Raw genomic sequence first — 70,953 nt, 5'->3', positions numbered from 1 at the left:
CTCTGAGCATTGTTGATGCCACGCAAAAGCCATCCCTCTGGGCGCCGAGGAGACGCTGCTGTCTGTGAGATAAGTGTCTGGTTTGGTGAGGGCTCTGCTCACGCCCAATCTGATTCCAGGTAGAGAAGCCCAGTACGGTAGGGCTGGGTTTGTATGAAAAGATTCCTGACTAGCTGTGGTCACGAGGGAGAAAAGGTCCCTACTTTGAGAGGTTGCTCATTGCTCTGGTCAGGAACGGTGTCTCCTCCGCAGCAGAAGGTTGGATTCAGGAGGATGACTCCATGTGGTGAGTGCTTGCTTTCCTCCGATGTTTTCCTTTCTCTCTCTCTCTCTCTCTCTCTTCTCTAGTACGTTGGCCAACACACACCCTCTAGCTCTCTCGGTCTGTCCTTGCCTTTCCTCGTGTTGTCTCCCTTCGTAAGACACGGGCAGGCGTGCTACGTGTGCATCCCCACAGGCTTTGTCTCGGGAGCCATGGAGAAGTAGGAGGGGACGAAAATCATGCATGGGAGTGGGTGCGAGAGTGGAGCGGTGACTGTCGGTGTTAACTCGGTCTCTGTTCATCGAGTGGGGCTGATGTAGATGGGATTGGAGAGAGAGGGCAGGATGAGGGCAATGTTTGAAGCAACAAATAGAGCTTTAAGTAGTGATGGCTCATGATTGGCTTTTGCAGCTGCGCTTCCAGAGGAATTTTCCAAGAGCCCTATCCTGAGGAGAAAGTGGCAGAAGTGGACATGAGCAGACTGGACATCCTTATAAGCAGATATGAACAGTCCTCAGCTTTCTGACTCCCGCATAACTGGCTGTGAGTAAGCGGTCAATGGTCTGAATTCCTCATCTGTGCTTGCTGTAGTATTCTTCACAGGCCGTGTGCTTTCTCGTTGGGTATGGGGCTCTGTGAGATTACGGCTGGGGAGGGGCCAGAGTCTGCTGTGCAGAGTGACTGTCGGGTGCCGTTGCAAGGGGTGCTTTTTGGTTCTAATGCTAAAGGTGTAATGGGAAGATGTTAGAGGGAGGAGCCCCACTGTGAGGGAGAGGCGAAAGGAAGAGCCTACGAGATGTTGCCGACTGAGATGGTAACGGATTTGTTTTTTCGCCTTGTGCTGGGTTTAGAACCGAGGGAAAAGAAGTCACGCCTCAGATTCTCAAGCCCTCATGCGATGGAAAGCGAGCCTGAGCAACGAAACCGTGATCATTGTTGATGCCACGCAAAAGCCGTCCAACTGGGAGGGGAACGTCCGCCACTCTCAGTGAGATAAGTGTCAGGTTTGGTGATTGCTGTGCTCTCGGCCCACCTTGCCTCTGCTAGGGACGCCATATTAGCTGGGGCTGGGTTTGTAAGAAAATGTTCTTGTCTAGCTGTGGTTACGAGGGGGACAAGGTCCCCATTTGCAGGGTCTGCTCATTTCTCTGGCCAGGAGCGGTGTCTCCTACGCAGCGGAAGGTTGCATCTAGGAGGATGACTCCAGGTGGTGAGTTGCTTGCCTTCCTCCCATGTCTTTCTATCTGTCTGTCTCTCTCTCTTCTCTAGTGTGTTGGCCAACTTTCTCACTGTCTCTCCTCTCCTCTCCTCTCCTTGTGCCGTCTCCCTTCGTAGGACACGGGCAGGCGTGCTAGGTGTGCATCCTAGCCAGGTCTCGGGAGCCATGAAGAAGTAGGAGCGGACGAAAACCATGCGGGGCAGTGGGCGCTAAAGTGGAGTTGTGACTGTCTGTGTTTACTCGGTCTCTGTTCATCGAGTGGGGCTGATGTAGATGGGACTGGAGAGGGAGGCAGGGATGAGGGCAAGACTCGACGCACCAATAGAGCTCTGTGTAGTGATAGTTCTTGCTTGGCTTTATTAGTTTGCAGAGGAATCATCCAGGAGCCCTAGCCGGACAAGAATATGGCAGAAGTGGACCTGAGCGGCCTGGACATCCTTCTAAGGAGACATGCATAGTCCTCATGTTTCTGCCTTCTGCATCGCTGGCTGTGAGTAAGAGGTCAGTGCTTTGAATTCCTCATCTGTAGTCGCTGTAGTTTGCTTCACAGGCCGTGTGCTTCCTTGTTGGGTATGAGGCTCTGGGATTAAGGCTGGGCAAGGGACAAGAGTCTCCTGAGGAAAGTGAGTATTTTGGGTGCCGTTACAATGGGTGCCTTCTAGTTGCAGTTGTAACGTAGTAATGGGAGATGGGTTGAGGGTGGAGCCGTGGGATATGGGAGATGTGAAATGAACAGACTACGCGACATTGCAGACGGAGATGCTAATTTTTTTGGTTTTCCCACCCTTTGTTAGGGTTAGTACCAAGGAAAACGAAGTCACGCGTCAGAGTCTACTGCCCTCATGTGATGGAAAGCGAGCGAGAGCGTTGAGACTCTGAGCATTGTTGATGCCACGCAAAAGCCGTCCCTCTGGGCGCCGAGGAGACGCTGCTGACCGTGAGATAAGTGTCGGGTGTCATGAGGGCTCTGCTCACGCCCAACCTGAGTCCAGGTAGGGAAGGCCAGTATGGTAGGGCTGGGCTTTTATGAAAAGGTTCCTGACTAGCTGTTGTCACGAGGGAGAAAAGGTCTCTATTTTGAGAGGTTGCTCATTTCTCTGGTCAGGAACGGTGTCTCCTCCGCAGCAGAAGGTTGGATTCAGGAGGATGACTCCATGTGGTGAGTGCTTGCTTTCCTCCGATGTTTTCCTTTCTCTCTCTCTCTCTCTCTCTCTCTTCTCTAGTACGTTGGCCAACACACACCCTCTAGCTCTCTCGGTCTGTCCTTGCCTTTCCTCGTGTTGTCTCCCTTCGTAAGACACGGGCAGGCGTGCTACGTGTGCATCCCCACAGGCTTTGTCTCGGGAGCCATGGAGAAGTAGGAGGGGACGAAAATCATGCATGGGAGTGGGTGCGAGAGTGGAGCGGTGACTGTCGGTGTTAACTCGGTCTCTGTTCATCGAGTGGGGCTGATGTAGATGGGATTGGAGAGAGAGGGCAGGATGAGGGCAATGTTTGAAGCAACAAATAGAGCTTTAAGTAGTGATGGCTCATGATTGGCTTTTGCAGCTGCGCTTCCAGAGGAATTTTCCAAGAGCCCTATCCTGAGGAGAAAGTGGCAGAAGTGGACATGAGCAGACTGGACATCCTTATAAGCAGATATGAACAGTCCTCCGCTTTCTGACTCCCGCATAACTGGCTGTGAGTAAGCGGTCACTGGTCTGAATTCCTCATCTGTGCTTGCTGTAGTATTCTTCACAGGCCGTGTGCTTTCTCGTTGGGTATGGGGCTCTGTGAGATTACGGCTGGGGAGGGGCCAGAGTCTGCTGTTCAGAGTGACTGTCGGGTGCCGTTGCAAGGGGTGCTTTTTGGTTCTAATGCTAAAGGTGTAATGGGAAGATGTTAGAGGGAGGAGCCCCACTGTGAGGGAGAGGCGAAAGGAAGAGCCTACGAGATGTTGCCGACTGAGATGGTAACGGATTTGTTTTTTCGCCTTGTGCTGGGTTTAGAACCGAGGGAAAAGAAGTCACGCCTCAGATTCTCAAGCCCTCATGCGATGGAAAGCGAGCCAGAGCAACGAAACCGTGATCATTGTTGATGCCACGCAAAAGCCGTCCAACTGGGAGGGGAACGTCCGCCACTCTCAGTGAGATAAGTGTCAGGTTTGGTGATTGCTGTGCTCTCGGCCCACCTTGCCTCTGCTAGGGACGCCATATTAGCTGGGGCTGGGTTTGTAAGAAAATGTTCTTGTCTAGCTGTGGTTACGAGGGGGACAAGGTCCCCATTTGCAGGGTCTGCTCATTTCTCTGGCCAGGAGCGGTGTCTCCTACGCAGCGGAAGGTTGCATCTAGGAGGATGACTCCAGGTGGTGAGTTGCTTGCCTTCCTCCCATGTCTTTCTATCTGTCTGTCTCTCTCTCTTCTCTAGTGTGTTGGCCAACTTTCTCACTGTCTCTCCTCTCCTCTCCTCTCCTTGTGCCGTCTCCCTTCGTAGGACACGGGCAGGCGTGCTAGGTGTGCATCCTAGCCAGGTCTCGGGAGCCATGAAGAAGTAGGAGCGGACGAAAACCATGCGGGGCAGTGGGCGCTAAAGTGGAGTTGTGACTGTCTGTGTTTACTCGGTCTCTGTTCATCGAGTGGGGCTGATGTAGATGGGACTGGAGAGGGAGGCAGGGATGAGGGCAAGACTCGACGCACCAATAGAGCTCTGTGTAGTGATAGTTCTTGCTTGGCTTTATTAGTTTGCAGAGGAATCATCCAGGAGCCCTAGCCGGACAAGAATATGGCAGAAGTGGACCTGAGCGGCCTGGACATCCTTCTAAGGAGACGTGCATAGTCCTCATGTTTCTGCCTTCTGCATCGCTGGCTGTGAGTAAGAGGTCAGTGCTTTGAATTCCTCATCTGTAGTCGCTGTAGTTTGCTTCACAGGCCGTGTGCTTCCTTGTTGGGTATGAGGCTCTGGGATTAAGGCTGGGCAAGGGACAAGAGTCTCCTGAGGAAAGTGAGTATTTTGGGTGCCGTTACAATGGGTGCCTTCTAGTTGCAGTTGTAACGTAGTAATGGGAGATGGGTTGAGGGTGGAGCCGTGGGATATGGGAGATGTGAAATGAACAGACTACGCGACATTGCAGACGGAGATGCTAATTTTTTTGGTTTTCCCACCCTCTGTTAGGTTTAGTACCAAGGAAAACGAAGTCACCCGTCAGAGTCTACTGCCCTCATGCGATGGAAAGCGCGCGAGAGCGTCGAGACTCCGAGCATTGTTGATGCCACGCAAAAGCCGTCCATCTGGGAGCCGAGGAGACGCTGCTGTCAGTGAGATAAGTGTCTGGTTTCATGAGGGCTCTGCTCACGCCCAACCTGAGTCCAGGTAGGGAAGCCCAGTAAGTTAGGACTGGGTTTGTATTTAAAGGTTCTTGACTAGCTGTGGTCACGAGGGAGAAAAGGTCCCTATTTTGAGAGGTTGCTCATTTCTCTGGTCAGGAACGGTGTCTACTCCGCAGCAGAAGGTTGCATCCAGGAGGATGACTCCACGTGGTGAGTGCTTGCTTTCCTCCGATGTTTTCCTTTCTCTCTCTCTTCTCTAGTACGTTGGCCAACACACACTCTCTAGCTCTCTCTGTCTGTCCTTGCCTTTCCTCGTGTTGTCTCCCTTCGTAAGACACGGGCAGGCGTGCTACGTGTGCATCCCCACAGGCTTTGTCTCGGGAGCCATGGAGAAGTAGGAGGGGACGAAAATCATGCATGGGAGTGGGTGCGAGAGTGGAGCGGTGACTGTCGGTTTTAACTCGGTCTCTGTTCATCGAGTGGGGCTGATGTAGATGGGATTGGAGAAGGAGGGCAGGATGAGGGCAAGATTTGAAGCGACATATAGAGTTTTAAGTAGTGATGGCTCATGCTTGGCTTTTGCAGCTTCGCTTCCAGAGGAATTTTCCAGGAGCCCTATCCCGAGGAGAAACTGGCAGAAATGGACATGAGCAGACTGGACATCCTTGTAAGCAGACATGAACAGTCCTCCGCTTTCTGACTCCCGCGTAATTGGCTGTGAGTAAGCGGTCAGTGCTTTGAATTGCCCATCTGCACTCGCTGTTGTAGTCTTTGCAGGCCATGTGCTATCTCGTTGGGTACGGGGCTCTGTACGATTACAGCTGGGGAGGGGCCAGAGTCTGCTGTGCAGAGTGATTATTTCGGATGCCGTTGCAAGGGGTGCTTTTTAGTTCTAGTGCTAAGGGCGTTATGCGGGGGAGGGTTCGGGGCGGAGCGCTGCCGTGTGGGAGAGGCAAAAAGAATAGCCTACGCGACGTTGCCCACTGAGGTGGTATCTTCTTTGTTTTTCCTCCTTGTGCCGGGTTTAGTACTGAGGGAAAAGAAACGAAACGTCAGAGTTTACGCCCCTCGTCGGATGGAAGGCGAGCGAGAGCGGTGAGCCCGCGAGCATTGTCGATGCAAGTCAGGAGCCGACCAGTTGGCAGTGGAGCAGTCGCTTCTGTCAGTGAGATAAGTGTCTGGTTTGGTGAGTGCTCTGCTCACGCTCCACCTGAGTCCAGGTAGGGAAGCCCAGTAAGTTAGGACTGGGTTTGTATGAAAAGGTTCTTGACTAGCTGTGGTCACGAGGCAGAAAAGGTCCCTATTTTGAGAGGTTGCTCATTTCTCTGGTCAGGAATGGTGTCTCCTCCGCAGAGTAAGGTTGGATTCAGGAAGATGATTCCAGGTGGTCAGTTGCTTGCTTGCTTTCCTCTCATTTTTCTCTCTCTCTCTTCTCTAGTGTGTTGGCCAACTTTCTCACTCTCTTTTCTCTCCGGTCCTCGTGCCGTCTCCCTTCGTAGGAGACGGGCATGCTTGCTAGGTGTGCATCCCCGCAAGCCAGGTCTCGGGAGCCATGGAAAAGTAGGAGGGGACGAAAATCACGCAGGGCTGTGACTGTTGGTGTTAACTCAGTCTCTGTTCATCGAGTGGGGCTGATGTAAATGGGACTGGAGAGGGAGGCCAGGATGAGGGCAAGATTTGAAGCGACATATAGAGCTTTAAGGAGTGATGGCTCATGCTTGGCTTTTGCAGCTGCACTTCCAGAGGAATTTTCCAAGAGCCCTAGCCCGAGGAGAAAGTGGCAGAAGTGGACATGAGCAGACTGGACATCCTTGTAAGCAGACATGAACAGTCCTCAGCTTTCTGACTCCCGCATAACTGGCTGTGAGTAAGCGGTCAGTGCTTTGAATTGCTCATCTGTGCTCGCTGTAGTATTCTTCACAGGCCGTGTGCTTTCTCGTTGGGTATGGGGCTCTGAGATTACGGCTGGGGAGGGGCCAGAGTCTGCTGTGCAGAGTGACTGTCGGGTGCCGTTGCAAGGGGTGCTTTTTGGTTGTAATGCTAAAGGTGTAATGGGGAGGGTTGAGGGCGGAGCCCTGTCGTGTGGGAGAGGCGAAAAGAATAGCCTACGCGACGCTGCCCACTGAGATAGTAACTTCATTGTTTTTCCTCCTTGTGCCGGGTTTAGTACCGAGGGAAAAGAAATCAAACGTCAGAGTTTACTCCCCTCGTCGGATGGAAAGCGAGCGAGAGCAGTGAGTCCACGAGCATTGTTGATGCAAGTCAGGAGCCATCCAGTTGGCAGTGGAGCAGTCGCTACAGTCAGTGAGATAAGTGTCTGGTTTGGTGAGGGCTCTGCGTAGGGCCCCCCTGGCTCCAGGTAGGGACGCCCCGTTAGCTGGGGCTAGGTTTGTAAGAACTGGTTCCTGACCAGCTGTGGTTATGAGAGAGACAAGGTTCCCATTTTCAGGGACTGCTCATTTCTCTGGCCAGATACGGTGTGTCCTCGGCAGCGGAAGGTTGCATTCAGGAGGATGACTCCAGGTGGTGAGTTGCTTGCCTTCCTCCCATGTCTTTCTATCGGTGTCTCTCTCTCTTCTCTAGTACGTTGGCCAACACACACCCTCTATCTCTCTCTGTCTGTCCTTGCCTTTCCTTGTGCTGCCGCCCTTCAGAAGACACGGGCAGGCGTGCTAGGTGTGCATCCCCAGAGGCCAGGTCTCGGGAGCCATGGAGAAGTTGGAGCGGACGAAAAGCATGCGGGGCAGTGGGCGCTAAAGTGGAGCTGTGACTGTCTGTGTTTACTCGGTCTCTGTTCATCCAGTGGGGCTGATGTAGATGGGACTGGAGAGGGAGGCAGGGATGAGGGCACGATTCAACGCACCAATAGAGCTCTGTGTAGTGATAGTTCTTGCTTGGCTTTATTAGTTTGCAGAGGAATCGTCCAGGAGCCCTAGCCGGACAAGAATATGGCAGAAGTGGACCTGAGCAGCCTGGACATCCTTCTAAGGAGACATGAATAGTCCTCATGTTTCTGCCTTCTGCATCGCTGGCTGTGAGTAAGAGGTCAGTGCTTTGAATTCCTCATCTGTAGTCGCTGTAGTTTCCTTCACAGGCCGTGTGCTTCCTCGTTCGTTACTTGGCTCTGAGATTAAGGCTGGGGAAGGGACAAGAGTCTCCTGAGGAAAGTGAGTATTTTGGGTGCTGTTACAAAGGGGGGCCTTCTAGTTGCAGTTGTAACATAGTAATAGGAGATGGGTTGAGGGCAGAGCCGTGGGTTATGGGAGATGTGAAATGAAGGAGACTACGCGACATTGCAGACGAAGAAGCTAATTTTTTTGGTTCTCCCCTCCCGCTGGGTTTAGTACCGAGGGAAACGAAGTCACCCGTCAGAGTCTACTGCCCTCATGCGATGGAAAGCGCGCGAGAGCGTCGAGACTCCGAGCATTGTTGATGCCACGCAAAAGCCGTCCATCTGGGAGCCGAGGAGACGCTGCTGTCAGTGAGATAAGTGTCTGGTTTCATGAGGGCTCTGCTCACGCTCCACCTGAGTCCAGGTAGGGAAGCCCAGTAAGTTAGGACTGGGTTTGTATGAAAAGGTTCTTGACTAGCTGTGGTCACGAGGGAGAAAAGGTCCCTATTTTGAGAGGTTGCTCATTTCTCTGGTCAGGAACGGTGTCTACTCCGCAGCAGAAGGTTGCATCCAGGAGGATGACTCCACGTGGTGAGTGCTTGCTTTCCTCCGATGTTTTCCTCTCTCTCTCTCTCTCTTCTCTAGTACGTTGGCCAACACACACTCTCTAGCTCTCTCTGTCTGTCCTTGCCTTTCCTCGTGTTGTCTCCCTTCGTAAGACACGGGCAGGCGTGCTACGTGTGCATCCCCACAGGCTTTGTCTCGGGAGCCATGGAGAAGTAGGAGGGGACGAAAATCATGCATGGGAGTGGGTGCGAGAGTGGAGCGGTGACTGTCGGTTTTAACTCGGTCTCTGTTCATCGAGTGGGGCTGATGTAGATGGGATTGGAGAAGGAGGGCAGGATGAGGGCAAGATTTGAAGCGACATATAGAGTTTTAAGTAGTGATGGCTCATGCTTGGCTTTTGCAGCTTCGCTTCCAGAGGAATTTTCCAGGAGCCCTATCCCGAGGAGAAACTGGCAGAAATGGACATGAGCAGACTGGACATTCTTGTAAGCAGACATGAACAGTCCTCCGCTTTCTGACTCCCGCGTAATTGGCTGTGAGTAAGCGGTCAGTGCTTTGAATTGCCCATCTGCACTCGCTGTTGTAGTCTTTGCAGGCCATGTGCTATCTCGTTGGGTACGGGGCTCTGTACGATTACAGCTGGGGAGGGGCCAGAGTCTGCTGTGCAGAGTGATTATTTCGGATGCCGTTGCAAGGGGTGCTTTTTAGTTCTAGTGCTAAGGGCGTTATGCGGGGGAGGGTTCGGGGCGGAGCGCTGCCGTGTGGGAGAGGCGAAAAGAATAGCCTACGCGACGTTGCCCACTGAGGTGGTATCTTCTTTGTTTTTCCTCCTTGTGCCGGGTTTAGTACTGAGGGAAAAGAAACGAAACGTCAGAGTTTACGCCCCTCGTCGGATGGAAGGCGAGCGAGAGCGGTGAGCCCGCGAGCATTGTCGATGCAAGTCAGGAGCCGACCAGTTGGCAGTGGAGCAGTCGCTTCTGTCAGTGAGATAAGTGTCTGGTTTGGTGAGTGCTCTGCTCACGCTCCACCTGAGTCCAGGTAGGGAAGCCCAGTAAGTTAGGACTGGGTTTGTATGAAAAGGTTCTTGACTAGCTGTGGTCACGAGGCAGAAAAGGTCCCTATTTTGAGAGGTTGCTCATTTCTCTGGTCAGGAATGGTGTCTCCTCCGCAGAGTAAGGTTGGATTCAGGAAGATGATTCCAGGTGGTCAGTTGCTTGCTTGCTTGCTTGCTTTCCTCTCATTTTTCTCTCTCTCTCTTCTCTAGTGTGTTGGCCAACTTTCTCACTCTTTTCTCTCCGGTCCTCGTGCCGTCTCCCTTCGTAGGAGACGGGCATGCTTGCTAGGTGTGCATCCCCGCAAGCCAGGTCTCGGGAGCCATGGAAAAGTAGGAGGGGACGAAAATCACGCAGGGCTGAGACTGTTGGTGTTAACTCAGTCTCTGTTCATCGAGTGGGGCTGATGTAAATGGGACTGGAGAGGGAGGCCAGGATGAGGGCAAGATTTGAAGCGACATATAGAGCTTTAAGGAGTGATGGCTCATGCTTGGCTTTTGCAGCTGCACTTCCAGAGGAATTTTCCAAGAGCCCTAGCCCGAGGAGAAAGTGGCAGAAGTGGACATGAGCAGACTGGACATCCTTGTAAGCAGACATGAACAGTCCTCAGCTTTCTGACTCCCGCATAACTGGCTGTGAGTAAGCGGTCAGTGCTTTGAATTGCTCATCTGTGCTCGCTGTAGTATTCTTCACAGGCCGTGTGCTTTCTCGTTGGGTATGGGGCTCTGAGATTACGGCTGGGGAGGGGCCAGAGTCTGCTGTGCAGAGTGACTGTCGGGTGCCGTTGCAAGGGGTGCTTTTTGGTTCTAATGCTAAAGGTGTAATGGGAAGATGTTAGAGGGAGGAGCCCCACTGTGAGGGAGAGGCGAAAGGAAGAGCCTACGAGATGTTGCCGACTGAGATGGTAACGGATTTGTTTTTTCGCCTTGTGCTGGGTTTAGAACCGAGGGAAAAGAAGTCACGCCTCAGATTCTCAAGCCCTCATGCGATGGAAAGCGAGCCAGAGCAACGAAACCGTGATCATTGTTGATGCCACGCAAAAGCCGTCCAACTGGGAGGGGAACGTCCGCCACTCTCAGTGAGATAAGTGTCAGGTTTGGTGATTGCTGTGCTCTCGGCCCACCTTGCCTCTGCTAGGGACGCCATATTAGCTGGTGCTGGGTTTGTAAGAAAATGTTCTTGTCTAGCTGTGGTTACGAGGGGGACAAGGTCCCCATTTGCAGGGTCTGCTCATTTCTCTGGCCAGGAGCGGTGTCTCCTACGCAGCGGAAGGTTGCATCTAGGAGGATGACTCCAGGTGGTGAGTTGCTTGCCTTCCTCCCATGTCTTTCTATCTGTCTGTCTCTCTCTCTTCTCTAGTGTGTTGGCCAACTTTCTCACTGTCTCTCCTCTCCTCTCCTCTCCTTGTGCCGTCTCCCTTCGTAGGACACGGGCAGGCGTGCTAGGTGTGCATCCTAGCCAGGTCTCGGGAGCCATGAAGAAGTAGGAGCGGACGAAAACCATGCGGGGCAGTGGGCGCTAAAGTGGAGTTGTGACTGTCTGTGTTTACTCGGTCTCTGTTCATCGAGTGGGGCTGATGTAGATGGGACTGGAGAGGGAGGCAGGGATGAGGGCAAGACTCGACGCACCAATAGAGCTCTGTGTAGTGATAGTTCTTGCTTGGCTTTATTAGTTTGCAGAGGAATCATCCAGGAGCCCTAGCCGGACAAGAATATGGCAGAAGTGGACCTGAGCGGCCTGGACATCCTTCTAAGGAGACATGCATAGTCCTCATGTTTCTGCCTTCTGCATCGCTGGCTGTGAGTAAGAGGTCAGTGCTTTGAATTCCTCATCTGTAGTCGCTGTAGTTTGCTTCACAGGCCGTGTGCTTCCTTGTTGGGTATGAGGCTCTGGGATTAAGGCTGGGCAAGGGACAAGAGTCTCCTGAGGAAAGTGAGTATTTTGGGTGCCGTTACAATGGGTGCCTTCTAGTTGCAGTTGTAACGTAGTAATGGGAGATGGGTTGAGGGTGGAGCCGTGGGATATGGGAGATGTGAAATGAACAGACTACGCGACATTGCAGACGGAGATGCTAATTTTTTTGGTTTTCCCACCCTCTGTTAGGTTTAGTACCAAGGAAAACGAAGTCACCCGTCAGAGTCTACTGCCCTCATGCGATGGAAAGCGCGCGAGAGCGTCGAGACTCCGAGCATTGTTGATGCCACGCAAAAGCCGTCCATCTGGGAGCCGAGGAGACGCTGCTGTCAGTGAGATAAGTGTCTGGTTTCATGAGGGCTCTGCTCACGCCCAACCTGAGTCCAGGTAGGGAAGCCCAGTAAGTTAGGACTGGGTTTGTATTTAAAGGTTCTTGACTAGCTGTGGTCACGAGGGAGAAAAGGTCCCTATTTTGAGAGGTTGCTCATTTCTCTGGTCAGGAACGGTGTCTACTCCGCAGCAGAAGGTTGCATCCAGGAGGATGACTCCACGTGGTGAGTGCTTGCTTTCCTCCGATGTTTTCCTTTCTCTCTCTCTTCTCTAGTACGTTGGCCAACACACACTCTCTAGCTCTCTCTGTCTGTCCTTGCCTTTCCTCGTGTTGTCTCCCTTCGTAAGACACGGGCAGGCGTGCTACGTGTGCATCCCCACAGGCTTTGTCTCGGGAGCCATGGAGAAGTAGGAGGGGACGAAAATCATGCATGGGAGTGGGTGCGAGAGTGGAGCGGTGACTGTCGGTTTTAACTCGGTCTCTGTTCATCGAGTGGGGCTGATGTAGATGGGATTGGAGAAGGAGGGCAGGATGAGGGCAAGATTTGAAGCGACATATAGAGTTTTAAGTAGTGATGGCTCATGCTTGGCTTTTGCAGCTTCGCTTCCAGAGGAATTTTCCAGGAGCCCTATCCCGAGGAGAAACTGGCAGAAATGGACATGAGCAGACTGGACATCCTTGTAAGCAGACATGAACAGTCCTCCGCTTTCTGACTCCCGCGTAATTGGCTGTGAGTAAGCGGTCAGTGCTTTGAATTGCCCATCTGCACTCGCTGTTGTAGTCTTTGCAGGCCATGTGCTATCTCGTTGGGTACGGGGCTCTGTACGATTACAGCTGGGGAGGGGCCAGAGTCTGCTGTGCAGAGTGATTATTTCGGATGCCGTTGCAAGGGGTGCTTTTTAGTTCTAGTGCTAAGGGCGTTATGCGGGGGAGGGTTCGGGGCGGAGCGCTGCCGTGTGGGAGAGGCAAAAAGAATAGCCTACGCGACGTTGCCCACTGAGGTGGTATCTTCTTTGTTTTTCCTCCTTGTGCCGGGTTTAGTACTGAGGGAAAAGAAACGAAACGTCAGAGTTTACGCCCCTCGTCGGATGGAAGGCGAGCGAGAGCGGTGAGCCCGCGAGCATTGTCGATGCAAGTCAGGAGCCGACCAGTTGGCAGTGGAGCAGTCGCTTCTGTCAGTGAGATAAGTGTCTGGTTTGGTGAGTGCTCTGCTCACGCTCCACCTGAGTCCAGGTAGGGAAGCCCAGTAAGTTAGGACTGGGTTTGTATGAAAAGGTTCTTGACTAGCTGTGGTCACGAGGCAGAAAAGGTCCCTATTTTGAGAGGTTGCTCATTTCTCTGGTCAGGAATGGTGTCTCCTCCGCAGAGTAAGGTTGGATTCAGGAAGATGATTCCAGGTGGTCAGTTGCTTGCTTGCTTTCCTCTCATTTTTCTCTCTCTCTCTTCTCTAGTGTGTTGGCCAACTTTCTCACTCTCTTTTCTCTCCGGTCCTCGTGCCGTCTCCCTTCGTAGGAGACGGGCATGCTTGCTAGGTGTGCATCCCCGCAAGCCAGGTCTCGGGAGCCATGGAAAAGTAGGAGGGGACGAAAATCACGCAGGGCTGTGACTGTTGGTGTTAACTCAGTCTCTGTTCATCGAGTGGGGCTGATGTAAATGGGACTGGAGAGGGAGGCCAGGATGAGGGCAAGATTTGAAGCGACATATAGAGCTTTAAGGAGTGATGGCTCATGCTTGGCTTTTGCAGCTGCACTTCCAGAGGAATTTTCCAAGAGCCCTAGCCCGAGGAGAAAGTGGCAGAAGTGGACATGAGCAGACTGGACATCCTTGTAAGCAGACATGAACAGTCCTCAGCTTTCTGACTCCCGCATAACTGGCTGTGAGTAAGCGGTCAGTGCTTTGAATTGCTCATCTGTGCTCGCTGTAGTATTCTTCACAGGCCGTGTGCTTTCTCGTTGGGTATGGGGCTCTGAGATTACGGCTGGGGAGGGGCCAGAGTCTGCTGTGCAGAGTGACTGTCGGGTGCCGTTGCAAGGGGTGCTTTTTGGTTGTAATGCTAAAGGTGTAATGGGGAGGGTTGAGGGCGGAGCCCTGTCGTGTGGGAGAGGCGAAAAGAATAGCCTACGCGACGCTGCCCACTGAGATAGTAACTTCATTGTTTTTCCTCCTTGTGCCGGGTTTAGTACCGAGGGAAAAGAAATCAAACGTCAGAGTTTACTCCCCTCGTCGGATGGAAAGCGAGCGAGAGCAGTGAGTCCACGAGCATTGTTGATGCAAGTCAGGAGCCATCCAGTTGGCAGTGGAGCAGTCGCTACAGTCAGTGAGATAAGTGTCTGGTTTGGTGAGGGCTCTGCGTAGGGCCCCCCTGGCTCCAGGTAGGGACGCCCCGTTAGCTGGGGCTAGGTTTGTAAGAACTGGTTCCTGACCAGCTGTGGTTATGAGAGAGACAAGGTTCCCATTTTCAGGGACTGCTCATTTCTCTGGCCAGATACGGTGTGTCCTCGGCAGCGGAAGGTTGCATTCAGGAGGATGACTCCAGGTGGTGAGTTGCTTGCCTTCCTCCCATGTCTTTCTATCGGTGTCTCTCTCTCTTCTCTAGTACGTTGGCCAACACACACCCTCTATCTCTCTCTGTCTGTCCTTGCCTTTCCTTGTGCTGCCGCCCTTCAGAAGACACGGGCAGGCGTGCTAGGTGTGCATCCCCAGAGGCCAGGTCTCGGGAGCCATGGAGAAGTTGGAGCGGACGAAAAGCATGCGGGGCAGTGGGCGCTAAAGTGGAGCTGTGACTGTCTGTGTTTACTCGGTCTCTGTTCATCCAGTGGGGCTGATGTAGATGGGACTGGAGAGGGAGGCAGGGATGAGGGCACGATTCAACGCACCAATAGAGCTCTGTGTAGTGATAGTTCTTGCTTGGCTTTATTAGTTTGCAGAGGAATCGTCCAGGAGCCCTAGCCGGACAAGAATATGGCAGAAGTGGACCTGAGCAGCCTGGACATCCTTCTAAGGAGACATGAATAGTCCTCATGTTTCTGCCTTCTGCATCGCTGGCTGTGAGTAAGAGGTCAGTGCTTTGAATTCCTCATCTGTAGTCGCTGTAGTTTCCTTCACAGGCCGTGTGCTTCCTCGTTCGTTACTTGGCTCTGAGATTAAGGCTGGGGAAGGGACAAGAGTCTCCTGAGGAAAGTGAGTATTTTGGGTGCTGTTACAAAGGGGGGCCTTCTAGTTGCAGTTGTAACATAGTAATAGGAGATGGGTTGAGGGCAGAGCCGTGGGTTATGGGAGATGTGAAATGAAGGAGACTACGCGACATTGCAGACGAAGAAGCTAATTTTTTTGGTTCTCCCCTCCCGCTGGGTTTAGTACCGAGGGAAACGAAGTCACCCGTCAGAGTCTACTGCCCTCATGCGATGGAAAGCGCGCGAGAGCGTCGAGACTCCGAGCATTGTTGATGCCACGCAAAAGCCGTCCATCTGGGAGCCGAGGAGACGCTGCTGTCAGTGAGATAAGTGTCTGGTTTGGTGAGTGCTCTGCTCACGCTCCACCTGAGTCCAGGTAGGGAAGCCCAGTAAGTTAGGACTGGGTTTGTATGAAAAGGTTCTTGACTAGCTGTGGTCACGAGGCAGAAAAGGTCCCTATTTTGAGAGGTTGCTCATTTCTCTGGTCAGGAATGGTGTCTCCTCCGCAGAGTAAGGTTGGATTCAGGAAGATGATTCCAGGTGGTCAGTTGCTTGCTTGCTTGCTTGCTTGCTTTCCTCTCATTTTTCTCTCTCTCTCTTCTCTAGTGTGTTGGCCAACTTTCTCACTCTCTTTTCTCTCCGGTCCTCGTGCCGTCTCCCTTCGTAGGAGACGGGCATGCTTGCTAGGTGTGCATCCCCGCAAGCCAGGTCTCGGGAGCCATGGAAAAGTAGGAGGGGACGAAAATCACGCAGGGCTGAGACTGTTGGTGTTAACTCAGTCTCTGTTCATCGAGTGGGGCTGATGTAAATGGGACTGGAGAGGGAGGCCAGGATGAGGGCAAGATTTGAAGCGACATATAGAGCTTTAAGGAGTGATGGCTCATGCTTGGCTTTTGCAGCTGCACTTCCAGAGGAATTTTCCAAGAGCCCTAGCCCGAGGAGAAAGTGGCAGAAGTGGACATGAGCAGACTGGACATCCTTGTAAGCAGACATGAACAGTCCTCAGCTTTCTGACTCCCGCATAACTGGCTGTGAGTAAGCGGTCAGTGCTTTGAATTGCTCATCTGTGCTCGCTGTAGTATTCTTCACAGGCCGTGTGCTTTCTCGTTGGGTATGGGGCTCTGAGATTACGGCTGGGGAGGGGCCAGAGTCTGCTGTGCAGAGTGACTGTCGGGTGCCGTTGCAAGGGGTGCTTTTTGGTTCTAATGCTAAAGGTGTAATGGGAAGATGTTAGAGGGAGGAGCCCCACTGTGAGGGAGAGGCGAAAGGAAGAGCCTACGAGATGTTGCCGACTGAGATGGTAACGGATTTGTTTTTTCGCCTTGTGCTGGGTTTAGAACCGAGGGAAAAGAAGTCACGCCTCAGATTCTCAAGCCCTCATGCGATGGAAAGCGAGCCAGAGCAACGAAACCGTGATCATTGTTGATGCCACGCAAAAGCCGTCCAACTGGGAGGGGAACGTCCGCCACTCTCAGTGAGATAAGTGTCAGGTTTGGTGATTGCTGTGCTCTCGGCCCACCTTGCCTCTGCTAGGGACGCCATATTAGCTGGGGCTGGGTTTGTAAGAAAATGTTCTTGTCTAGCTGTGGTTACGAGGGGGACAAGGTCCCCATTTGCAGGGTCTGCTCATTTCTCTGGCCAGGAGCGGTGTCTCCTACGCAGCGGAAGGTTGCATCTAGGAGGATGACTCCAGGTGGTGAGTTGCTTGCCTTCCTCCCATGTCTTTCTATCTGTCTGTCTCTCTCTCTTCTCTAGTGTGTTGGCCAACTTTCTCACTGTCTCTCCTCTCCTCTCCTCTCCTTGTGCCGTCTCCCTTCGTAGGACACGGGCAGGCGTGCTAGGTGTGCATCCTAGCCAGGTCTCGGGAGCCATGAAGAAGTAGGAGCGGACGAAAACCATGCGGGGCAGTGGGCGCTAAAGTGGAGTTGTGACTGTCTGTGTTTACTCGGTCTCTGTTCATCGAGTGGGGCTGATGTAGATGGGACTGGAGAGGGAGGCAGGGATGAGGGCAAGACTCGACGCACCAATAGAGCTCTGTGTAGTGATAGTTCTTGCTTGGCTTTATTAGTTTGCAGAGGAATCATCCAGGAGCCCTAGCCGGACAAGAATATGGCAGAAGTGGACCTGAGCGGCCTGGACATCCTTCTAAGGAGACATGCATAGTCCTCATGTTTCTGCCTTCTGCATCGCTGGCTGTGAGTAAGAGGTCAGTGCTTTGAATTCCTCATCTGTAGTCGCTGTAGTTTGCTTCACAGGCCGTGTGCTTCCTTGTTGGGTATGAGGCTCTGGGATTAAGGCTGGGCAAGGGACAAGAGTCTCCTGAGGAAAGTGAGTATTTTGGGTGCCGTTACAATGGGTGCCTTCTAGTTGCAGTTGTAACGTAGTAATGGGAGATGGGTTGAGGGTGGAGCCGTGGGATATGGGAGATGTGAAATGAACAGACTACGCGACATTGCAGACGGAGATGCTAATTTTTTTGGTTTTCCCACCCTCTGTTAGGTTTAGTACCAAGGAAAACGAAGTCACCCGTCAGAGTCTACTGCCCTCATGCGATGGAAAGCGCGCGAGAGCGTCGAGACTCCGAGCATTGTTGATGCCACGCAAAAGCCGTCCATCTGGGAGCCGAGGAGACGCTGCTGTCAGTGAGATAAGTGTCTGGTTTCATGAGGGCTCTGCTCACGCCCAACCTGAGTCCAGGTAGGGAAGCCCAGTAAGTTAGGACTGGGTTTGTATTTAAAGGTTCTTGACTAGCTGTGGTCACGAGGGAGAAAAGGTCCCTATTTTGAGAGGTTGCTCATTTCTCTGGTCAGGAACGGTGTCTACTCCGCAGCAGAAGGTTGCATCCAGGAGGATGACTCCACGTGGTGAGTGCTTGCTTTCCTCCGATGTTTTCCTTTCTCTCTCTCTTCTCTAGTACGTTGGCCAACACACACTCTCTAGCTCTCTCTGTCTGTCCTTGCCTTTCCTCGTGTTGTCTCCCTTCGTAAGACACGGGCAGGCGTGCTACGTGTGCATCCCCACAGGCTTTGTCTCGGGAGCCATGGAGAAGTAGGAGGGGACGAAAATCATGCATGGGAGTGGGTGCGAGAGTGGAGCGGTGACTGTCGGTTTTAACTCGGTCTCTGTTCATCGAGTGGGGCTGATGTAGATGGGATTGGAGAAGGAGGGCAGGATGAGGGCAAGATTTGAAGCGACATATAGAGTTTTAAGTAGTGATGGCTCATGCTTGGCTTTTGCAGCTTCGCTTCCAGAGGAATTTTCCAGGAGCCCTATCCCGAGGAGAAACTGGCAGAAATGGACATGAGCAGACTGGACATCCTTGTAAGCAGACATGAACAGTCCTCCGCTTTCTGACTCCCGCGTAATTGGCTGTGAGTAAGCGGTCAGTGCTTTGAATTGCCCATCTGCACTCGCTGTTGTAGTCTTTGCAGGCCATGTGCTATCTCGTTGGGTACGGGGCTCTGTACGATTACAGCTGGGGAGGGGCCAGAGTCTGCTGTGCAGAGTGATTATTTCGGATGCCGTTGCAAGGGGTGCTTTTTAGTTCTAGTGCTAAGGGCGTTATGCGGGGGAGGGTTCGGGGCGGAGCGCTGCCGTGTGGGAGAGGCAAAAAGAATAGCCTACGCGACGTTGCCCACTGAGGTGGTATCTTCTTTGTTTTTCCTCCTTGTGCCGGGTTTAGTACTGAGGGAAAAGAAACGAAACGTCAGAGTTTACGCCCCTCGTCGGATGGAAGGCGAGCGAGAGCGGTGAGCCCGCGAGCATTGTCGATGCAAGTCAGGAGCCGACCAGTTGGCAGTGGAGCAGTCGCTTCTGTCAGTGAGATAAGTGTCTGGTTTGGTGAGTGCTCTGCTCACGCTCCACCTGAGTCCAGGTAGGGAAGCCCAGTAAGTTAGGACTGGGTTTGTATGAAAAGGTTCTTGACTAGCTGTGGTCACGAGGCAGAAAAGGTCCCTATTTTGAGAGGTTGCTCATTTCTCTGGTCAGGAATGGTGTCTCCTCCGCAGAGTAAGGTTGGATTCAGGAAGATGATTCCAGGTGGTCAGTTGCTTGCTTGCTTGCTTTCCTCTCATTTTTCTCTCTCTCTCTTCTCTAGTGTGTTGGCCAACTTTCTCACTCTCTTTTCTCTCCGGTCCTCGTGCCGTCTCCCTTCGTAGGAGACGGGCATGCTTGCTAGGTGTGCATCCCCGCAAGCCAGGTCTCGGGAGCCATGGAAAAGTAGGAGGGGACGAAAATCACGCAGGGCTGTGACTGTTGGTGTTAACTCAGTCTCTGTTCATCGAGTGGGGCTGATGTAAATGGGACTGGAGAGGGAGGCCAGGATGAGGGCAAGATTTGAAGCGACATATAGAGCTTTAAGGAGTGATGGCTCATGCTTGGCTTTTGCAGCTGCACTTCCAGAGGAATTTTCCAAGAGCCCTAGCCCGAGGAGAAAGTGGCAGAAGTGGACATGAGCAGACTGGACATCCTTGTAAGCAGACATGAACAGTCCTCAGCTTTCTGACTCCCGCATAACTGGCTGTGAGTAAGCGGTCAGTGCTTTGAATTGCTCATCTGTGCTCGCTGTAGTATTCTTCACAGGCCGTGTGCTTTCTCGTTGGGTATGGGGCTCTGAGATTACGGCTGGGGAGGGGCCAGAGTCTGCTGTGCAGAGTGACTGTCGGGTGCCGTTGCAAGGGGTGCTTTTTGGTTGTAATGCTAAAGGTGTAATGGGGAGGGTTGAGGGCGGAGCCCTGTCGTGTGGGAGAGGCGAAAAGAATAGCCTACGCGACGCTGCCCACTGAGATAGTAACTTCATTGTTTTTCCTCCTTGTGCCGGGTTTAGTACCGAGGGAAAAGAAATCAAACGTCAGAGTTTACTCCCCTCGTCGGATGGAAAGCGAGCGAGAGCAGTGAGTCCACGAGCATTGTTGATGCAAGTCAGGAGCCATCCAGTTGGCAGTGGAGCAGTCGCTACAGTCAGTGAGATAAGTGTCTGGTTTGGTGAGGGCTCTGCGTAGGGCCCCCCTGGCTCCAGGTAGGGACGCCCCGTTAGCTGGGGCTAGGTTTGTAAGAACTGGTTCCTGACCAGCTGTGGTTATGAGAGAGACAAGGTTCCCATTTTCAGGGACTGCTCATTTCTCTGGCCAGATACGGTGTGTCCTCGGCAGCGGAAGGTTGCATTCAGGAGGATGACTCCAGGTGGTGAGTTGCTTGCCTTCCTCCCATGTCTTTCTATCGGTGTCTCTCTCTCTTCTCTAGTACGTTGGCCAACACACACCCTCTATCTCTCTCTGTCTGTCCTTGCCTTTCCTTGTGCTGCCGCCCTTCAGAAGACACGGGCAGGCGTGCTAGGTGTGCATCCCCAGAGGCCAGGTCTCGGGAGCCATGGAGAAGTTGGAGCGGACGAAAAGCATGCGGGGCAGTGGGCGCTAAAGTGGAGCTGTGACTGTCTGTGTTTACTCGGTCTCTGTTCATCCAGTGGGGCTGATGTAGATGGGACTGGAGAGGGAGGCAGGGATGAGGGCACGATTCAACGCACCAATAGAGCTCTGTGTAGTGATAGTTCTTGCTTGGCTTTATTAGTTTGCAGAGGAATCGTCCAGGAGCCCTAGCCGGACAAGAATATGGCAGAAGTGGACCTGAGCAGCCTGGACATCCTTCTAAGGAGACATGAATAGTCCTCATGTTTCTGCCTTCTGCATCGCTGGCTGTGAGTAAGCGGTCAGTGCTTTGAATTCCTCATCTGTAGTCGCTGTAGTTTCCTTCACAGGCCGTGTGCTTCCTCGTTCGTTACTTGGCTCTGAGATTAAGGCTGGGGAAGGGACAAGAGTCTCCTGAGGAAAGTGAGTATTTTGGGTGCTGTTACAAAGGGGGGCCTTCTAGTTGCAGTTGTAACATAGTAATAGGAGATGGGTTGAGGGCAGAGCCGTGGGTTATGGGAGATGTGAAATGAAGGAGACTACGCGACATTGCAGACGAAGAAGCTAATTTTTTTGGTTCTCCCCTCCCGCTGGGTTTAGTACCGAGGGAAACGAAGTCACCCGTCAGAGTCTACTGCCCTCATGCGATGGAAAGCGCGCGAGAGCGTCGAGACTCCGAGCATTGTTGATGCCACGCAAAAGCCGTCCATCTGGGAGCCGAGGAGACGCTGCTGTCAGTGAGATAAGTGTCTGGTTTCATGAGGGCTCTGCTCACGCCCAACCTGAGTCCAGGTAGGGAAGCCCAGTAAGTTAGGACTGGGTTTGTATGAAAAGGTTCTTGACTAGCTGTGGTCACGAGGGAGAAAAGGTCCCTATTTTGAGAGGTTGCTCATTTCTCTGGTCAGGAACGGTGTCTACTCCGCAGCAGAAGGTTGCATCCAGGAGGATGACTCCACGTGGTGAGTGCTTGCTTTCCTCCGATGTTTTCCTCTCTCTCTCTCTCTCTCTCTTCTCTAGTACGTTGGCCAACACACACTCTCTAGCTCTCTCTGTCCTTGCCTTTCCTCGTGTTGTCTCCCTTCGTAAGACACGGGCAGGCGTGCTACGTGTGCATCCCCACAGGCTTTGTCTCGGGAGCCATGGAGAAGTAGGAGGGGACGAAAATCATGCATGGGAGTGGGTGCGAGAGTGGAGCGGTGACTGTCGGTTTTAACTCGGTCTCTGTTCATCGAGTGGGGCTGATGTAGATGGGATTGGAGAAGGAGGGCAGGATGAGGGCAAGATTTGAAGCGACATATAGAGTTTTAAGTAGTGATGGCTCATGCTTGGCTTTTGCAGCTTCGCTTCCAGAGGAATTTTCCAGGAGCCCTATCCCGAGGAGAAACTGGCAGAAATGGACATGAGCAGACTGGACATCCTTGTAAGCAGACATGAACAGTCCTCCGCTTTCTGACTCCCGCGTAATTGGCTGTGAGTAAGCGGTCAGTGCTTTGAATTGCCCATCTGCACTCGCTGTTGTAGTCTTTGCAGGCCATGTGCTATCTCGTTGGGTACGGGGCTCTGTACGATTACAGCTGGGGAGGGGCCAGAGTCTGCTGTGCAGAGTGATTATTTCGGATGCCGTTGCAAGGGGTGCTTTTTAGTTCTAGTGCTAAGGGCGTTATGCGGGGGAGGGTTCGGGGCGGAGCGCTGCCGTGTGGGAGAGGCGAAAAGAATAGCCTACGCGACGTTGCCCACTGAGGTGGTATCTTCTTTGTTTTTCCTCCTTGTGCCGGGTTTAGTACTGAGGGAAAAGAAACGAAACGTCAGAGTTTACGCCCCTCGTCGGATGGAAGGCGAGCGAGAGCGGTGAGCCCGCGAGCATTGTCGATGCAAGTCAGGAGCCGACCAGTTGGCAGTGGAGCAGTCGCTTCTGTCAGTGAGATAAGTGTCTGGTTTGGTGAGTGCTCTGCTCACGCTCCACCTGAGTCCAGGTAGGGAAGCCCAGTACGGTAGGGCTGGGTTTGTATGAAAAGGTTCTTGACTAGCTGTGGTCACGAGGCAGAAAAGGTCCCTATTTTGAGAGGTTGCTCATTTCTCTGGTCAGGAATGGTGTCTCCTCCGCAGAGTAAGGTTGGATTCAGGAAGATGATTCCAGGTGGTCAGTTGCTTGCTTGCTTGCTTGCTTTCCTCTCATTTTTCTCTCTCTCTCTTCTCTAGTGTGTTGGCCAACTTTCTCACTCTCTTTTCTCTCCGGTCCTCGTGCCGTCTCCCTTCGTAGGAGACGGGCATGCTTGCTAGGTGTGCATCCCCGCAAGCCAGGTCTCGGGAGCCATGGAAAAGTAGGAGGGGACGAAAATCACGCAGGGCTGAGACTGTTGGTGTTAACTCAGTCTCTGTTCATCGAGTGGGGCTGATGTAAATGGGACTGGAGAGGGAGGCCAGGATGAGGGCAAGATTTGAAGCGACATATAGAGCTTTAAGGAGTGATGGCTCATGCTTGGCTTTTGCAGCTGCACTTCCAGAGGAATTTTCCAAGAGCCCTAGCCCGAGGAGAAAGTGGCAGAAGTGGACATGAGCAGACTGGACATCCTTGTAAGCAGACATGAACAGTCCTCAGCTTTCTGACTCCCGCATAACTGGCTGTGAGTAAGCGGTCAGTGCTTTGAATTGCTCATCTGTGCTCGCTGTAGTATTCTTCACAGGCCGTGTGCTTTCTCGTTGGGTATGGGGCTCTGAGATTACGGCTGGGGAGGGGCCAGAGTCTGCTGTGCAGAGTGACTGTCGGGTGCCGTTGCAAGGGGTGCTTTTTGGTTGTAATGCTAAAGGTGTAATGGGGAGGGTTGAGGGCGGAGCCCTGTCGTGTGGGAGAGGCGAAAAGAATAGCCTACGCGACGCTGCCCACTGAGATAGTAACTTCATTGTTTTTCCTCCTTGTGCCGGGTTTAGTACCGAGGGAAAAGAAATCAAACGTCAGAGTTTACTCCCCTCGTCGGATGGAAAGCGAGCGAGAGCAGTGAGTCCGCGAGCATTGTTGATGCAAGTCAGGAGCCATCCAGTTGGCAGTGGAGCAGTCGCTACAGTCAGTGAGATAAGTGTCTGGTTTGGTGAGGGCTCTGCGTAGGGCCCCCCTGGCTCCAGGTAGGGACGCCCCGTTAGCTGGGGCTAGGTTTGTAAGAACTGGTTCCTGACCAGCTGTGGTTATGAGAGAGACAAGGTTCCCATTTTCAGGGACTGCTCATTTCTCTGGCCAGATACGGTGTGTCCTCGGCAGCGGAAGGTTGCATTCAGGAGGATGACTCCAGGTGGTGAGTTGCTTGCCTTCCTCCCATGTCTTTCTATCGGTGTCTCTCTCTCTTCTCTAGTACGTTGGCCAACACACACCCTCTATCTCTCTCTGTCTGTCCTTGCCTTTCCTTGTGCTGCCGCCCTTCAGAAGACACCGGCAGGCGTGCTACGTGTGCATCCCCACAGGCTTTGTCTCGGGAACCATGGAGAAGTAGGAGGGGACGAAAATCATGCAGGGCTGTGACTGTTGGTGTTAACTCAGTCTCTGTTCATCGAGTGGGGCCGAGGTAGATGGGATTGGAGAGGGAGGCCAGGATGAGGGCAAGATTTGAAGCACCAGTAGAGCTTTGTGTAGCGATGGCTCATGTTTGACTTTTGCAGCTGCGCTTCCAGAGGAATTTTCCAGGAGCCCCATCCCGAGGAGAAAGTGGCAGAAGTGGACATGAGCAGACTGGACATCCTTGGAAGCAGACATGAACTGTCCTCAGCTTTCTGACTCCCGCATAACTGGCTGTGAGTAAGTGGTCAGTGCTTTGAATTGCTCATCTGTGCTCGCTGTAGTATTCTTCACAGGCCGTGTGCTTTCTCATTCGGTACGGGGCTCTGTGAGATTATGGCTGGGGAGGGGCCAGAGTCTGCTGTGCAGAGTGATTATTTCGGGTGCCGTTGCAAGGGGTGCTTTTTGGTTGTAATGCTAAAGGTGGAATGGAGAGGGTTGAGGGCGGAGGACTGCCCTGTCACCATTTGCTACACCCACAATTTCCCATTTCTGGGTCTATGGGGAAGGGAGTTGTGACAGATGGGTTGGACTTTGTCAGAGTTTCAACCAGTGTTCCCTCTAATTTTTCCCACTCATGTGTGGAAGGAATTTTGTTATGTGCACCAATATGGAGGTGATGTGTCACACATTACCTCCATATTGGTGCACGTAACAAAATTCATGTGGCGGGTGTGGGGCCGAGGCGTTCGGAGTGTGGGACGGGGCTCAGGGCTGGGGCAGAGTGTTGAGGTGCGGGGGAGTGAGGGCTCCATCTGGGGGTGTGGTCTCAGGGCTGGGGATGAGGGGTTTGGGGTCCAGGCTGCCCTGAGACTACAGGAAGGGGGGGAGAGGACTCCCCGCAGCTCTCACTCCCCGCAGCAGCACCTGGGCTGGGGGGAGAGGCACCTTTTTTTAATAATTAATTAATGGAGATATCCCATCTCCTAGAACTGGAAGGGACCTTGAAAGGTCATCGAGTCCAGCCCCCTGCCTTCACTAGCAGGACCAATTTTGATTTTGCCCCAGATCCCTAAGTGGCCCCCTCAAGGATTGAACTCACAACCCTGGGTTTAGCAGGCCAATGCTCAAACCACTGAGCTATCCCTCCCCCCAACCACTGAGCTATCCCTCCCCACCTCTCCCTAATGCGGCAGCTCCAGGGCTGGGGCCACAGGATAGGTGCCTCTTCCCCGGCCACAGCAGGTCCGGGGCTGGGGGAGAGGCATGTCTCCGCGCCACAGCCCTGAGTTCCTGCACAGTGCTTAATATGCTGCTGCGCAGCTTAGAGGGAACTTAGGTTTCAACGTGTGTGAAATCACTATTTTAATACATTTTTTTCTAAATTAGCAAAATCTTGTTTTACTTGTGTGTAAATTTTAAAAAGAGGTTTCACAGGAGCAACGGCTGTCCACCCCCCCTTGGTCTAGAGGTAGCCATTCCGGCCAACCAGCAATTCAAGCACCAGTGAAGTCATGTGATCATAAAAATAGACTTGATAATGTTTTGTTTTTTAATAATGTATTAAATATGGTAAATGAGTCACAATAAAACCCTAGGAAGTGTTATTAGAAGATATGAAGGTTTCTTGAAAAGTAAAGAATTAAAAGGTATGAAAGTCCATTTCCTGGAGGTAATGGGAAAGGGTGGCCAGTTCAGGGAATCGGAACAGCTGAGCAGACCAATTTGTGAACATCTCTGTGCAGATGTCACTTGTATGTAAACACCTGAAGGAAGACTGTGAGTATTTAAAGAGCAGGGTGTATGGGGGGGAGAGGGAAGGTGTCAAACTCACTACATCATTTCAGAGAGGGAAGAGCAGCCTTGTCTAGACCTTCCCCGCCCCCCCACACACACACCTTCCTTTTGCCCCTGTTACTGTACATGGTCAGCTTGCTCCAGCATCCTCAACAGCAAAGTAACAGATTCTGCTGGGGAGTGTTTTATAACACTACAACAGCTGGGGGGGGCTCTTGCTGTGGCCCCGGTATGATGTTCCAGGCTGTAATCCTGACCAGTGTGGGGCTATGTCACCTGACCTGCAACGGGGGGGTGCCTCACCGTGCTTCTCTGTTATAGCTCTGACTTGGGTAGCTCACAAACAGCCTGTCAGCGTGATGCTCCCTCTTCCCCCCCCCCCCCCCAAGTGTCTGTGTATGGCTACGACTCTGATCCCAGAGCTTGTCAGCACTCACCAGTCACACTTTGGCTTCCATCAGACCTGGGCTACCACATGCAGGGTGACCCCAACACACTCCCTGTCCTGAATTTTACCCCAAAAACGTGTTGTGCACTGTCCAGCCCTCTCCTGGACAGGCCAGATAGATTAGGTCTGTTGTATCTCTAGGAGGTCAATATACAAAAATCTGCCACCTTGTGGATAATTCCATTTACAGTTCACAACACTGGATTAGTTTTGGTTCAAGAATAAAACAAGTTTATTTAACTACATAGAGAGGTTTTAAGTGAACAAAAGTAATAAGGCATTAAAGAAGAAATGGTTACAAGAAAAAATAAAGATAAAATGCTTTCTAAACTTAACAAACTAGGCTTGTGAAGTCCCTTCCCACAGGTTCCAGTAATATTGCTGCCCAAACTCTCAGGCCAGCATCTGCTTCCAGAGTCCAGCAGCTGTTTCTCTGATCATCTTAGGTGAAAGGGAGATGGGGAGGGAGAGAGAACTTGGGTGTTTTTGCCCTTCACTTTTATAGCTCGGTCACCATTTGAAAAACATTTTCCTGAGTGTTCACCTTAGGTAAAGTTCTTTCTTGCTGAGAGCAAGGAGACATGGAGTTTGGTGGAAGAAGGAAGCTTTGTGCTGTTTCTGTGCATCTGTGTATACTGCTTCTTTCTTCCCCCTCTTGTCCTCTGTGGAATCTGTTTACAGCTGAAATGCAAATTGAGGCAAACGCACATCCCTTTCTTTAGGACAGGTGTGCTTGACCACTTCCACCTAATCAGGCTATGTGAATTGGAACTTGTGCTTTTAATACCCTATAGGTGGAATTTCATAACTTTACACAGACTGTTGCTACAGCCATTTCACCAAAATAGTATTGATCACTGAGTTTCAAATGCTACCTCACAAGGCATATTTTGTCCAAAGATTGTTACAAGAGTGTGTAGGGTGTGAATACAGGGGTGCATTTGGTCACAGTGGGCTGGGAATTATCCATTTGTGGAGGGCTCTCTAACCTTACCCTTCCCTGGAAATTGCCAGACAATGAAGGGAAGTGGAGAATTCTTGCTCCAATCCCGAATTGCTGGAAATCCCAGGCTCGCTGGAGCTGGTTTGATTTCCAAGTGGAGTCAGTTTTTCTCCCTGGTGGATTATGATTTTCCCCATTGTAGTTAGTTGCAATTTATCTACTTCCCCACAGCCCCTCACTAGGTTCTCTAGGCGGCATCTCATTGCTTCACATTAAAGCTGCTGCCCTTTGGGTCTGTATGTTCTGGGGTATTTGCTGTCATGAGTGACTGCGCCGGCTTGGGCAGGTGCTGGGCAAGGTGAGGGTTGTAAATTTCTGATGAAGAATGCTTTGTGTTAAATAAAATTACCCTGTGACAAACAGTGGCATTTGGCTCTTTTCTTAAAGTGTGAAATAGCAACCACGGGTCACTGCCCAAATGGGGGGAGGGGGATGGACGGATACACATGGCACTGTCCCACCTGCGACACCCCAGCACCTTGAGTCCCCAAATCCTTGTACCTGCCATCGCTCATTAACAGTGCCTCCCTCCACTCCTTACAGCAGTCCAAGCTGCAGAAAGTTGACGTGCTGGAGATCACGGTGTAGCACATGGAGAGCCTGCAACAGAGCAAGACCCTGGGTAAAGACTCCCTGGCACTCTGTAGTCTCCCATGGGTTGGGGAGGATCCATCTCGGGGGAGGGTCTGTCTGCCCCAATGCAACCCAGAGGGAGGGTCCACACCTCGTATCAGGCTCAGTGGGATGCACTCTCTTGCCCCCCGTGGTCTCATATGGGTCATATAGGATCTGTCTGCCCCGGGGATGGTCCATGCCATGCTGAGGAGAGTTCATGCTGCCTGCCAGGCTCAAGGTGTCACTTCTCCTCTTCATGGGGACTTTGGGGAGATCCTTGTTGCTGTAACGGGATCACAGAGCACGAGTGGTTGGTTGAGTATCTTCGGGGCTATGGGGTCTGGGTCCGAGAGGTGTGAACTCAGTCATGGCTCCGGGCTCAAGAGAAAAGGAGCTGAGACTAGAGATGCCCAGAGATGCACTGTCACCCTACAGCTCCACTACTGCAGCACCCAAAAGGCTCACTCAGGTCCGGGCCTCATTGTGTTGGGTGCTGCATGGAAAATCAGAGAGAAACAGAGATGTCTGGAGATGGATAGATGAGCGTCTCTGGCATACAGAGGAGGGGTGGAGAGGTGTGTGTGGCACATGGAGGACAGATGGTGATGCTGCAGGCTGACAGGTTTGTGGGTTTGGCTGGTGGCTGATTGCCACAGCAGCTCCTGGCTCCCCATTTCCTGTGCTGTTTTTGATGCTGACCCCATCTCTTGCAGCCACCACCAAGCAGAGCCTGGCCACAGAGCAGCGCTACAGCAGGTGCAGGGACCAGCTGCACACTGTGCTCCTCAGCTGCTCAGGGACGGACAAGCACGTGGGTTCCTGGCTGCTGAACGACCTGCCCCAGATCTCACCCTCTCCTGCACCCAGAGTAGCCTGCTCATCACAGAGACCAAGACCAGCCCCCAGCTGCCCTGGCAGCCACTGACCCTAAGGTGGAGAGCCTGATGTCTGGTGGGGGGAAACATCCCAGTATCTCCGCTGTAGTGTCAGGACGTACTATTACAAATTGCTCCCTGCCCCAATTTCCTACCAGTTGCAGTTACTGACATCTACATAGCACGTTTTTGCTGTCCTCATGCAATTCACCAGCCCTGGGTCTAGGAGTAGCGATTTGTGGCAGATGGGGTATGCATTGTCACAGTGTGCTACTTCTGGGAAATCTGTTAGAAAAATGTATTGTTTGAAATTGGGACACATGAAATGAGTTTTCTAAGTTAGAAAACATTTGTTTTATTGAGATCCAAATTTAATATAGAGATTTCATGGGGTAGGAAACTGTGACAGGGCAGACACCATCTGTCACAAATTGCTACTTCTGGACCAGGGCTGAGGCAACCAAGGAAATCAGGCAGCATTCAAGTGGTATGATCACAAATAATAGCCTGACATTAAAAAACAAAAAAAAACATGAGTATTAAAACCTGTAATTTACTATTTCACAATAAAAATATAGGTGATGTTATAATAATAATGAAACTAATGTTTTTGAAAAGTCAATAAAAGGAATTAAACTACATTTACAGGAAATTGATACAGAATGGTCAATTCAAGCAATTAGAAGAGCAAAAAAGACAAACCCTGAGCCCTCACCTGCTAACCCTAATCCCAAACCCTAACTCCTGTTCCCCAGTACTCTAACCCAACTCCTCCCCCTAACCTTTGACCCTATCCCACACCACAACCCAACCCTAAACCCTAAACCCTGACCCCTCCCTTCACTCTAGGCAACCCAACCCTGGCCCCTGCACCCTAACCCTTCAACTAACCCTGATCATCACCCTATTATATCATAACCCCCACCCTGACTATAACCCTAACCCCTTAACTCTAACCCACCTTTGAACCCAAACTCTTACCCAATCTAATCCCTAAAGCTAATCCTAACCCTCGCATTAAACACAACCCTCTAACCCTCAACCCTGCCTCCCAGAACATACACCTCCCCTCCTCTAATCTAACTCTCCCCAGGGCTGCCTAGAGGATTCAGGGGGCCTGGGGAAAAGCAATTTTGGGGGCCCCTTCCATAAAAAAAAGTTGCAATACTATATTCTCGTGGGGGCCCCTGCGAGACCTGGGGCAAATTGCCCCACTTGCCCCCCCCGGGCGGCCCTGACTCTCCCTCTCAACCCCTATCCTTTTCCAAACCTAATCCACACCCTAAACCTAACTCCCCCTTATGCTAATCCAACCCCTAGACTCTGGGGTTTGAGGGTTCAGAGTTTGGATTACGGGGTCAATTTCCCCCCTCCATGGGTGGCACCATCCTCTTCCCTGTGGGGGGGCTGAGGTAGGCTAGACAGAAAATTGGGGGGGCTGACCCCCCCTTGCCACAAGGCCCCATCCATCTCTATGGCTCTGCTCCCTGCTCCTCTTAAGTGCCAGCCCTGCCTCCTGCCCCATCCCCCCATTGCCCTCCTCCTGGCCAGGTTGGCGGCTGGAGCCAGCCAGTGGGGGGTGACTGATGCGCTGGCTGTGCCGTGGTATGGGCAGCTGGGGTGCTCCCCTGTCTCCTTCTCCTGCTGCTGCTCTTGGCCCTGGGGATGCGGCTGCCTCTCAGCTTCCCGCCGCCCTTTGACTGCTTGCAGCCCCCAAGAGCCACCCGGGTGGGGGAACCTGGTTCTCGCAGAGCCCTCAGGGAGCATCAACCACGGGCGGCAGGCCCAGGAGCCTGGGGCAGAGTGGGTCTGTTTGGGTTGCTGTGGGGCACCCTGAACCCTCTGCCTGCTTTGGGCAGCGCATAGTTAAGTGAGGACTTCTGCGCTGCTGCTGCTGGTGGCACTGTCATCAGAGCTGGGCGGCCAGAGAGCTAGCCAGGTTGGCTAATGAAAAGTGTGTCTCTCCCATGGAGGAGCAGTGACACCTGGCGGCCAGTTGGGGTAATGCACAGAGTGTGTTGCCGTTGCAGCGACAGTGACACCCGGTGGTCAGTCAGGGTAATGCACTGAGCACATTTCTTTGGAGCAGCAGTGACACACCCGGTGGTCACTCAGGGTAATGCACAGGTGTTCCATTGGACCAGCAGTGACACCTAGTGGCCAGTCGGGATGATGCACAGACAGTGGTTCCCTTGGAGCAGCAGTGACACCCAGTGGTCAATCGGGGTAATGCACAGAGCACGTTTCCATTGGCACAGCAGTGACACCCGATGGCCAGTCAGAGAAAGGCACAGAATGTGTTTCTCTTGGAGCAGCAGTGACACCCGGTGGCTAGTCAGGGAATTGCAGAGAGTATGTTTCCCTTGAAGGAACAGTGACACCCAGTGGCCAATCAGGGTAATGCACAGAGTATGTTTCCCTTGGCATAGCAGTGACACCTGGTGGCCAGTTGGGGTAATGAACAGAAGGTGTTTCTCTTGGAGCAGCAGTGACACCCAGTGGCCAGTCAGGGAAATGCACAGAGCGTATCGCCCATGAAGCAGCAGTGACACCCGGTGGCCAGTCAGGGAAATGCACAGAATGTGTTTCTCTTGGCACAGCAGTGACACCTGGTGGCCAGTCAGGGTATTGCACAGAAGGTGTTTCCCTTGGCACAGCAGTGACACCCGGTGGCCAGTCGAGGTAATGCACAGACTGTATCTCCCATGAAGCAGCAGTGACACCCGGTGGCCAGTCAGGGTAATGCAGAGTATGTCTCCCTTGGAGCAGAAGTGACATCTAGTGGCCAGTCAGGGAAATGCACATAGCATGTTTCCCTTGGCAGGCACAGAAGTGACACCCAGTGGCCAGTCAAGGTAATGCATGGGGGAGGGTCTCCCATGGAGCAGCAGTGACACCCGGTAGCTAGTCAGGGAAATGCAGAGAGTATGTCTCCCTTGGAGGAACAGTGACACCCAGTGGCCAATCAGGGTATTGCACAGAGTATGTTTCCCTTGGCATAGCAGTGACACCTGGTGGCCAGTTGGGGTAATGCACAGAAGGTGTTTTCTCTTGGAGCAGCAGTGACACCCGGTGGCCAGTCAGGGAAATGCACTGGGGGTCTCCCATGGAGCAGCAGTGACACCCAGTGACCAGTTGGGGTAATGCAGAGTGGCCAGCAGGTGTGGCATCAGCCTCTTGCTGTTTGCTGGGGAGGGGTGAGGTGGGCTGGAGAAAAAATTGAGGGGCTGCGCCCCCCTCATCATCTGTCTCCACCCGCATTGGGGCCATGCCTCTGCTCCTCAGTTAAAGGCCAGGCTCATCTCCTCTCCCCCCTGGCCAGGGTTTACAGCAATATCACTTTTATTGGACTAAATCCTATTTATTTATATGGACTTAAAATAAAATAGTAATCTAAATCTGTCCAAATGTTAGTATTAAATCCCAAATCCTCTTAAATAGCCCATCAGAAACCAAAATTTGAAACTGTAAACAATGCTTAATTTAAAACCCAAACATTAAGAAAAGCTGATTTTGTTTTTAAAAACAAAAATTAACAAATGTCATAAATTATCAGAAAAGAGTGCTACTACAGGATGATAAAATAACATAAAATAAATAAGCCCTAGTATTAAAACCACCTATAAAGCAATTGAATTGTTGAATACTGGCCAAATCTGTATAAAATATGCAGAACTATGTCAAAACTGGTATTGCATGTCAGACATTCCAATCCAGCAAAAGTCAATTAAAAGCTCCACTTCAACTAAAAAAAACCCAAACCAAACCAATAAACCAAAACAGTCAGCCTTAAACAAACCTGCACATAAGCGAAATTAAACCTGTACCAACATTGGAACAAACTATGTAATTTTCTAATTCTAACTTCTTGTTTCACCCATGTGGGAAAGTGTTTTGTAGCCCCAGTAACCGTGCTGGCATGCCAGCATTTATTTCACTAAATAAGGTTTTTACCAAATATAAATTGCCCTTAAAATTGTCTAACAGAAATTCTAATTGTATCTTTGCAATAATATCCCAAGTATGCAAGTACGTCCCCTCAGAACAGCACGACATTCCTCAACTGCTAACCCAAGTGAATAAGTGATATGCTTCTGCTAGAATCCTAGAGATGCATTTGCAAACCCTGGGGCCTGAAGCTGATGGGAGAAAGGTAAGTGAGCAAGCTCAGAGCTCTCCGACGTCACCTGCTGGAGAGCAGAGGGAATTGACTGAGCGACGTACTAGCTAATTTAAATATCAATGTTGTTCTCTGGTGGCAGGCTTCCACTGGAGAGCAAGAGGAGTTGACTGAGGGTGGCATATCTTATTTGAATATTAAAAGCTAGCAGTTTGGGGACACTGGTGTCAAATTTGAGTAAGTTTTGGGGTTGGGACCCATATTTTTAGTGTAGCTTATTGGTAGCCTGCCACTGACTGGGGGTGTGGTCACCTTGAGCTGGAAGCCTGTTGCCCGACGTGATGAAGGAGCGCCGGGCACTTTGAATAAGCTAGAGAACAGAGATTACACAAGATTACACAAATTTGGTGTTGTGCCAAAATTATGTTTCCTGGCGGTTTTGAGACTAAACCGCTGAGTTTTTTCTTCTTCTCTTAACTAAGCTGTTGCCTGGCTTTGTTGTGGGGTGTTATTGCCCACGTCTTAGGCGCGCTATCGTGACGGTGGCTCTGGGTGACTCACCACGGAACGGAAGAGCATGGGGGAGCAGTTGAGGCGTGCGGCAGTGCCTGGATTGGAAGGCAGCATGGGCCCATCTAGTGCCCGCTGGTGAGTGTGGGAAGAGCTGCTACGTTACGGGGGTGGGTGGGGTGGGCCGCTCGCTGTCTGGCAACTTGAGAAGAGCTGTGGTGCCAGCCTGCCCGGCGTTTTCTGACAGCTGATCTCCCAGTGGGCCTAGTGAGGTGAGGTTTTCTGAAACCTGATCTCCTACCGGGCCCTCACTAAGTGACGTTTTCTGACAGAGCTAATCTCCCATTGGTGACGCTTTCTGAAAGCAATGCTGGACGGAGCCGTCAGGGCCTTGTGCAGTCAGAGCTCAGCGAATGCCCACAAGAAACAGGTCGAGGCCAAGTGGCGCCGATTCCGGCTGCCCGGGCGGAGGAACGGAGACCCCCAGCAGCAGGCACTGCCGTCCTGCCTGGCAAAAAGCCGCAGGGGGGTGTTCACAGGTTGCGCCCACTTGCGCGCGCCGGTGTTTTCTGGCAGCCAATGGGCTGTCGCTAGGTGACGTTTTCTGACCAAGCTGGCAGCCAATGTGCTGTCACTGCCTGGGGGTGGAGATCGCTGCTGCAGGCACTGTGGCTCAGAAACTCCTCGAAGCCCTGGGACCGTTTGGAGTCGCTGAAGAGAGGCAGGAAATCGCCAGGCTGGAGTGCAAGGATCCTGTGAGCAGCGAACCAGCCACAGGCCTGTGGGCGCAGCCGCTGGTGCTGGGGGTTGGACTGAACTCCCTGCTTTGCGGTGGGCGCTGCCAGCGAACGCGCGCAATGTTTGTAGCTGCAGAATCCGTTTCTGTGTGTGTGAGCGAAGTCCCTGTAGCTGGGCGGCCTGTACGAAGCAGGATTCCTGGGGGTTTGCACAGTGTGGGAGTTGGTGGGGGGAGGGTGTCAAGCTTAGCGGGGTTGGGCTCAGAGCTTGCGGTTAGGGTTGGGGGGAGGATTGGGCTATGGTTTGGGTTAAGGGGTTTAGAGTTGGGGACCAGGGTGAGCAGTTTTTGGTGCAATTTGGGCTCCGGTTTGGGGGGGGGGGTTAAAACTTTGGGTTGGGGGTTAGATTTTGGCAGGAGGGTTTGGCCAGCAGCAGCATAGAAGTACGGGTGGCAATGGGGTGCCAACCAATAGTGATTCATAAGTAGGTTTTTTTAGATCGTTTTTGTGTCAGTGGCACCCTAGAGAGGGGGTAGGATCATGTTTGCTACAGGGGTCTATTTGTAATGACGTGGGCCTGTGGGGTCCCCAAGCCATCAATGGCTGTTTGGAACTCCTGGGTCCACCTGCAGCGGCTGGGAGCTCTGGGTTCCATACGCAGTGGTGTAGGCCTGTGGGGTTCCCCCGCTGCCTGCAGCAGCTGAAGCTGTGGGGCCCTGCCCCTGCCCACAGTGGCTGGGCGCTCCTGGGTCCCGCTGCGACATGTGGCAAATGGGAGCTCTAGGGTCCGCCTGTGATGGCTGGGAGCTATGGGGTCCATCTGCAATGGCATGGGGCTGCAGAACTCCAGTCTGCCTGCGGTGGCTGGGAGCTCTGGGGTCCATCTGTTGTGGCATGGGCCTGTGGGAGTTCCCCCCCCACCCATGGCTGCTGAGAGCTGAAGGGGGCCCCTGCCGCCACCGGTGGCTGATAACTACGGGGCCCCCAGCGGCTGACAGTTCCAGTGTCGCTGCCCCAGGGCTGAGGCGGAAAATGTCACTGAATTCTGTGACTTCCGTGATATAATCTTAGCTTTAATCATTGTTGACTCTCTCTCTTAATCTAGGTCTGCTCTAGTGTGGGTGAGGCAGGGAAGATAGAAGTTCACACCCCAGCACAAGTTCAGGAAGCGATGGCTCTTGGGTTATTTGCTGTGCTTGCAGAGGACTTGTCCAGGCCAGTGGAGCAGCCCAGCCCGATGAGGGGCTGGAAGAAGAGGACCTGAGCTGCCTAGACATCCTACTTAGCAGGAGCTGAGTAGCCAGAGAGTTCTGTCTGGTGATGGAGGAGGAGCAGCTGTGTATTTTGCTGAAATGGTGTCTCTTTATCCAGTGTCTGAGTAGCAAGGTGCCTCCCTGAGAGCAGAGAGATTCTTCTTGTTTGCATGGGATGGGTCCTGGGGAGGTTGGAGCCCTGCATTTGGCTGTTAATGGGCTAGGAGCATCACCCTGCTCCCCAAGACTGAATGTGAAGGAGGAAAACCTGCCTGCAACTCGGGACCCTCTGTTATTCCTTGTCTGTCCTTCCAAGTCACTGGGTGTGAGTCACTGGACACAATATCGAGTACAGCCAAAGAAAACCATCTTCTGGTTCTTCAGAGGACCTGAGCATCCTGGCCAGGCATGGGCTGGGATGGCGGTAGGGAGAGACCTGCAGGACTGTAGTCTCTTACCAGAGCTGATCACTTCAAGCACTGGCTAGGCTGGATGGGACTAGGGAAGGGGGCTCCAGGAAGCAGAAGCCAGATGACCTGATTGCCCATGTCTGTCCTCCACACGCCAGTACTGGCCTACGTTCTCTTTTCAGTTCCTAATGACATTGGGCAGATGAGAGAATGGCCAACCTGGAGGAGAGACCAGGAGAAGAAGCAACCACCCTGAGCCCATTCAGAGGAATGGAAACCAGACAGTGAGCTGTGGAGTAGGTGCAAATGGAAATTTACTTAAACTAAGTATTGAAAGAGTGCTGCAAACACTCTTGTCTATGGAGAGAAACGTGTTATGTTAGCATGGGGTGGGTCCATGAGAAAAAAGTCGTTGAATATAACTGGGGCATGTGAAGGTTGGGGAAGCCCTTGCTTCCCACTTGGAGTTGTCAGGGCCCTGGGAACAGAAAGCATTAGTTTTCTTGAATTATGGTTATCTTCCAGGAGGGCAAATTGCCTGTAACCAGAGATGCTCAGGCCTCAACTCTCTGCCTTCCACATCACTGGGTGTGAATAACTGGTCATTGCACTCTGCTCCTTGTCTGTACTGACTCTAGCGCCTTTCAGAGGACATGAGCATTCTGGTTAGGTACAGACCTCTTTGGGATAAAGGCAAGGGGAAGGGACAATAGTCTGCTGTGCAGTGTGATTGCTTTGGGTGCAGGAGCAGCCAGATGCCTCTTCAGTTAGCTGTTACTGTCTCAAGGGGTGTAGAAAAAATCCCTCTGAAATAGCAAGAGCCAGAGCTAAATACCATTGCTGTCTCTGCCACTAACTTTTTCTTCTTGGGTTGTGTTTTCTGCAAGGGAACACTTGTAGCAGAGTAGTTCAGCTCCGTCCTGAGGTGGAGAGCAAAACTAGCCTGGCCTCAAGACAGGGGCCAGGCAAGACCAGCGGGGAGCAAAGCAGCTGTTGTTGTCACTAAGATAAGTGTTTGTCTCCTAAAGGCTCTGGTGACAGCTCAGATGACTAGAGAGAGTACTTCCCTTTGGCTGGGGCTAATATCCAATAAAAGGTTCCCAACTAGCTCTAGGGGGAGGTGGAGAATTTCTCCATCTTGAGAGCTGCTGATCTTCCTTGGCAACATCTAATGCAGGGGTCGGCAACCTTTCAGAAGTGATGTGCCGAGTCTTTATTTAGTCTTTATTTATTTAATTTAAGGTTTCGCGTGCCAATAATACATTTTAACATTTTTAGAAGGTCTATTTCTATAATATATAACTAAACTATTGTTGTATGTAAAGTAAATAAGGTTTTTAAAATGTTTAAGAAGCTTCATTTAAAATTAAATTAAAATGCAGAGCCCCCCGGATCGGTGGCCAGGACCCAGGCAGTGAAAATCAGCTCGCGTGCTGCCTTCAGCACGTGTGCCATAGGTTGCCTACCCCTGATCTAATGTGTATTTCTAGTGCAGCTCCCCACCGGGCCCTGATACCTCATGGGAGTTGTCTTCTCTGGCCTGTGTTTCTAGATTGTGGTGACCTGGGCACTGCTTGGTGCAGCTGGATGTCTGTTCAGTGATTGATCGGTAGGGTGTTTTGTGTGTGTGTGTGCGCGGGGGTGGGGTGGGGGGTGAGGTTGTAACTTTGCTTTTGCAAAGACTCCAGTCAGGCCTAAAAATTTGTTCCCTAGAAGTTACCCTAGGCTCCTCCCATCCCATCCCTGTTGCAGCAGCCTAGTCCCCAGTAGGAAAAATTAGCTTAATGAATACTTGACTTTAAGTGAATTTTGTGTGGTGGCTACAGTAGAAACTCTAGACTTACGAACACCAGAGTTACATACTGACACGTCAAACACACACCTCATTTGGAACAGGAAATATGTAATCAGGCAGCAGCAGAGATTTAAAAAAAAGGCAAATAGAGTACAGTAGTGTATTAAATGTAAACTATTTTTTAAAAAGGGGAAGTTTAAAAAAAGGTTTGACAAGGTAAGGAAACTGTTTCTGTGCTTGTTTTCATTTAAATTAATGTAAGCAGAGTCAGGATAAGCTCTACCCTGACATCTGGTGGTGAATTATGGTGAGGGTGGAAAAGAACTTCAGGGGCTGATCTTGTTTGCATAGGCACACCCACCCGCCTAGCCTGGGACAACAACAACTGAAAGTGGTTACTTTGGCTGGTGTGGGATCCCCAATTTCTCTGTTTTTGGGGCAGGAAGAATAAAGTGTTGTTACCCTGATTCTGTGAATCAACGCCAGTGGAACTGTTGTATGACAGAGGGACTCACCAGTAACTAAGTAGCACTCGCTAGACAAGGGGCATGGGTTACAAAACCCAGTGAATTGAGAGAGGTTAGGGACAGGTATGTGTGCCTGATGGTATGGGCTCCTTTTGAGGGCCTGGAACACCAATTGCACTATTCCCTCTTTCCACTGTTGAATAGCAGAGCTAAGTTTGCTTCCATTAGGAGTCTAGCTAGAAGTTGCTGAACTGTATTCACTTTGGGCCAATGGTGCACTAGTACTGGGGCTCCCCTACTACAAGCTGAAATCACTAAAAGAGCTAAAATTGCTGAGCTGAGATCACTAAGTGCTGTGTTAACCACTGGGGGAGCCTGAAGAGCAGCTGGCAGAGCCGAGCAGTTTGTGGGACGGTTGGAGTGGTCCATGGAACAGCGAGCGGCGCGGCGCAGAGCGGAGCTGAGCCATTTGCGGGGGCAGCTGGAGTGGTTCATGGGACGTCTGGTGGAGTGGAGCGGCTGGCAGAGCTGAGCAGTTTGTGGGACGGTTGGAGCAGCCCACGGAACAGGGAGCAGAGCAGAGCGGAGCAGTTTGCGGGGACGGCTGGAGGAGCGGAGCAGAGTGGCGTGGCGCGGCGCGGCTGGTAGAGCGGAGCCATTCGTGGTAAAGGCTGCAGCAGAACTCCACGGAGAGGTGGGGCAGTCGGCCTCGGACCACGTAAGGTGCCCCATAATATCCCGTGTGCCCCCGCCATTTCCGCCCAGGCTGGGGGTAAAACTCTGCAGATAAACTTTTGAACTCTGGGGCGGCACTGACCAGGGACAGAGACTTTGGGGTGATTGGACTTAAGACCCTGAGGGGAAAAGGTGTGACGATGCGGTTCTGGCGGAACCCAACTGAGAGTGCCAACTCAGGACAAATTGCTCAAATAGGGCAGTTACAGCCCAAGGCTGGGGTTTTTTCCACCTCTACGACAAACCAAACCAGCCAGACTAAGAGGACTTCGGTCTCACCCCACTGGCTAACCGCAAGTCTCACAAGCAATCTCCTTAGGCACTCCAGTTTCCCAGTATTACCACCAGTGCCACTCGTTATGGGGACAAATGGTTATGAAAACCAATACCCCAGTAAAAGAAAAAGGTTCTCCTGATCCCAAAGGACCAAGCCCCAGACCCAGGTCAATATACAAATCAGATCTTACCCACAAATCACGCTGTTGCCAATCCTTTAGAACCTAAAATCTAAAGGTTTATTCATAAAAGGAAAAAGATAGAGATGAGAGTTAGAATTGGTTAAATGGAATCAATTACATACAGTAATGGCAAAGTTCTTGGTTCAGGCTTGCAGCAGCGATAGAATAAACTGCAGGTTCAAATCAAGTCTCTGGAATACATCCCCCGCTGGGATGGGTCCTCAGTCCTTTGTTCAAAGCTTCAGCTTGCAGCAAAGTTCCTCCAGAGGTATGAAGCAGGATTGAAGACCAGATGGAGATGAGGAATCAGCCTTATATAGTCTTTTCCAGGTGTAAGAACACCTCTTTGTTCTCACTGTGGAAAATTACAGCAAAATGGAGCCTGGAGTCACATGGGCCAGTCCCTGCATACTTTGCTGAGTCTGAAGGCATATTGGCCTTCTCTCAATGGGTCCATTGTATAGCTGATGGTCCTTAATGGGCCATCAAGCAGGCTAGGCAGAGCTAATCCCAGCTTGTCTGGGATGTCACCCAGAAGCATAGCATAAGTTTGCCATACAGACAGTATAGAGCCAATATTCATAACTTCAACTACAAAACTGATACACCCATATAGACAGCATAATCATAACCAGTAAACCATAACCTTGTCTTAGACACCCCATTTGACCCCCTTTATACAAGATTTGGGTGCCACTACAGGACCTTGGTTGCAACAATGATCTATATGGTCCCAGTTTATGTCAATAACGTCACAAAAGGACACTGCCAAACTTACTTGCAGGTGGGTCTTTTGCTCATGGTTTGTGTTATGAATCCTGTTTGTGGTGTTTCCCCAACATAATGCCGCACTGTTTCCCTCCTTTATTAAAAGGCTTTTGCTACTCTCAGACTCCGTGCTTGCGAGAGGGGAAGTATTGCCTCCTAGAGGCACCCGGGGAATGGTATGTAATTGTCCCAGGTCACTGGGTGGGGGCTCGAGCCGGTTTTGCGTTGCGTTATTGAAACGGAACCCCTAGATACTGAACCCGGCCCTTGTTGCTGCCAACTCAGAGGGGCAGAAGGGTTACATTAAGATGGTTAAAAGCAGTATTTTTCTTCTGCATAGTAAAGTTTTAAAGCTGTATTCAAACTATGTTCAGTTGTAAACTTTTGGAAGAACAACCATAACATTTTTGTTCAGAGTTATGAACAACCTCCATTCCTGGGGTATTTGTAACCCTGAGGTTCTACTGTAATTGCTGGGGATGGTCTTGTGCCTGCAAACATTCAAAGGATATGCATCTAATGTTACGCACATGCATAAGTGTCTGCAGGATTAGGGCCAGTCCCTCCATGGACTCAGTTACATAAAGGAGACAGACCTTTGCTTCAGAGTTAGACTTTCTCTTCAAGCTCATTTTTAAAAACTCCAGTTTATAAAGTCTGCAGTATAAACAGGTTTTCCAGTGAAATGTTGTTAAATTAGTATTTGATGCTTTTAAGAGTACCAAGAGCAGTAGCCTTGAAAGTGCGAGGAGCATAGGCGTGCGCACGGGGTGTGCCGGGTCTGCCCGCGGCTTTGGATCTGGCCCGCGGGATTTGCCCCCTGTGGTGCTGCAAGCCCCATGTTGCTCTCAGAAGCGGCTGTTGCGGCACCACGTCCCTGGGGCCCGGGGTGGGGGGGCAGAGGGCTCCGTGCGTTGCTCCAGGCACCGCCCCCCGCAGCTCCCATTGGCCGGGAACGGGGAACCGCGGCCAATGGGAGCTTTGGAGAGGTACCTGGAGGTGTGGCAAGGGCAGCGCGCGGAGCCCTGTGCCACCCCCTCCCCAGGGGCCGTGCAGGGACGTGGTGAGCGGTGCGACATGGCGTGGGGCCAGGGCAGACAGGCAGGGAGTGCGGCGCTGCAGGTAAGCGGCGCTGGGCCGGACCCCGAACCCCTCCTGCACCTCGCCCTACAACTCCTTGCCCTGAGCCCCCTGCCTGCACCTCGCACCCCTCCTGCCCCCCACCCCCTTCCCTGAGCCCCCTCCTGCACCCCCATGCACTCCAACTTCCTGCCCTGAGCCCCCGTCACACCCTGCACCTCTCCTGTACCCCAACCCCCTGCCCTAAGCCCCCTGCCTGCACCTCACACCCCAACCCCCTGCCCTGAGCCCCCTGCCCTACCCTACACCCCAACTTCCTGCCCTGAGCTCCCTCCTGCACTCCGCATCCCTCCTGCACTGCAACCCCCTGCCCTGAGCTCCCTCCTGCACTCCACACCCCTCCTGCACCCCAACCCCATTCCCTGAGCCCCCTCATACGCCCTGCACCCCTCCTCTGCCCCAATCCCTTGCCCTGAGCCCCTTCTTGCACACCACACCCCCTCCCACACCCCGCACTCCCTCCCACACCCCAACCTTATGATGTTTGCCTTTAAAAAAATAAATAAATAAAATTCCCTGGGTGCACACCCTAATGAAATGTGCTGCGCATGCCTATGGTGAGGAGTGACATTCACTGCTCCAATGGGAGGTCATTATATGTTATCAGTCAGGCTACATTAGCTGCTCTGGAGGGTTTTTCATGCAGAGATCGAAAGGAAAGAGGCTATAATCATCAGCATTTTACAGATGGGGAAACAAACACACATCACAGTTGCAGTCTTTCTCCAGGGAGTAACGATGTAGTTGTCTTTCGGTTAAAAAACTCATAACAAAACCACAAAAACAAAAAAAGTTTGCATTGGTGGACTATGGAGTCTAGCCACTCCTTATTCACTTTCTCCATACTAGTCATGATTTTATAGACCTCTATCATATCCTCCTTAATCATCTCTTTTCTAAACTGAACAGTGCCAGTATTTTTCATCTCTCCTCCTATGGAAGTTTTTCCATACCCATAATCATTGCTGTTGCCCTTCTCTGCACCTTTTCCAATTCTAATACATCTGTTTTGAGATAGGGCGACCAAAACTGCACGCAGTAGTTAATGTTTGGGCATACCACGGATTCATATAGTGGCATTATGATATTTTCTGTCTCGTCTATCCCTTTACTAATGGTTCCTAACCTTCTGTTAGATCACTGTGCAGTGGCAGTCCAAAACGTATGTGAGGGCCTTCCATTACATACCACAGTTAGCAGTTATGCAATTTTGTATATGAGTTCCTTCAGAACTCTTGGGTGAATACCATCAGAGCCTGGTGACTTATTACTATTTAATTAAATGTAATGAATCAATTTGTTCCAAAACATCCTCTGTTGACACCTCAGTCTGGGACAGTTCCTCAGATTTGTCACCTAGCAGGAATGGCTCAGATGAGGGAATCGCATCCTCTGCAGGGAAGACCAATGCAAATAATTCAATTAGCTTCTCTGCAATGGCCTTGTCTTCCTGGAGCGCTCCTTTAGCACCTTGATCATCCAGTAGCCCTACTGATTGTTTGTCAGGCTTCCTGCTTCTGATATATTTACAATAATTTTGCAGTTAGTTTTTGTCTTTTGCAAGTTGCTCTTCAAATTCTTTTTTGGCCTAGCTAGCTCTACTTTTGTATCGTTAGATCTATAAGAGATCTATATATTATCACAGAGAGGGACTCTACCACTATGCCCCTCATAGCAGTTCTTGCTCACAACTTATCCACTTCTGGAAAGAGACTTCACTATCTTGAAAAAGCTGACAGTGAAGTGTTACAAAGGGACCTCAGAAAACTTGGTGACGGGGCAACAAAATGACAGATAAAGTTCAGTGTTGATTAGCTGTTATCATGCAAGAAAGAAATCTTGGAGTCATAGTGGATAGTTCTTTGCAAACATCTGTTCAGTGTGCAGCAGCACAAAAAAGCTAACTGAGTGTTAGGAACTATTAGGAAAGGGAAAAATAATAAAACAGAAAATACCTTAATGCCACTATGTAAATCTCTGATATGCCCACACCTTGAATACTGCATATAGTTGTAGTTACCCCATATCACAAAAGCTATATTAGAATTGGAAAAAAGTGCAGAGAAGGGCGTCAACCACAATGATTGGAATCACCTTCATGGGAGGAAAGATTAAAAAGCCTAGGACCGGTCAGCTTAGAAAAGAGATGATTAAGGGGGGTTATGATAGAGGTCCATGAAATCAGCAATGGTGTAGAGAAAGTGAATAAGGAAGTGTTCTTTACCCCTCTCCTAACCTACGAACCAGGGGGCCACTCAATGAAATTAATAGGCAGCAGGTTTAAATTAAGCTAAAGAAAGTACTTCTTCACACAACAAACTGTCAAACTGTGAAGCTCATTACCAGGGGATATTGTGAAGGCCAAAAGTACTGGCCACAGTCGTAGACAGGAATGTTGGACTAGATGGACCATTGGTCTGACCCAGTATGAGTGTGCTTATTGTCTAATCCCCCTGGAACTCCCCCCTACAGCCCAGATGTAGGTATCTGCATCCTTCCCCAAAGCCCCTTGTATCCCCAAAACCCCTCCCAGACACTGAGCCCCCAAATCCTTGTACACCTGGTGCCTGCCCCTACTCCTCATGGCAACCCAAGGCAGAGAAAGCTGACATCATGTGGAGAGCCTGCAACTCAGCCAAGTAATGGATAAGGACCCCGCGGTCTCCCATGCTCCAGGCAGGATCCATCTGCTCTGGGTGAGAATCCACATCACTTGTCATGCTCAGTGGCATGCACCCTCTTCTCCTGGGCCCCCTCGGTCTCTCATGGGGCTGAGCAGGATCTATCTGCCTATGGGCATGGTCTCTGCCTTACTGGGAAGGATGTGTACTGCCTGCCAGGCTCAGGGGGCCGCTCCTTCCAGCCCCCCATCTTTGTAGAGAGTTTGGGCTTAGAAGAAGAGGGGCTGGTACTAGAGCTGCCCAGACCCATACTATCACCCCCAGATCCATTACTGCAGCACCCAAAAGCCTCATTCAAGGTCCGGGTCTCATTGTGCTGAGCACTGCATGGACAATCAGAGAGACAGAGGGATGCATATGGAGATGAGTGTGTAAGGCATGTGGCTGGATGGAGCAATGTATATGGCATACAGGGGGATGCATGGATGGCTGAAGGGTTGGACAGGGCTGAAGGGATGGATGGGGATGTCACAGGCTGCTAAGTTGGTGGGTTCAGCTCATGGCTGCTGGCCCTGTCACCTCCGGGGTGACACTGTTTCCTGCACCATCCACCCAGCAGAACCTGCCCCTGGGTGTGCTACATGCAGTGCGCAACCTGCTGCTCAGGGATATACAAGCATGCGGTCTTCTGGCTGCTGAACCAGCTGCTCCAAAGCCTGCCGCAGGTCTCACCTTCCTTGGGCAGCAAGACTCTGGCCAGGGGGTGTCCCTCAAACCTCCTCACATCCTGTACCCAGAGCAGCCTACTAAGCACAGAGACTGAGGCTAACAAACCCCACCTGCCCCCGCCCGCCTCCAGCTGGAGCTGCAGCCCAGGGCCCAGCTGAGCCAGGCAGCCAGTGACCCAAACAGGTGGGGCCCCTGGTGTCTCAGGAGTGGGAAATGTGCCACCATCTTCTCTGTAGCACCATGGCACTGTTACACCATAGTGACTACCTGCAGGGCACAAAACTGGCTCAATGGGGTGGACAAAGCTGGGCCGGGGCTGTAGCATCACAAACTGCTCGATGTCCCAATTTCCTACTACTAGGAGTTACTGACACCTAGATTTTTTTTTTTTTTTTTTTTTGGCTGTCCTGCCACATTTGCTACACCCACAATTTCCCATTCCTGGGTCTAGGGGTAGGGAGTTGTGACAGATGGGTTGGACCATGTCAGAGTTTTGACTTCTGTGAAATCTTTATTTTAAATTGGGACACTCATAAAATGAGATTTTTCTAATTTAATACGTATGTGTTCTAAATGAGCAAGATCCTTTTACTTGTGTCCAAATTTTAAAGAGATTTCACAGGAGTAGCAAACTGTGACAGGAGGAAAAACTGTCTGCCCCTCCCCTGGTTCAGAGGTAGCCATTTGTGACAACCAGCAATTCAGGTACCAGTGAAGTCATAGGATCATAAATAATTTCCTTAAGATTTGTTTTTAATAATGTATTAAATATGGTAAATACAACATCACAATAAAAACAAAGGAAGGGTTAAGGTTTGGGCAGTGGGCTGGGTTCCCCCCCTTGGGGGAGTGACCCCAGGTGGGGCAGGGGATGACCTGTGTGTAGACCTCCCCCACACCATTTGGGCAGTGACTTCTGGTGGCCAGGTGTGGCACTGCCCTGTGTGTAACTCCACCAATTGAAGCACTGACACCCCCCCACCACCATTGTGTCAGTGGCCCCTCTGCAGGGCAGGGCTGGGGAAAGTGGGTCGCTGTGGAGCTGGGCTGGGGGGTCCCAAGGAGCTGTGTGAAGGGAGGAGTCCCAGGGGCCTGGTCTCTCTCTCTCTCCAGGGATCAGCAATGTGTCCATGGTAAAAATTTTGTGGCCCATGGTAATTTGTCAAGAAATGTTGAATGACTGAATGACATAACGCCCCCAATCTCCGTCACTAAGTACGGTAATTTTGTCAAGTGTCCGTTGCACAGCTTGGTGGTGCCGACCCTGTCTCTCTCCCCACTGGCCAAGTCTCTGTCTGCACTAGAAGCAGCCGGGTCCGGCCCTGCCTCCGGCCTGGGAGAGGGACCCACTGCCAAGATGCTGGGGCTTGTGTCGTTATGGACCCGTTCCAAGTGTGGGCCCAGTGCGATGGCACCATTGGCGCTGTAGTAAACCCGGTACTGAGAGCGACGCATGAGGACAGCTGGTCATCTCTATGGCTGCCAGCTTGGGTGTATCCTGGGAGTTGGTGCCTCCTCTGCCCATTCCCCAGGTGCTGGGGAAGGTCCTAGGCCTGGAAACACCCACTGACTGCATGAGTGTGTAGCCCTGCTTGAGTGCACCAGTGTTTGACTGAGCCAGGGCCAAAATCTTTATGGGGCCAGTCATGTAAAGGACAAATTTCTGCCTATGTAGATCAGAGCTCTTTGGAATCACTGAACAGAAAGTCTGCAGCAGAATCAAGTTTTCCAGTAACTGTTAATTAGTATTTAATGCTTCTAACTGCACCAAGGCAGCTAGCCTTCAAAGGTGTGTGCGCGCGGGAATTGGGGTCATGTGCTAGCATAATCAAAATGGCTGCCCCTGTGGAGGGCTTTTCATTCACAGATTCAAAGGAAAGTGTGTTGTCATCCCCATATTACAAATTAGGAAACAGAGACTCTTTTCCACTAGCTATTTACTAGTAGGTTGTGTGTGAGATGGAGGTTTTACGGAGCAGGTAGCTACTTCACTGCCTCATGCTGTTTGCTTTTCTTTTTCAATAGCCTTATTCCTGTGGCAAAGCTTACAACTGCTCTATAAGAACATACAGTCACTTGTTTCATCGTGAATATATAAATATGCAGCGAAAAATCCTCATTATTCAGGATAATGTAGAAAGTGAAGACGCTGGCTTTGATTGTTAATTATTCATGCCCCAATTAATAAAACTTTCAGGGAAGCTCCAAGTTATTAATCAATTGTTTATAAAATGCATGTCAAATGTAACTTGTTTTCAAGCAATAACCAAAGCTCTTTAATGTTTGTAAATCTCAAACAGTAATTATCCTATATTTAACTGGCATCCAATGTGGAGCTTTGTGGTGGGGTGTCCACCCCACCCAGGCCTGGAAGGGATTTAGGTGACTAGCCAGGTCTATTAACTCCACAGGCTGCACCTGGAGGAAGAGCCAGGGAGCAGGAAATTGATTGCAAGCAGGCTCAGCTGGGCAGGGCCTATAAAGCTGGCAACAGGCAGCGGTTGACTCCTTGGGAAGAGAGAGGAGTGTTTGGAGGCTACTGGGTAAGGAGCGTTGCTAGTAGGGAGGAGAGCGTGGAACTGGTACTCCCAGGGTGGGGGGCAGGAATTGTAGAAAGCAGTCTAGGGAAAGAACAGTGAGGGCTGGGAGAGTAAAGCCCAGAACTGCTGGGTTGAAGGTCCCTGGACTGGAACCTGGACTAGAGGGTAGACCCAGGTTCCCCTACTGTCTGCTGGGGAAGTGGCACCATCAGGGCAGTACAGGAGATGATTGCCTGAGGCTGTTTGCATAGAAGGACTTACTGTGGAAGGGGGAAACATGGATGATGACCTAGCTGGAGGGGGGAGGGACTGTTAGGAAGCTTCCCCCATGCAGAGTGTGGCTGACCCCTAGCCTCTCCCATTCAGTCAGGCAGATCTGCCCCTGCACCCCCATGTGTCTGCATCCCTACTCAGACACCCACTCCCCCATCCCCTGTGTCCTTGCACCCCTGTCCACATGTCACTCACCCCCACTCTCACATCTACTCCCCCCATTGGGCCCTGCACTTTCCCCCCCTGTCCCCATGTGTCTCTGTGCACCCGCTCAGCTCTGCGCTTCCCTTCCCCTCTGCCCATGTGGCCCTGCACCTCCACTCCCATTCAGCCCCTGCCCCTGTCTGTCCTCCCCCACTAGCCCTTAGGGTCTATGGGGAGACAGACAGGGTCACCTATCTCCTGACTTGGCCCAATAGGCACTGTGAAAAAGGCAGGCCGTTTCTCTTCCCTAGCTGGCTGGGAGCTGCTGCTCTGATCTACTGCCACAGAGCCCTCTGGTGGGGGGAAAAGGTGGAACTGCAGCAACTTTCAAGCAGAAGTTTTTTTTTCTGTGCAAAAAATTAAAAGTATGTGCAGCTCATTAATTATGAACATGCACAGGGGCACAGAATTCCCCCAGGAGTAACATAGCATCCTCATAGCATCCATGTCACCTTCAGCCAAAGACCACACCCCACCCCGAGGGAGCAAAAAGCCTGCGTGACCTCAACACACCCAAGACAGGAAGAGATTCACTCCCGCTCACACCAAGCCCAGCCAAAGTGGGAGCGTGCACCCTCTTCCCAGACGCAGGGTCCTCAGGGCTCATTGATGGAGAAGTTTGATAGGCAGTGGGGGGCCCAGGAAGCACTGGCTCAGGTGTGCTTTCCATTTCACAACGGGACTGGACTCTGACCCTCAAACTTCTTTTCCCTTGGTTCTAAACACAACCCCAGAAGAAATGTGAAAGTTATCATTGGAGTTTGCAATGCTGTGAAGGCTCTTGACCACAATCCCCTTTCCCATTACACCGTTAGGTACACCACAGGTGCAAGGCCTCTGCCACCTCCCCCTGCAAGGGCCTGCACACAGGTATCAGCTCCCTGTGAATGGCCTCTCACTGCTCTCTCAGAGGGCTCTGACTACCCAAGCACTTAATACATAATTTCAGGGAAGCAGACAGGTCCCGTCAACTCTAGATCGCATCCACTAGACTAGAGACAGCAGCAACAATAAGTCACTTCCTTTCATGTCCCTCCACCTGTAAATCTATACCTAACATGACCCATCTAGGCACAGAGCTATTGACACCCAAGTCTGCATCCCCCACAGGTTTCTACACCTGCCCATATCCAATGACGGGAGATAGTAGAAGTGTCTTTGGCTGGTAATTGTCTGGAAGTGTCCCCCTCGTCCCCATAACTAAATGTGAAGGAGGGTGACCTGCGTGCAAGTAGAGATGCTCTGTAGTTTCTGGTCTGTCCTTCCATGTCATCTGGTGAGAGTCACTGGAGACCACATTGTTCTCCAGTTCCATACTCAACCGTTCCTTTCTTCAGAGAACCAGAGCATCCTGGGCAGGCTTGGGTGTCGTGGACTGAGGGTGTGGAGAGACCTGGTTGATTATAGTTCCTTATGAGTGATGAGCATTTTAGGCCTTGGGTAGGCTGGAGAGGTATAGGGAAGGGGGTCCAATGAGCAGCAGCCAGGTGTGTGTGTGTGTGTGTGTGTGTCTGTCTGTCTGTCTGTCTAAGTCTTACAGGCACCAGTGCTTGCCTAACTTACAAGTGTTTTCTCTCTCTCTCTTTTCAGTTCCTATTGATTTTGGGTAGATGAGAGAATGACCAACCTGTGGCAGAGACCAAAAGGAGCAGCCACCCTGAGACCATCCGGGGAGATGGAAACCAGACAGTGATCTGTGGAGTCAGAGCAAATAGAAATTTGTTTAAGTTAAGTATTGAGGGAGGACTGCAAGAACTCTTGTCAGCATGGGGTGGGTCTCTGAGAAAAGGCCTTTGCATCTATGTGAGGTACGATAAGGTTGGGGGAGTCGTTTGTCCCCTCCCAAGGACTTGTCTGGTGCTATGAAGTCTTCCTGAAGTACGGTAATTATGTGGAGAGCAACTTGCCTGTAACCAGAGATGCTCAGTCCTCAACTCTCTTCCTTCTACATCACTTGGGTGAGCTTCCCTGGTCACGCTACTCTAGTCCTCCTCCCTATCAACTCTGGCTTGCTTCAGAGGATGTGAGCGGGGGCGTAGCCCTTGGCCCGTGTGTCCGCTCACAAGGGTGTACCACCCAGGGCAGGTGGAGGGTCCAAGGCTCAGCACAGCATCCCGGACTGATGTGCTCTGGCCTGGGTTCCTGAGTCCTGCTCCCCGAGGGTTGTGCTGGACCCCGCACCAGGGAGGCTCTTATGGGCGGTGAGCGGTCAAAGGGCAGTAGGGAGCTGAGGAGCAGCCACAGCCCTGGGGCCCCAAGCAGCAGGAGGACAAGATGGGGAAGCTCTGCGGCTGACTGCACTATGACATCAGCTAGTGCAGCAACTGCTTCACCCTGCCCGACTCTGGCTTCTGGCCTCTGACATGGCCATGGGCCAGGGCCTTGGAGGAGAGGAGGCAGGGCTGGCACTTCGCTGAGGAGGAGCGGGGGGGGAACTACAGGAGGGGCAGGGCCTCATGGCAGGGGGGGTTGCAGCTGCCACATATTTGTCTATTCACCACAACCACCACCGGAAGAGGTTGATGCTGTCCCTGGGGTGTTACTGTTCTTCTTTGAGAAACACTCTGTGCATAACCTTGTCTGGCCACTGGGTGTCACTGCTGCTCCATGGAAGAGACAGTCCATGCATTACCTCTGACTAGCCACTGGTGTCACTGCCGGTCCAGGGCAGATGCACTCTGTGCATTTCAGAGTAGCAGCCGTGTTAGTCGTCTGTATCCGCAAAAATAACAGGAGTACAATATATGTTTCACTCTATATGCATCCGAAGAAGTGGGTTGTAGCCCACGAAAGCTTATGCTCTAATAAATTTGTTAGTCTCTAAGGTGCCACAAGTACTCCTGTTATTTTTACTCTGTGCATTATCCTGACTGACCACCAGCTGTCACGGCTGCTCCAGGGGAAATAGTCTGTTCATTATCCTGACTGGCCACTGGGTGTCACTGCTGCTCCAGGGGACACCGGTGCATTACCCTGACTGGCCTCTAAGATAAATGTGTAGTAAAGGCTGAGTACAGACTCCTGCTTCCCTCTAGCTGCAGCTTGTTTTCTAATAAAAGATTTCCTGCTCATTCTGGGTGCAGGGGGAGAATTTCCTCATCTTGGGAGTTTCTGATCTCCCTGGGCAGGGCGAAGCATGTCCTCCTGAGCAGAGGCCTGGAACCAGGAAGGTGACTACAGGTGTTGTTTGTTCTTCCTTCATTACTTCTCTCTAAGGTGTTGGCCAACATGCTCTCTCTCCTTGCCTGTTGGTCTACAGCCTCCCTTCATAGACATGTTCACCTGCATGTGTCCAGTGGTGATTGAGACATAGACATCTATAGCTCTCAGTGCAGATTCTGTGTGTGTGTGTGTGGGGGGGGGGGAACAAGGACTTAAAGCTGCTGCTGCTTCTCACGTGTGCTTCTAGTGCAGTGTGCCTTGATGCAGCAGGGGAATTGTAGTCTCTTACCTTTGTTTGCAGAATGTGCTGCCCTATGTGCTATTTGGAGCCGCTGGAGGTGTGATTAAAAATACATAAATACATCATATTGACAAGTTTGCAAAGACCCACTTGGGTGTTGAAAATGTATTCCCCAGAATGCTTCCCTTCCCCTGTTTCTTCCACCATCCCACCCCTACTGTGTTATGCTTATAAGAAGCACACAGGATCTTTTTCAGGGGAAAAGGCAATATGCCGCATTTATTGGAGATACAATTAGCATATACATTCAATTACAGACATACTGTAGTTACCAGTACAGAGTCCGGAGCAACCTAGTGGCCAGCTAGGTTGATTACGGATAGGAAGGAGCCAGGTTCTGTCAGTTGTGACACGATGCTCCGGGGAAGTCTAGGCAGGACGAACCCAAAATTGCATGGCAAAGCACCCTGTTTATATAGTGATCTAACTTCATTGGGACCAATGAGTTTTGCATCGTTATGCTGTGTGGAAGCAGAGCTGTAATCAATTGCTGTTTGACGAGTGCTTGTTTTCTAAAATTGTTCTTATTGCTTATTTTATTCCTTCATCAGTCTCTTGGGGACTTACCCCATGCTGGTTTTGATCACAGCTATCTTGTCCCAATTGATAGGTGCTTGCCTTATTTTTTAGAGTCGTCAATCTGCGCTCCTTTGACATCTCAATAGGGGCATGTTGTAATCTCCTAGCACCTTTGTCTGTCCTCCCTAGAACATTTGGTCTGGTGATTGCCTTCACACTTATCTTCTAACACACACACTCCTCATTCATGCACAAAACAGGATTGATTTACACAGAATATTTGAACAGGAACATCAAATTGCAATGCAAGAGAAAACAATTATTTACTTATTTCAAAATGCTAATTGTAAACCTACAACAAAGCGGTGACCCTAAAGGTCTATTACTGCCTTGAAATCTGCTTCAGACACAAGATTCTGGCTGGCAGGAGGAGGAGGATGTAATCCTTAACCTTCTACAGATGGGGAAACAAGCACGGTTGAGGCTGAACCATCACACCACGGAACAATACAGACAATTTTAACTACATATAACTCTGAGTTCTTTAGTATCTCAGTCATGCTTATCACACTGGCAGCCTACTCTAAGGAGTAAGGATGTATTCTGATAGGTTGGTAGTGTTTTTTGAAATAAAAATGTGTGGTGGTGGACTATGCATTCTAGCATCTCTAACTCCAACGCACCTTTGCATAACAGTGCCACTTAATCTCTGTAATAATGTATAGAAAGATCTGTTTCTCCATTTGTACCGTCACAGCAGGTTTTTTTACATCACAAACTACTAAACATGTGGGACGAGGGGGCAGGCTACTCCCCTTTCCCTTCACTCTTAACCGCATGTACCATGCTGGAGGGGAGCTATCCCAGGATTTTGGCAGGTACCCTTTAGCCCCATCTCTATGTTGAGATGTCACAGTAGGGGCAAGGCACTAAGCAAGCGGTTGGATCGAGGAGAAAAAGGTATGGAGGTGGCAGGGGTGATGGGAGTGTCTTGTGCTTTCTCCCACTATGGAGTGAGGAGCCAGAAACTTCTAGCTGTCAGGGGGTGGTGAGAAGCACAAGCTGCTATGAGACGTGCCCTCTATATGTGCAACAGCAAGTCACAGAGGGAGCATCCCTGAGCTGTGCTGCCAGTGGGAGCAGCCAACCTCACAGTGAGGGGATGGGTGACCCCTCCCATGAGTGGGGACAGTAGGTGACAGTGGGGCACCCTTAGCCACCCCCCCCCATCAACTTTGCTTTCCCTCCTTGGCTTATGTGCCTCAGTTTCCTCCTCTGAAACCACTTCAACTCTTGCTCCTACCACACCCCCGGCATTCACCCTCCTCCACTCACCTAGATAAAGCCCCCTAATCCCTCTCATTTCCTCCCCCTGGGGCATCTGCACCCCCATCCTCCTCATCCAAAATCTTCTACTCTCCCCTGTCCCCTGCATCCCTCCTGCTCCTGCCCATTCCCATGCCCCCTGAGCCGGTCCTAAAGCAACCTGTCCCCACTTCAACCCAGATTGGCCTAGCCACAACCTGACACCCCAAAACTGCCAGAAGCCCCGAATCCCTCTGCTTATTCCCCATCTCCCACCTGCCCCCCAGCCTCAATTCTCCTCAGGACACACACCTCTCCCCGTAAGACCCCCCACCCTCGGCGCCCATCCACAGCCCCCACTATTGCCATGTGCCCAGCTAAGCCCCGCTGGGGGGGAGGGGGCGGAGGGAAGGAGTGAAGCAGTGGCTTGTGGGAGATGTGGTATACCCCGGCCTACAACTCCTATCAGTCACCGCAGATCCAGCGGCACCGTGGGAGAGGCGGGGTCGGGGCCCAGCGCCCTCTGTTTGGGCGGGAGGCGCTTTTGGCATTACAGCTTCCGTTTGCAGAGCGGGGCCGGAAACGGAAGTTGTTGGAAGAGGAAGTGATATCAGCGGTCTGGACGCCAACCGCGGTACGCCAGGGACTCGGCTTCCGTTCTGCGCCAGTCGCTCCCGTGTCAACACGTCTCAGTCTTCTCGCCACAGTCTTCTCTAGCTCGCCCCCCCCCCCCCGCCCGCACTCCCAGCCCGCCACGACCTCCCCCCGCACCGCAGCCCGCCGCAACCTCCCCCCAGCCCGCCACAGTCTTCTCTAACTCGCCCCCCTAGCCCGCACCCCGTCCGCCCGCACCCCCAGCCCGCCATTACCTCCCCTCCGCACCCCCAGCCCGCCGCAACCTTTCCCAGCTCGCCACAATCCGCTTCCCCGGTCCCCAACCCACCGTACCCTTCCCCAACCCGCCCCCCCCAGCCCACCACGACCTCTAACCCGTCCCCCCGCACCCCAGCCCGCCATGATCTCCTACCCCGCACCCCCAGCCCGCCGCAACCTCCCCCTCGCACCCCCAGCCCGCCACGACCTTCTCTAACCTGCCCCCTGCCCCCGCAACCTTCTCTAACCCGCCCCCCCAGCCCGCCACGACCTCCCCCCCGCCCCCCCAGCCTGCCGCAACCTTCTCTAACCCACCCCCCCGGCTCCCCAGCCCGCCGCAACCTTCTCTAACCTGCACCCCCCGCGCGCCCCCCGCACCTTCAGCCCGCCGCAACCTTCTCTAACCCGTCCCCCTGCACCCCCAGCCTGCCACGACCTCGCACCCCCAGCCTGCCGCAACCTTCTCTAATCTGCACCCCCAGCCCACCACAACCTCCCCCCGTCCCCCCACACCCCAAGCCTGCCGCGACCTTCTCTAACCCGCACCCCCAGCCCGCCGCAACCTCTCCCCCGTCCCTCTGCACCCCCAGCCCGCCCTGTCCCCCCACACCCCCAGCCCGCCGCAACCTTCTCTAATCCGCACCCCCAGCCCGCTGCAACCTTCTCTAACCCGCACCCCCAGCCCGCCGCAACCTTCCTTGCCCCCCCCCCCGCAACCTTCTCTAACCTGCACCCCCAGTCCGCCCCAACCCACTTCCCCGGTCTCCAACCCACCGTAACCTTCCCCAACCCGCCCCCCACAACTTTCCTCGTCCCCCTCACACCCCCCAGCCCGCCGCAAATTTCCTCATCCCCCCCCACACCCCCAGCCCGCCGCGACCTTCCTCAACCTGCACCCCATCCCCCCCGCACCCCTCAGCCTGCCGCAACCTTCCTCAACCCACCCCCCACCCCAACCTTCCCCAACCCACCCGCCCCGCCTCCCATGCCTGCAACCTTCTCCAACCTGCACCCCCGTTCCTCTAGCCCAAACCAACCCGCTCCCGTCTATCCCCCCCATCCGTTGGGCCCCTCAGTCCTCCTTTCTTCTCCCTCCAACACCTCCTAGGTCACCCCAAACTGCACCCCATCCCTACCTTTCCCACATCCCTGCCTCCTCCCATAGTGCCCCTCAGCCCCCCTCCCTCCCCAACACCCCCCAGCCTGCAACAACTTTCCCCAACCCACATGCCTGTATTCCTCAGTTCATTCCTCCACTCATGGGACTCCTCAGCCCCCATCTCTCTCCAACATTCTCCCAGCTCACCACAACCTGCGCCTCCATCCATGCCTCCACCTGTAGGGACTGCTCAGCCCCCCTTCCTCCCCAACAGCCCCCCCAGTTCATCCCCCCATCCGTTGGGCCCCATAGCCCCCTTTTTTCCTCCCTCCCAATACCCCCAGCCCAATGCAATCTGCACCCCACTCTGTCCCTAGATCTGTGGGCCCCCCAGTGCCCTTTTCTCCTTTCTCCAACATTCCCCAACCTGCACCCCTATCCCTACCCTTCCCCCGAGTCCCTCCCTCCACCCATGGGGCCCCTCAGCCCTTCTCTCTCCTTGCTTCCCAACATGCACCCTTCGTAGGACACGGTCAGGGGTGCTAGGTGTGCATCCCCACAGGCCAGGTGTCGGGAGCCATGGAGAAGTAGGAGTGTACGAAAACCATGCGGGGCAGTGGATACTAGAGTAGAGCGGTGACTGATAGTGTGGGCTCAGTCTCTGTTCCTCGACTGTGGCTGATGTAGATGGAATGGGAGACAGAGGCAGGGATGAGGGCAAGATTCAACGCACCAATAGAGCTCTGTGTAGTGATAGTTCTTGCTTGGCTTTATTAGTTTGCAGAGGAATCGTCCAGGAGCCCTAGCTGGACAAGAATATGGCAGAAGTGGACCTGAGCAGCCTGGACATCCTTCTAAGGAGACATGAATAGTTCTCGTGTTTCTGCCTTCCACATTACTGGCTGTGAGTAAGCAGTCAATGTTTGGAATTCCTCATCTGTACTCACTCCAGTTTTGTTCAGAGGCCGTGTGCCTCCTCGTTGAATATAGTGCTCTGTGGGATTAAGGCTGGGGAAGGGACCAGAGTCACAGTTGCCAACTTTCACTGGGTATATAAGCACCCCGACTTTCATAAGAAGCCAAAAATCAAGCCAATCCCTAAGAACCCCAACACTCTATGTGACTAAATCTCCCCTGGCATGTCGTCTGGGACTGTGGTGGGCCCACTGTGCACCTCTGCTTCTCTCCCGTCTTTACTGGGAGCCGATAAAAAAAAAAGCAAGAAGCTACAAGAAGCAACAACCTACAAGTCAAAAATTAGCCAACAAGCAACTCACAAGCCAATTAGGCCAAAAACATGACCACTTTCTGCATATTTTTGTGCGGGTTTGGCATTTCGCAGGGCTTTGGAGTGGAGCCTGGAGCTGGAGCGTGAAGCAGCTCTGGAGCAGTGGAGCTGCAGGTTTTTGTTTGGAGCTGGAGCGGAGCCGGAGCACAGCTCCAAAGCCCTGCATTTCTGACCAGAGTCTGCTGTGCAGACTGACTATTTCCGGTGTCATTGCAAGGGGTGCTTTCTACTTTTAGTCCTGAAGGTGTAATGGGAAGAGGGTTGAGGGCGCAGCCCCACTATGTGGGGGAGGGGAAAGAAGAGCCTACCCGACATTGCCGACTGAGAGGGTAACTTATTTGTTTTTCCCCCTTGTGATGGGTTTAGTAGCAAGGGAAAAGAAGTCATGCGTCAGTCTACTGCCCTCATGCGATGGAAAGGGAGCGAGAGCGACGAGACTGCGAGCGTTGTTGATGCGACACAAAAGCCATCCATCTGAGAGCGGAAGCGCCGCCACTTTCAGTGAGATAAGTGTCTGGTTTGGTGAGGGCTCTGCTCATGGCCCATCTTGCTCTTGGTAGGGACACCCCGTTAGCTAGGTCTGGGTTGGAAGAAAAGGTTCCTGACTAGTTGTGGTTTTGAGGGAGACAAGGTCCCCATTTCCAGGGGCTGCTCATTTCTCTGGCCAGGACCGGTGTGTCCTCTGCAGCAGGTTAGATCCAGGAGGATGACTCCAGGTGGTGAGTTGCTTGCCTTCCTCCCACCTTTTTCTCTCTCTCTTTCTAGTACGTTGGCCAACACACACCCTGTAACTCTCTGTGTCTGTCCTTGCCTTTCCTTGTGCTGTCTTCCTTCGTAGGACACAGGCAGGGGTGCTAGGTGTGCAACCCCACAGGTTAGGTCTCGGGAGCCATGGAGAAGTAGGAGCAGATGAAAATCATGTGGCAGTTGGCTCTAAAGTGGAGCGATGACTGTCGGTGTTAAGTCGGTCTCTGTTCATCAAGTAGGGCCGATGTAGATGGGATGGGAGAGGGAGGCCAGGATGAGACCAAGATTTCAAGCACCAACAGAGCTTTGGGTAGTGATGGCTCATGCTTGGCTTTTCCTGCTGCGCTTGCAGAGGAATTGTCCAGGAGCCCCAGCCGGAGGAGAAACTGGCAAACGTAGACATGATCAGCTTGGACATTCTCCTAAGCAGAAAGGAACAGTCCTCAGCTTTCTGCCTTCCGCTTAAAAGGCTGTGAGTAAGCGGTCAATGCTTTCAATTCCTCATCTGTACTCACTGTAGTATTCTTCACAGGCCATGTGCTTCCTCGTTGGATACGGATCTCTGTGGTATTTAGGCTGGGGAGGGGCCAGAGTCTGATGTGCAGAGTGACTGTCGGGTGCCGTTACAAAGGGTGCTTTCTGGGTAAATGCTAAAGATGTAATGGGAAGAGGGTGGAGGGCAGAGCCACTCTGTGCAGGAGAGGCGAAAAGAAGAGCCTACGAGACGTTGCCGACTGATTTGTTTTTCCCCTTTTTCCTGGGGGGAACCCTCTCAAGAATATGGTTTCTAGAACTACCTTCCAAATGGCAGTGTTACCTTGTGAAAGGCAGGGAAAGACCCACCCCCTAGTTAGAGGGAGCTCACTTTGGACCTTGGCGTGAAGAGGGCCAATGCAGAGAGGAGAAAAGGGAAAGAGACCTGAACCCTGATTACAGGGCAGTCACCCTTTCTTTAGTAAAATACTCCTCCTTTACAAAAGTGGGGGAGGGTAGTCCCCAATGTGAAAAGATCTGGAAATGAACAGGTAAGGGAGGGATCCTGCTGAGTGTCCCCTTTCCAATCAATCCTCCATCCCTCAGCGACACCCTTCCCGACTTACCTCCTACCCCACCAAGAAAATGACAACTTTGTGCCCCCTACCTTTACCAGAAAAGACCCCTCTTACTTGTGACGCGGTCCTGTTAGTAGGGTTAGGTGCACCCACGTGCCGGCTCTGAATACCACCGCATCTACCTACAACATCTCAACATCCACACATTTCAGAAAGGACCGCCACATGAATCTCTTCGAACGTAGCCCGAGGAATCTCCTCTCTTTATCACCAAAGAGACACAAGGCCTGGAATTCGGACACAACTAACGGAGCTGTCCGAATCCCTACAGTTGACACTCATCAGTCTGACAGTGTTCTTTATTGTACACAAGTAAACAAAGGGGGAAAGTTGTGGTTGGTTGAGCGGTGTAAATTGGGCAGGGCAAAAGGACTTGAGGAAGGATTAGACGGAAGTGAGGGTCTGAAAGGAGCCCCCCACCTCACCTGTTCATTTCCAGACTTTGTGACATTTGCTTGGTTGGGCCATATCTTGGCTTTTTTGAGAAAAGGGGCGAATTTTCCACGGCCTCCGCCATCCCCTTACAGCCGCCCCTTCGCCACACCATGTTCCATCTGACCGGGATAGGTCCCAAGGAAGATTTCACTTCAAATCTCAAAAACGCCAAGTAGAAATCATTCTGTGGGAATTTACTGTGACTAAGAGAAACAGAAGTTCAACCCTTCTCAAGGGGTGCGGGGTCGGGGGGAGTCGCTCAGCCACAGGCACAGAAAGGCTCCCCTAGCTTAAGCGTGAGAGGTATAAGACCTTACACCCTGGTTACAGGGCGGTCATTTTGCTGGGCGTGTCAAAGTGACCTGTGGCTTAATTTGCATGGCAAAGGAGACCGAAACCCTCCTTACAGGATGGTCCTTAAGCCAGGGGCGTTCCAATGGGCCAGAGCGAAAAGCGCTGTAAAGGAGAGACCTCCCTTCCCTCAGAAGTGGGTGGTCTCGTTGCCCAGCGAGTGCCAACGGCCCAAGAGGAGTTAGAAAGGGGAGACCTGCACCCTTCTGACAGGGAGAGGTCAACGGCACGGGGCATTTTAAAGGCTAGGTCCTAAGGAGCTCAAACCCACAGAGACCTCAACCCTTTTTAAAGGGGGGTCGCTCAGCCTCAGCTATGGAAGGGACCCATAAAGCATTTTGGTTGGCAAGGAATGGACCTTGATCCTTATTTACAGGGAGGTCCTTTTACCGGGCACCTGAAGGGGGATTAAGACTGTGCAGAGAAGTGTCGAACCCGAGCCTACGGTACAGGGGTGCGGTGTGTGCGGTGTGTGCAGCCTTTGGCCGTGGCTTTTTCTTCCCTTTTCCTGCAGTTTCTTTGGTGCTTGTGTCGTCTTGTCCATTTTGTCCTTTGAGTTGCTAGGAAGAGAGAGGTGAAGCGGGTTAGGTGTGGCTCAGTAGAGAGCACGTGTACAGTGTACATTCAGATTACATTGGCAAGGTACACGGCCCTGCCGGAAATGACCCCAATACCTACTTTTCGGCACCGATCTCTTTCAGAGCGCAGGAGAGCTTGCGGCAGAACGCGGGTCCAGGTGGATGCAGAGGACGCGGGCTTTGACTTGGCTGAGTGCGTGAGTGAGTGAGGAGGGCACGGGACAGCTAGTAGGACAAACCCTGAACCCTCTCAAGAGGCTGGTTTCTAGAACTACCTTCCAAATGGCAGTGTTACCTTGTGAAAGGCAGGGAAAGACCCACCCCCTAGTTAGAGGGAGCTCACTTTGGACCTTGGCGTGAAGAGGGCCAATGCAGAGAGGAGAAAAGGGAAAGCGACCTGAACCCTGATTACAGGGCAGTCACCCTTTCTTTAGTAAAATACTCCTCCTGTACACAATGGGGCGGGGGGGGAGTCCCCAATGTGAAAAGATCTGGAAATGAACAGGTAAGGGAGGGATCCTGCTGAGTGTCCCCTTTCCAATCAATCCTCCATCCCTCAGCGACACCCTTCCCGACTTACCTCCTACCCCACCAAGAAAATGACAACTTTGTGCCCCCTACCTTTACCAGAAAAGACCTCTCTTACTTGTGACGCGGTCCTGTTAGTAGGGTTAGGTGCACCCACGTGCCGGCTCTGAATATCACCGCATCTACCTACAACATCTCAACATCCACACATTTCAGAAAGGACCGCCACATGAATCTCTTCGAACGTAGCCCGAGGAATCTCCTCTCTTTATCACCAAAGAGACACAAGGCCTGGAATTCGGACACAACTAACGGAGCTGTCCGAATCCCTATAGTTGACACTCATCAGTCCGAGAGTTTTCTTTATTGTGCACAAGAAAACAAAGGGTGAAAGTTGTGGTTGCTTGAGCGGTGTAAATTGGGCAGGGCAAAAGGACTTGAGGAAGGATTACACGGAAGTGAGGGTCTGAAAGGAGCCCCCCACCTCACCTGTTCATTTCCAGACTTTGTGACATTTGCTTGGTTGGGCCATTTCTTGGCTTTTTTGAGAAAAGGGGCGAATTTTCCACGGCCTCCGCCATCCCCTTACAGCCGCCCCTTCGCCACACCATATTCCATCTGACCGGGATAGGTCCCAAGTAAGCTTTCACTTCAAATCTCAAAAAAGCCAAGTAGAAATCATTCTGTGGGAATTTACTGTGACTAAGAGAAACAGAAGTTCAACCCTTCTCAAGGGGTGTGTGGTCAGGGGGAGTCGCTCAGCCACAGGCACAGAAAGGCTCCCCTAGCTTAAGCGTGAGAGGTATAAGACCTTACACCCTGGTTACAGGGCGGTCATTTTGCCGGGCTTGTCAAAGTGACCCGTGGCTTAATTTGCATGGCAAAGGAGACCGAAACCCTCCTTACAGGGTGGTCCTTAAGCCAGGGGCGTTCCAATGGGCCAGAGCGAAAAGCGCTGTAAAGGAGAGACCTCCGTTCCCTCAGAAGTGGGTGGTCTCGTTGCCCAGCGAGTGCCAACGGCCCAAGAGGAATTAGAAAGGGGAGACCTGCACCCTTCTGACAGGGAGAGGTCAACGGCACGGGGCATTTTAAAGGCTAGGTCCTAAGGAGCTCAAACCCAGAGAGACCTCAACCCTTTTTAAAGGGGGGTCGCTCAGCCTCAGCTATGGAAGGGACCCATAAAGCATTTTGGTTGGCAAGGAATGGACCTTGATCCTTATTTACAGGGAGGTCCTTTTACCGGGCACCTGAAGGGGGATTAAGCCTGTGCGGAGAAGTGTCGAACCCGAGCCCACGGTACAGGGGTGCGGTGTGTGCGGTGTGTGCAGCCTTTGGCCGTGGCTTTTTCTTCCCTTTTCCTGCAGTTTCTTTGGTGCTTGTGTCGTCTTGTCCATTTTGTCCTTTGAGTTGCTAGAAAGAGAGAGGTGAAGCGGGTTAGGTGTGGCTCAGTAGAGAGCACGTGTACAGTGTACATTCAGATTACATTGGCAAGGTACACGGCCCTGCCGGAAATGACCCCAATACCTACTTTTCGGCACCGATCTCTTTCAGAGCGCAGGAGAGCTTGCGGCAGAACGCGGGTCCAGGTGGATGCAGAGGACGCGGGCTTTGACTTGGCTGAGTGCGTGAGTGAGTGAGGAGGGCACGGGACAGCTAGTAGGACAAACCCTGAACCCTCTCAAGAGGCTGGTTTCTAGAACTACCTTCCAAATGGCAGTGTTACCTTGTGAAAGGCAGGGAAAGACCCACCCCCTAGTTAGAGGGAGCTCACTTTGGACCTTGGCGTGAAGAGGGCCAATGCAGAGAGGAGAAAAGGGAAAGCGACCTGAACCCTGATTACAGGGCAGTCACCCTTTCTTTAGTAAAATACTCCTCCTGTACACAATGGGGCGGGGGGGGAGTCCCCAATGTGAAAAGATCTGGAAATGAACAGGTAAGGGAGGGATCCTGCTGAGTGTCCCCTTTCCAATCAATCCTCCATCCCTCAGCGACACCCTTCCCGACTTACCTCCTACCCCACCAAGAAAATGACAACTTTGTGCCCCCTACCTTTACCAGAAAAGACCCCTCTTACTTGTGACGCGGTCCTGTTAGTAGGGTTAGGTGCACCCACGTGCCGGCTCTGAAAACCACCGCATCTACCTACAACATCTCAACATCCACACATTTCAGAAAGGACCGCCACATGAATCTCTTCGAACGTAGCCCGAGGAATCTCCTCTCTTTATCACCAAAGAGACACAAGGCCTGGAATTCGGACACAACTAACGGAGCTGTCCGAATCCCTACAGTTGACACTCATCAGTCCGACAGTGTTCTTTATTGTGCACAAGAAAACAAAGGGTGAAAGTTGTGGTTGGTTGAGCGGTGTAAATTGGGCAGGGCAAAAGGACTTGAGGAAGGATTAGACGGAAGTGAGGGTCTGAAAGGAGCCCCCCACCTCACCTGTTCATTTCCAGACTTTGTGACATTTGCTTGGTTGGGCCATTTCTTGTCTTTTTTGAGAAAAGGGGCGAATTTTCCACGGCCTCCGCCATCCCCTTACAGCCGCCCCTTCGCCACACCATGTTCCATCTGACCGGAATAGGTCCGAAGTAAGATTTCACTTCAAATCTCAAAAAAGCCAAATAGAAATCATTCTGGGGGAATTTACTGTGACTAATAGAAACAGAACCTCAATCCTTCTTATGGGGGAGGGGAATGGGGAATCTCTCAGCCACAGGCCCAGAAAGGCTCCCCTAGTTTAGGTGTGGCTCATTAGACAGCAGGATTACAAGGTAATCTTCCCGTATGGAAATTACCCTAATTCCTAGTTTTCAGCACTTGTGTGTTGCAGAAGTTAGGAGTGCTTTCTCGAGAACTCAGCGCCTTCTGCCTAGTCAGCACAAACTGCTTTAGGTTTCCTGCTTAGCATCTTTTTTCGGGTAAGCTCAAGCCTGCACACACATTTGCCCCCTAGGGCCATTTGTCTAGTGAGTTCAAGCTGCTTTAGGAGTTTCCTACCCAGTACTTTTTGTAATATCAGTAGTAGAGTCTGTTCCCCTTTCCTTTCCATGTCTCTTCTCCAGTAAGGGTATCATCTACAGGGTTACCTGCCCAGTACCTCCTGCCCACTCCTTGAGGTTGGCTTCCATGGTTTTTGACCCATCACCTTCTGCCCAGTCAACAGGAGATGCCTCAGTGATTTTTCTGCCCAGCACCTCCTGTCCAATCAGCAAAACACACCTCTGGGCTTCCCTCCCAACACCGCCTACCCAGTCAGCGCCAACCCCCTCAGTGACTTTTCCCGCCCAACACCTCCTGCCCTGTCAGCAAAACCCACCTCAGGGCTTTCCCGCTCAGCGCCTCCTACCTAGTCAGCACCAGCCCTCTCAGTGATTTTCCAGCCCAACACCTCCCACCCAGTCAGCAAAACCCACCTCTGGGCTTTCCCTCCCAACACCTCTACCCACTCAGCACGAGCCACCTCAGTGATTTTCCCAGTCAGAGACTCCTGCCCAGTCAGTGCCAGCCCCTCAGTGACTTTTCCTGCCCAGCACCACCTACCGAATCAGCACCAGCCGTCTCAGTGACCTTTCCTGCCCAGCGCCTACTACCCAGTCAGCGCGAGCAGCCTTAGTGATCTTCCCACCCAACACCTCTTACCCAGTCTGCGCAACCCACCTCTGGGCTTTCCCTCCCAACTCCTCCTACCCAGTCAGCGCCAACCCCCTCAGTGACTTTTCCCGCCCTGCGCCTCCTACCCTGTCAGCGCGAGCTGCCTCAGTGATTTTCCTGCCCAGCACCTCCTGCCCAATCAGCAAAACCCACCTCAGGGCTTTCCCGCCCAGCGCTTCCTACCTAGTCAGCACCAGTCCCCTCAGTGATTTTCTAGCCCAGCACCTCCCACCCAGTCAGCGAAACCCACCTCTGGGCTTTCCCTCCCAACACCTCCTACCCAGTCAGCGCCAATCCCCTCAGTGACTTTTCCCGCCCTGCGCCTCCTACCCTGTCAGTGCGAGCTGCCTCAGTGATTTTCCTGCCCAGCACCTCCTGCCCAACCAGCAAAACCCACCTCAGGGCTTTCCCGCCCAGCGCTTCCTACCTAGTCAGCACCAGCCCCCTCAGTGATTTTCTAGCCCAGCACCTCCCACCCAGTCAGCACGACCCACCTCTGGACTTTCCCTCCCAACATCTTCTGCCCAGTCAGCGCCAGCCACCTCAGTGACTTTTCCCGCCCAGCGCCTCCTACCCAATCAGTGCAAGGTGCCTCAGTGATTTCCCCGCCCACCACCTCCTGCCCAATCAGCAAAACCTACCTCTGGGATTTCCCTCCCAACACATCCTGCCCTGTCAGCGCCAGCCCCCTTAGTGATTTTTCCTCCCAACACCTCTTTTATCTGTTTACAATGCAAATATTTGTAATCAAAAGTAATATAAAGTGAGCACTGTACACTTTGCATTCTGTGTTGTAACTGAAATCAATATATTTGGAAATGTAGCTCAGCTCTGAATGTTAGGGCCTAGATGACTGAGGGGCAGGAAGCCAGGCAGTGCAGTTTCCTACATTAGTGTGCATTAAAGTGCTGTTGTAGGAGACATTTCTAGTCTAAAAACATGGGCAGGAGCGGATTTTGGCTAAGGAATGTCAGCGGAGAAAGGCTGTACCTGGAGGGTTCGGGGGTGGGTGGGGGTGGGGGTGAATCCACCGGGTCTGATCCTGCTGCCATTGAAACCAATTGGAGCTTTGCTGCTGAGTCCAGCTGGAGCAGGAATGGGCCCAAAGTTCAGGGCTGCCCAGAGGGGGGGGGGGCAAGTGGGGCAATTTGCCCCGGGCCCCACAGGGGCCCCCACGAGAGTTTTTCGGGGCCCCTGGAGCGGGGTTCTTCACTCGCTCCGGGGGCCCCGGAAAACTCTTGCGGGGCCCGGGCCCCCGAAGCTTCTTCCACTCCGGGACCCGCCGCCGAAGTGCCCTGAAGACCCGCAGCGGGGGGTCCTTCCGCCCCGGGACCCGACGCCGAAGTGCCGGGTCTTCGGCGGCAATTCGGCGGCAGGGACCCCCCGCCGCCGAAGACCCCAGGCCCCCTGAATCCTCTGGGCGGCCCTGCCAAAGTTAGCTGCTTTGCCCAGGCCTGGCTCTTTTGTATGCATATGATCCTCACTGCCATGCTGAGAGCCATGGAATGCAGGAGGGGATGGCTTTGAGGACTGGACCACCTGGTGTGAACTCTCCAGGACTCTTTGGTAAATGACAGCATGGGCCCAGCCCTTCACTTTATTATGGCCTCTAAGCTCCCTGTTGTAGCTATTTCCAGTGAGCCTGCTATTGGCGGCAGATAGCTGGAGAAGCTGAGCTCCATACACCGTACAGTATTCTGTGGGGGGCTTCCAGGTAAGTCCTTAGAGCAGCAGGACCTGCCAGAGATGTTTTTTTCTGCAAGAGGATGGGGTTTTCCTTGGAAGTCCTTAGCGAAATATCCCTTCTCCCAGCCGTCCCTGTTCTACAATCTGCTACTTAGCCAGTCAGCTGTCACCCTGACCCCCAGATGTGGCTGCATTTCAGCGGTGCTCTTTGCGTAGGGTTGGAACGCATTTGGGGATAAAAGGTGCTATAAAAATACAGGAGGAGTTGCAGCTCTGGGCCCAGTGGGGTAAGCCCAGGGACGCTGGGTGACCTTGGCAGTGCAGTTGCCAGCGTTGTATTGATCAAAAACCAGACTTTTGTTATTGTTTTTGCATGGTCAGTTTTGCAGTTGATACGTCTGTATTTTCAGCTCAGTGGGCAATCGGTTTACTGGCTGATGTGGTGCCAAGTTGCTCCGTACATCTTTAGACCACTGCAGGCTGCAATCTGTCAGGGGCTTTTTGGACAAGCATATGCTTTTCTACTTATTATGCTGATCTAGTGCTCTTTAATGCAGTCATCTAACTCCAAGGAGCTGACAAAGTCAGCCCTGCTCAGCCTGATGACCGGTCCTCCTTCCCCTCGAAGGCTAGATTGCACCAGGGCAGAGGCAATGCATTGTCTGCCCTGCAAGAGACCCCCATTCAGCAGCACATTCAGGCAATGGCAGAGCAGGGTGCGAGTTTAGGGGGCACAAATGACAACAGGGCAGGTAAAAGAGGAATTAACCCTTTACAGGGTAAAGAGGGATTTTATGCTACCCTTAGTTGTATGTTTATGACAGGGACATACGCAGACAACAGGGAGAAGCGCCGGACCACTGAACGTTGACTTCTTTGAGGGGGTCAACAAGCACGTGGACCAAGAGGATCCAGTGGCTATAGTGTACTTAGATTTTCAGAAAGCCTTTGACAAGGTCCCTCACCAAAGGCTCTTAGGCAAAGTAAGCTGTCATGGGATAAGAGGGAAGGTGCTCTTATGGATTAGTAACTGGTTAAAAGATAGGGTAGAAAATATCATGTTGCCTCTATATAAATCCATATACGCCCACATCTTGAATACTGTGTGCAGATGTGGTCACCCCATCTCAAAAAAGATATCCAATTCTAATATAAGATTCAGAAAAGGGCAACAAAAATGATTAGGGGTATGGAACGGCTTCCGTATGAGGAGAGATTAATAAGACTGGGACTTTTCCATGCTGAAAAGAGACGGCTAAGGGGAGATATGATTGAGGTCTATAAAATCATGACTGGTGTAGAGAAAGTAGATAAGGAAGTGTTGTTTACTACTTCTCATAATACAAGAACTAGGGGTCACCAAATGAAATTAATAGGCAGCAGGTTTAAAAGAAATAAAAGCAAGTATTTCTTCACACAATGCACAGTCAGCCTGTGGAACTCCTTGCCAGAGGATGTTGTGAAGGCCAAGACTATAACAGGGTTCAAAAAAGAACTAGATAAGTTCACGGAGGATAAATGCATCAATGGCTATTAGCCAGGAGGGGCAGGGATGGTGTCCCTAACCTCTGTTTGCCAGAAGCTGGGAATGGGCGACAGGGGATGGATCTCTTGATGATTCCCTGTTCTGTTCATTACCTCTGGGGCACCTGGCACTGGCCACTGTGGGAAGACAGGATACTGGGCTAGATGCCCTACCGGGTCAGACCCAGGGTCCCATTCTTAAGTTCTTATGACTTTTATTGGAAGTCCTCAGGAGCAGCTGCTGCTGCCCTGCTCCCATACAAACTGCGCTCTGTGCTCCCAGCCCATCAGAGCGCAAGGTAAGGGGAACACCTGTGAGGGCAGCGCCCCCAGCCCCTGCAGCTGTGCTGTTAACTGAACTACAGGGTTGTTTGGGTGCGTCATGGGACTGGAGAAGCAAGTGTTGCTATTCCCGGGTTGTTCAGAGGAGATACAAAGGCAGGGATTTGGGGCTGTCCCTTACATGGGACATTAGCCAGGAGTTGTTATTGTTAGAGATGGCATAGACTAGGGCAGGGGCAGGGACTGTCTCTTTATTCCCTTTGCGTACAGCGCCTAGCACAATGGGGTCATGGGCCATTTGCTACGATAATTCAGATAATAAATCAATGTTCTGCATTGCAAGGCCCGCGAGCCAGTGGCGGCTCCCATCGACCCTAAGTGTGCTAAATTCCCTCTAAGCTGCGCGGCCGCGCAGCTGGCTATAACTAGCCGTGCAGCAGCTCTAAAGGGCCACGCGGCAGGGACCTGAAGAGGAGAGAGATAGGGGGTGGGCGGGAACTGGGTAGGGGAGCAAGTTGGGGCTTGCAGGGCTGCTGTGGGCCTCTCCCCAGGCCCGGAGCTCCCTGCTGCCGGCAAGGGGGAGAGCGGGCCCTTCTCCGGAGCCCCCTGCTCCCTCCCTGTCGGCCCTCCGGCTGGGGGGAGTGCTCTGGCACCAGCCTTAGGGCAGCCTGCCTGCATCCCAAACTGCTCCTCCCTGGCCCCACCCTAGAGCCTGAACCCCCAGTCAGAGCTCTCCCCTCTCCCCCCGCATCCCAAGCCTCTGCCCCAGCCCTGAGCCCCCTCCTGAACCCCGCATCCCAACCCTCTGCCCCAGCCTTAAGCCCCTCCCACATCCCAAACTCCTCATCCACACCTCCACCCCAGACCCCTCATGAAGGAAATGCTTTGTGCATTACCCCACGTGGCCACACAGTGTCACTGTTGCTCCTTAAAGAAATGCTCTGTGCATTACCTCACATGGCCACACGGTGTCACTGTTGCTCCATGAAGGAAATGCTCTGTGCATTACCTCGTGTGGCCACACGGTGTCACTGTTGCTCCTTAAAGAAATGCTCTGTGCATTACCCGGCGTGGCCACACGGTGTCACTGTTGCTGCATGCAGAAAATGTTCTGTGCATTACCTTGCGTGGCCACACAGTGTCAGTGTTGCTCCATGCAGGAAATGCTCTGTGCATTACCTAGCGTGGCCACACGGTGTCACTGTTGCTCCATGCAGGAAATGCTCTGTGCATTACCTAGCGTGGCCACACGGTGTCACTGTTGCTTCATGAAGGAAATGCTCTGTGCATTACCTCGCGTGGCCACATGGTGTCACAGTTACTCCATGAAGGAAATGCTGTGTGCATTATCCCGCATGGCCATACGGTGTCACTGTTGCTCCTTAAAGAAATGCTCTGTGCATTACCCGGCGTGGCCACACGGTGTCACTGTTGCTCCATGAAGGAAATGCTCTGTGCATTACCTTCGGTGGCCACACGGTGTCACTGTTGTACGATGAATGAAATGCTCTGTGCATTACCTCGCGTGGCCACACAGTGTCACTGTTGCTCCTTAAGGAAATGCTCTGTGCATTACCTCGCGTGGCCACACAGTGTCACTGTTGCTCCTTAAGGAAATGCTCTCTGCATTATCCCGCGTGGCCACACAGTGTCACTGTTGCTCCATGAAGGAAATGCTCTGTGCATTACCTCGCGTGGCCACACAGTGTCACTGTTGCTCCTTAAGGAAATGCTCTCTGCATTATCCCGCGTGGCCACACAGTGTCACTGTTGCTCCATGCAGGAAATGCTCTGTGCTTTACCTCGCGTGGCCACACAGTGTCACTGTTGCTCGATGTAGAAAATGGTTTGTGCATTACCCGGCATGGCCACACAGTGTCACTGTTGCTCCATGCAGGAAATGCTCTGTGCATTACCTAGCGTGGCCACACAGTGTCACTGTTGCTCCATAAAGGAAATGCTCTGTGCATTACCTCGCGTGGCCATACGGTGTCACTGTTGCTCCATGAAGGAAATGCTCTGTGCATTACCCCGCGTGGCCACACAGTGTCACTGTTGCTCCATGAAGGAAATGCTCTGTGCTTTACCTCGCGTGGCCACACAGTGTCACTGTTGCTCCATGTAGAAAATGGTTTGTGCATTACCCCGCATGGCCACACAGTGTCACTGTTGCTCCATGCAGGAAATGCTCTGTGCATTACCTAGCGTGGCCACAGTGTCACTGTTGCTCCTTAAGGAAATGTTCTGTGCATTACCTCGCATGGCCACACAGTGTCATTGTTGCTCCATGAAGGAAATGCTCTGTGCATTACCCGGCGTGGCCACACGGTGTCACTGTTGCTGCATGCAGAAAATGCTCTGTGCATTACCTCGCGTGGCCACACAGTGTCAGTGTTGCTGCATGCAGAAAATGCTCTGTGCATTACCCCACGTGGCCACCTAGTGTCACTGTTCCTCCATGCAGGAAATGCTCTGTGCATTACTTCGCGTGGCCACACGGTGTCACTGTTGCTCCTTAAGGAAATGCTCGTGCATTACCTCGCGTGGCCACACGGTGTCACTGTTGCTCCATGTAGAAAATGGTTTGTGCATTACCCCGCGTGGCCACCCAGTGTCACTGTTGCTCCATGAAGGAAATGCTCTGTGCATTACCCGGCGTGGCCACACGGTGTCACTGTTGATCCATGAAGGAAATGCTCTCTGCATTATCCCGCGTGGCCACACAGTGTCACTGTTGCTCCATGCAGGAAATGCTCTGTGCTTTACCTCACGTGGCCACACAGTGTCACTGTTGCTCCATAAAGGAAATGCTCTGTGCATTACCTCGCGTGGCCATACGGTGTCACTGTTGCTCCTTAAAGAAATGCTCTGTGCATTACCCGGCGTGGCCATACGGTGTCACTGTTGTACCATGAAGGAAATGCTCTGTGCTTTACCTCGCGTGGCCACACAGTGTCACTGTTGCTCCATGTAGAAAATGGTTTGTTCATTACCCCGCATGGCCACACAGTGTCACTGTTGCTCCATGCAGGAAATGCTCTGTGCATTACCTAGCGTGGCCACAGTGTCACTGTTGCTCCTTAAGGAAATGTTCTGTGCATTACCTCGCATGGCCACACAGTGTCACTGTTGCTCCATGAAGGAAATGCTCTGTGCATTACCTCGTGTGGCCACACGGTGTCACTGTTGCTCCTTAAAGAAATGCTCTGTGCATTACCCGGCGTGGCCACACGGTGTCACTGTTGCTGCATGCAGAAAATGCTCTGTGCATTACCTCGCGTGGCCACACAGTGTCAGTGTTGCTGCATGCAGAAAATGCTCTGTGCATTACCCCACGTGGCCACCTAGTGTCACTGTTCCTCCATGCAGGAAATGCTCTGTGCATTACTTCGCGTGGCCACACGGTGTCACTGTTGCTCCTTAAGGAAATGCTCGTGCATTACCTCGCGTGGCCACACGGTGTCACTGTTGCTCCATGTAGAAAATGGTTTGTGCATTACCCCGCGTGGCCACCCAGTGTCACTGTTGCTCCATGAAGGAAATGCTCTGTGCATTACCTCGTGTGGCCACACGGTGTCACTGTTGCTCCTTAAAGAAATGCTCTGTGCATTACCCGGCGTGGCCACACGGTGTCACTGTTGATCCATGAAGGAAATGCTCTGTGCATTACCTCGCGTGGCCACACAGTGTCACTGTTGCTCCTTAAGGAAATGCTCTCTGCATTATCCCGCGTGGCCACACAGTGTCACTGTTGCTCCATGCAGGAAATGCTCTGTGCTTTACCTCGCGTGGCCACACAGTGTCACTGTTGCTCGATGTAGAAAATGGTTTGTGAATTACCCCGCATGGCCACACAGTGTCACTGTTGCTCCATGCAGGAAATGCTCTGTGCATTACCTAGCGTGGCCACAGTGTCACTGTTGCTCCTTAAAGAAATGCTCTGTGCATTACCCGGCGTGGCCACACGGTGTCACTGTTGCTGCATGCAGAAAATGCTCTGTGCATTACCTCACGTGGCCACACAGTGTCAGTGTTGCTGCATGCAGGAAATGCTCTGTGCATTACTTCGCGTGGCCACACGGTGTCACTGTTGCTCCTTAAGGAAATGCTCGTGCATTACCTCGCGTGGCCACACGGTGTCACTGTTGCTCCTTAAAAAAATGCTCTGTGCATTACCCGGCGTGGCC

Source organism: Emys orbicularis, chromosome 23 (genome assembly GCF_028017835.1).
Source record: "Emys orbicularis isolate rEmyOrb1 chromosome 23, rEmyOrb1.hap1, whole genome shotgun sequence".
NCBI lineage: Eukaryota > Metazoa > Chordata > Testudines > Emydidae > Emys > Emys orbicularis.
Note: the sequence above shows the minus strand (reverse complement) of the source record.